The 72,089-nt window shown below is 38.4% G+C and overlaps 1 protein-coding gene across 1 annotated transcript; it reads left to right on the top strand.

Moving 5' to 3' along the window:
• Positions 1–19,763: 19,763 nt before the first annotated feature.
• On the top strand, positions 19,764–61,805 carry OSBPL3 (oxysterol binding protein like 3). The gene is made up of 22 exons (XM_009492773.1): positions 19,764–19,856; positions 29,079–29,195; positions 29,395–29,448; positions 29,658–29,771; positions 30,555–30,725; positions 34,082–34,208; positions 35,044–35,147; positions 35,296–35,388; positions 35,992–36,148; positions 38,679–38,809; positions 40,566–40,673; positions 43,031–43,165; positions 43,850–43,943; positions 47,016–47,266; positions 49,171–49,308; positions 52,018–52,081; positions 55,136–55,214; positions 56,994–57,138; positions 58,487–58,631; positions 59,334–59,460; positions 60,032–60,154; positions 61,709–61,805. Exons 1-22 carry the CDS (start codon positions 19,764–19,766, stop codon positions 61,803–61,805), a joined length of 2,667 nt encoding a protein of 888 aa, XP_009491048.1.
• The last annotated feature ends 10,284 nt before the right edge of the window (positions 61,806–72,089 follow it).

The following is a 72,089-nucleotide window of genomic DNA, read 5'->3' as shown; positions in this document are numbered from 1 at the left end:
GTTGTATTTTTGGAGGATGGCAAGTTACTAAAGAAAAGGAAAAGTTTGTGATCTAAGACCAGATTTCATATGATGCCTTAGCTTAAAAAGTACCAAAAGTTTTCCTTCTCTGCCCCACCCCCCCTAAGTTTTGTCCATGTATATGTTTGTCCCCATGAGTTTTTTTACTCCTAGTACTTAAATATCTGAACAATTTGACAACTGTCCATAGGTGTGTTTGAATGTGCTGCAAGTAGTAGCTTATTTTAAACAGCAGGAATTGTGCTTTCAGAAAAATCAAAGAAATTTAAAATATTAATCTACTTTAGAAGTCTAATACTAGGTGATTAATGAAAATGTTGATACTAGAAAATTTTCCTGTAGTGCAGCAAGTGTTTGGAACTGCTAACAAGCTGTCAAGTGCTACAAAATGAAATAATTTTAATTCTTGGGGGCTCTTATGTTAGCTAAAAGGTAGATGCTGTCAGCTACAGTAATAGTCAGAGACAGCAGTGCTCAATGTGTTGACAGTGAAAAAGCTGAGTGTGTTTCTGGTTGAGAGACATCAATAGAATTTGGTGTTGCTGAGAAGGATAAGGAGGAGTTCAAAACTACTTTGTCCCTTTATGTGTGATTTTAACGCCAACTTTATTGGGCAGCAACTCTTTGCTTCTAAATGTTGAAACTGTTTGTTAATGCAGTTTTTAAGACTTAATGACATGCCACTCCCTACCTGCTGATTTGATTTTTGTTATCACCGGGCAAAATGACATTACCAAGTGGTCGGCAAGGTAAAAGTACCCTAAGATAAGCTAGTTTATAGTGTCACCTGTAATACCTTCCAGCATCTGGCCAGCAGCTTTTGGGAGAAAAATTTTGGTTCAGGAGAAGTGGAAAAAGCATTCATCATTTAGCTCAAGCTTTGGAACTCTGAAGGAAACTGGATTCTACACTGTATGGAGGGAGATGGGCTGCAAAGTTAAGAACTGAAAAGTTCAGCAGATTTCAATTTGTCATGAGGGTAGTATAAATTTGCAATTTTCTACGCCTGTAGATGGATTTCATAGCTAGTAAACTTATGACTAAATTTAGTGTGTTGTAATGAAATGGGAATGTGAACATATAGACAGAGCAGACTGTTCTCTACCCATAAAGAGGAAACATGCTGCATATCTCTGTGGTCATGTAAATTAAGGTGATACTGGAAAACTACAAAAGTGTCCCTAAATCCAGAAGAAATTTTTTTTTTTAGTTGGCTTTAATCTTTTTGTATGCATGCTTTTTTAATGAAGATATGGAAAGACTGATTCTCATTAAAACCTAATGAACTATATGTGGATATTTGGTAGTAAATATAGCTTAGCAAAACAAAGTACTTTCACAGACAGCTGGACATGTTTTGCTTAATTAAGTAATTTATACAGCTCACATGTCTAATTCAGATTCCTATCTTTACACTTTTTATTACTCTTGGAATGGTGACTATGATGATATTCTGTGTTTGATCTGTGGTAAACTGCATTTCCACGGAAATTGGTTAAACTACTGAAAAAGTAATTTTATAATTAAATTTAAAGATGTGCAACATACATAGAACTAATTTACTGAACCAGAAATGTACAACTGTACCACTGTACTGATTTGTTTCTGGCTGCACTTCAGAAGTGTAAAAGCTGTTGCCTTGCACAGTTTGTTGGTATTTTGTTAATTTATTAGGTGAAGAAATAGCAGTTTTTTTCAATTACCGTTTGCCTTCCCCCTTTTGAGTGAGCAATATACAGCACTTAAGACTAGGCAGCATGTATTACCTGAAGAAGATATTGCTATATAAAAGTTCATGTTAACTTTCCAGAGCAGCCTTGATTCCAAGTGGGTGATTAACAACTCTTCCTAATCCCATGGTTAGAGTATCCTTAAAACTTTCCATTTAAACATATGCTGCTTTAATTTGCCTTTTCAATTTAAATAATTTTTAGTAGACTGTTGTCAGGCAGTGTAATCATATCTTCAGAAATAAAATTTTGAAGTTAAACATTTTGACAAGATTATTTTTGCTGCTTGTTCATGCTGTCCATAATGACCACAATTTCAGTATTTCTAATGTTTTGTCATTGTCTGGGGTGACAGAATCCACCTGTCCTCTGAGAAACAGATGACACAGCTCTCCTGTCTCTTTCCTTTCTGTTCTTTTAATGGGAAAGACAACAGGTCATAAAGTATGCAAAACTCCAACTGCCACACTCTAAATAAGTCAGAGAATAATTTGCTTCCAATAATACATTTTACAAGGAGTAACTACCAAAGACTTTTAAATTGACACTGGTTAAACTCAGGTTTTATGATATGTAGTGTTGTAGTTTGGAAAAGGTGTTAATGAATACTCATCATTCTCTTTAAGTAAACATAAAGGAATGAAAATGTAAATAAAAGTGTTTTTCTACAGCAGACCGCTAAGCCTGGTGAATTTGTTGTATATGCTGTATCATTGCTGTGTGACCAACTATGGAAGTGTTCACATCTGTGTCCGAAATGCTGATAAACTTTTTGGTTTGGTTTTCTTATAAATCAGTCCTTGACAGCATGCATTTTTATTTCACTTGTTGGGGGACGTATTGGAGAGAAGAAAAGTGAGGCCAGTGGTGGGTGAGGGAGGACTGTGGCTGTCTGGCTGTAAGAAAGGTGGGGTGTTTGCTGCTCCAGTTAAATCCTCTTCTTGGCTTTGTGCAGCATGAGCTCTTCTACAGAAGTAGGCTGTATTGGGCAATTTTGCAGAGAAATACTTGGATGGATCCAATTTGGAGACAAGGTTTCTTTCCTTTTACTGGCCCAAATCCTGCTGGGGTGTGGTTTGAGAGTGAGGGAGTTCACTTGCCTATTTTCAAAGTCATCCCATGACCAGCAATTCCAAATTTTTTGAGAGTCTCCTAAATACAAAGTTATTCTTTCCTCAGGCCATAATTCATGCTTTCACTTAGGCACTAAATCTAGAAGGCTATTTGTCCTATCTGGCCAAACTGTAGTTTATACTTTACCTTTAAAATTTTTGTATATCGTTTGTGTGGTTTTTTTGGTTTTGTTTTTTTTAGTGCCATACAGTTCTCAAGGAAATCCAAAAGAAAACACTACTTAGCTATCACCACATCTTATTAATAGCTGTTAAGGGCATGATTCAGCATCTTCCCCTGCAACTTGTGAGATTTCTGCTTACCCTGTATTTGCAGGCTCCTTGGTGAAGGAATGCTGGTGACCAGTGTGCAGAGGCTGCCATGATGGAGGTACTCTGTGCTTCTCTGTGCCTGTCCCTGGCACTGGGCAGTATGAGATGCTATGGAGGAAAATGTGCCAGTCCTTATCCTGAATGGTTATAAAAGATTTGCCCTTTTGTCAGATGCTTTCTATAATCTTCATCAGGGTGACTTACGATCTGGTGTGAAAAAGGCTGTCTTTAAATTATTTTTTTCCAAGCTTATAGAAATTGCACATCCTATTCTAATAAGTATATACCTTGGTGGTGTACACGAAGCTAAATACATTTATATTATAGGGACTGATTTTGGATGTATTTGGCAAAAATAAGTGTGTTTTCAAGGGTGGTGCTTATTACTTCTACCAGCAACAATTGCCAGACCTAATCTATCAGCTTGAAAAATAATGCTCATTTCATTTAAATAAAAAAGTGAGACTACAAAAAAGAAAATCCCTAAACACTAAGCTAAAGAAAGCAATGACTGTAAGGAACTGTAACAGCTGCAATAACAAAGTTGGCCCTTGAAATGAAAGAGGGAGGGAATAAACACACCCCCCAATGAAGTAGCTTTACACTGTATCATTAAATCTCACTTGACAAAATTGAGATGTCTTGTTCAAGACACTTGCAATGAGAAACTTCTTTTTTTTTTATTTGAGGCTGTTTTCTTCCCACCGCCAGAAATGTCTGCAGGCTCTCGCTGGTTTTGGCTGTGTTCTTAAGTTTGTTTTCTCCCTGTGGTTGTATTTCAGATGGAAGATTTTTTAACAATATCACAGAAATATCTGTCAAAAGAAGAACCACATAACATTGCTAAATACTGAGATTTTCAGCATGTCAAAACAGTATCACTGAAATGAGCTGTGCTTTAGTGGCACCATGTGTCAATAGTCATCATCTCTGCATGGCAGTGGGAAGTATGGAGGAGAGTATGGCTGAAAGATGGAGAGGGCAGTGACTAGAGGCTTTAGAGAAATTTAAGGAATGAGAGAAAGAAAGGAGTGATAAGAATTTCTTACAATTTTGTGTTTCTGCACTTCAGATATTGGGCTTTGTATGATATATGTATCTTTCAAAGCAGAAGTAGAAAGACATTTTCAAATCATGAACAGATTTCAGGGTTCTGTGAAACACAACTAGGCGAAAATCTTATTTCTAAATGGCTTTCATTTTATTCTTGTCAGTGTTGTCTTGCCTCTTTTATATTTTCGAAAAAGCAAATGTAAAAGTTTTGAAAACGCCCATTAAGACTGAAATGCAACTCAACATACATGACTGTCACAGTTTTCTTCTTGTCTTTGAAGTCCTAATGGAGGAGGATATAAATACCTCTGCAAAGATATGTTGGCCAAGCCACAGGTTTAGTGTGCTTCTGTTTAGGCAGATTTGAATATTTTGGGATTTATCTTGTTAGCATCTTCAGATTTGGTTAATTCATGGCTAGCAGCACAAAATTGGAGGAATTCTTCTGAAGTGGGATCTTTGGCTATAAGCTGGAGGCCCTTTTAATAGTGGCTTGCAAGGGATAAGGAGCCACTAATACTGTCTTTTGCCTGGATGTCTGGCTGTGTGGGGGATGCTCCAGCTGTGCTGTTAGACTCATCACCTGTGTGAAGATAAATTCATGTTTTTCAGTTACATAACTATGCATCACATTTTATTTAACTTATAGCCCAAAAGTCTGACCACGACATGCTAGATATGATGTATGCATTTAAAACACAAAGGCGTTGTCATAGAATAAATAAATCTGCACATTAAGACTTGATTAAAAAAAGATCATTAGCACTTGAACCAGGTGATAGCATCACTGTAGAAGTGCGTATAGAAAGCATCTATCTAAATATACATATACTTTGCACAGGTATTGGAAATAAAGCAGCTTTATGACCAGCAAGAACTGTGGGATTTGCCATGGAAGGCGCCACAGAAGTTCTTTAGCGTGATAAACAGTATACAGCTGCTGAAGGTGTGTTCAGTAGAGCGGAAGGCTGTGGTCCACCTGAGCCTCCCAGGCAGGTGGCATCCCGACGGGTGTGAGTACAGTGGCCAGCTCAGAAAGCACAAGTGATGCAGGTGTTGAGTGAAATGTCCAGATCTGTTCAGACTCTGCAGTGACTCAGAGCTAGAGGGCTTCTGCCGTAGCTTCCAAATATGATCTGTCGTGGGGCTGGTGTCATCTAATCGGCAGAGAGCTTTGATTGTCCTTCAGCCTTGCAGCATCAGGCTGCAACTGCCATGATTATTAGTCAGTAAAATTCCTGTCATTAAGCTGGAGTCTGAGAACAACAGGCCTTCCTTTTTCTTTTTTAGGGATAGCTCTATTTGAGGTCTAACAAAGTGTCCTTAGCAAGGTCTTTGCTTATTTAGTTGGCGTGAAACAGTAGTGTGTTATAAAGTTCAGGATAAGGAAGATGTACCTTCCTCTATAAAGAATATTTTACTGCTGTCACAAAAGAAGTACTCATATTCCTGCATGTGTTTGTATTTCAGAGTACTCTGAAATGATTGTGAAAACCAGCATTGCTGATTTTTATTTATTTATTTCTGTTACTAGTGGTGAGTGAGTCCTGATTTGGTATGTTACGAAGAAGTTCAAATGGAAGGCTGTTTAGCGGTTTTGGAGAAATCATGGAGACCTGATTTGAACTGTTTGCTTTCACATGATTTATTTAATTTGTTACCTGTGAAATATTCTCTTTCTGTGCACGTGGACATGAGGCTGATTACTTGAAGTGGATGTTGTTGAAATAATATCTCGCTGCTTGCTCAGCTGAAGAAAAGTCAGGCCTGCAGCATCCCTGGAATTGGTTCTGAATATAAAAAAGCCAGTGGTTGATTATGTACAAAATGTTAATTGTCGTTCTGTTCTGTTCAGGCATAACTAATGTGTGACTTAATTTAGATACATTAGCTGAGAATCGTTACATTCATATGGGAAGAAATGCATTTGTCACACATATTTACTTTCTCATGCTTAATGTGTAATGTCCAACTTGAAAATTCCTGCACTTGTTGGTGAGTTTAAGCCTCTTAAATTTGCTGTATAAGGTGGTTAAGCTGCTGGTTTTAACTTCCAAATGCCTCATGCTTTTTCCATGTCCTCGCCTAGCTCTAGAAAAGTATTCCAGGCACAGGGAGCGGGGCAAGGAGGAAGATGGAGAGAGATGGAACTGTGGATGTACAAAATGGCAACAGGAGATGTGAACTCTGTTTAAGCAGTTTGTGGAGTCTCCAGGCAAAATTAATATAAAGTCAGATCCCTCTGTACAAGGCAGCAAAAACAGTGTATTGCAGCATTTACTGGAAGCTCTAATTATTTTAAAGCACTGTGTGCTGGAATTGTATGAACAACCTACAAGAGCAAATGGCAGAATTTTCAAAATAAGTTGCTGGATGCCATAGGGAGTAAAGGCAAACTTACATCCAGTTTTTGGGAATGATACTGAATTTTTCAATATGTTGGTGATTGGTGATAGGTCAGAATTTGTATGGCTGGGAATGCTATCATTTATCTGAAAGCAAAATGCAAAGTGTGAAAGTTGAGTGTAGTTTTGGGTCAGTCTAAACAAACTGCACTTTAGGGTGGGTGTTTTGGGAAGCATGAAGATGTGGTCAGGTTTCACTGGATGCTATTCAGAGCCTGGCACATGGCTCCCATTTGTCCCACTTTCAAAATCTTTGTTGAAAAACCTAATGGTGCTGAAAGGAGAGAAACATAAGGAGAGAGATTAGGATCTTTTTCTCCAAGAAATTTGATAACTTTTTTTGTACTTGACACAAATACAAATTATTTGGGTTTTGATGAGTGGGCTTCCTAAATGAACTGGCATGCAGCTCTAACAGCACTTTAATTCAATTTACCAAAATGAAGAGACAGAATACAACACCAGGTGCTCAAGAAATGTGTTGCGTTGTGCTATACTCTGTATTTCTTGACTTTCACCTTTTCACCCATTCAGCATGGTGATGTGATCGATTCCTAAAATCGTTTCTCTAGGTGATGCAAATGATACTGGAGTGTTATAGGAGATCTTGCTTGCTTTGTCACTGTATTTTATTTTATTGTTAGAAGCAATGATCACCTTCACTGTTCATCTGCCAAACTGATACTGTAAAATCATACTAGAGAACAACCTTTCAATCATCTCACTCTAGGAACAACGCAGGAATAGCTTCAACAACAGCTATATTATTCTCCAGATTAGTGCAAGTCTTCTACTCTGGAAGATGATTATAATGAGGGACATCAGGGGGCTGGCTGGTCCTTCAGTCAAAATAAGAAGTGCTCGTCCTTTTGATTCTCTGTCCGTATATGCAGGCTTTCAGAGTCTTGTTAGGCAATCAGGTATGTGTGGTACTTTTCTCGACATCTTTATGTTGCTAACCACAAAATGCAGCTCATAAATTTAATACATAAAGAATTTGTTACATAGAAGCCCCCCTCTTCTACTCCAGGAAAGCTTGTAAGTCTTTCCAGAAGGATATTTTTGCAGCAGTCTCTCCACTGCACATGAAGTGAAAATAGGCTCAAACTACTTTGCTCTTTTCCCCAGACGCTGATGAGCAGTCAGGCGAGTTAGCATGCCTGAGAATGACAGTCTGAAATAGGAGCTGGGGGACTGCTGGCTCCCACAGCCACCTTGGTTGTTTGCTGCTAGGACAGACAGCTGACTTATTTTTGAGTACAGAAGAGAAGACTGGAAAACTGCAAATGCTGATGATGTAAATTCTCCAAATGTAATTCTTCCAGCTGCTATCGGTCATTCCAAGATTTATCTTTAATCTGACATTCCATGTAAATTTTTGTCATTTTGGAGTAACAAAAGGAAAAGATGTGAATATTTTTGACATATTTTATGATGTGCTCTCAAAAACAGTATAACATACTGCTTGCGAAGAAAAGATTGGGTGCATTTTATATGGAAATTTTAAATTCTCTTTACTTAAAGTACCGTTCACAGTAATTTTTTTCACGTTTCTCCTCCAGCTCTTCACTTTCTACATGCATTTAATTTTTCTACCTTTTCACAATTAAATGCATAGAACAAAATAATGAAATTCCATTCAATGGTTGTGTTTTAACTGTCTCTATGGCACAAGTGTATTTTTTCTAGAAGAAAGTGCGAGTTACGAAAATGCTTTAATGTCTGCAAACTTAAAGCTTGTGGTCAAGACTTGATGAAAACTTTGTACGTAGAGTTTCAGTCTTGAGCAGCCTTTGAAAGGACAATTTTATGGCATAAACTTTGTAAAACTGTTTTCCTCCTTTATGTGTTCTATATTACACCATGTAAAAAAGAGGTACTTTGAATGAGTCTCTCGGACCTTTTATCCTAAAAGTATCACTTGCTGGCAAAATTGTGGAAAACACAGTCAGTGAAAGATGAATATTAGTAAAAGTTAAGAAAAAAATATGGAGGTCAGCATGGGTGAAGTGGGCACGACTGCCATCTGTGAAGAAATTAGCTTTCAATATTATGTTTCCTGCAACTTTATATGTTATTATTTAGAAATATTTTTATTAAAAATAAAACCCCCTTTTAGCTCCTTCCTCTAAGAAATTGATGAATTTCTGAAAAGGAAAATAAAGCAAGTGGATCATATGAAAAATTGTGGAAAATGTCTTGTGAAGTATGTCAGGATGCACTTTATGCTGCACTACTCATAATTAACAACAGGTTTAATTTATTTTTGTGTTGTAAGTCCTGGTGGTCTAGAAAAGCCAGTACTATATGCCAGCATTTTAGAAACAAACACAAAAATGTTGAGAGTGGAGAGATAGAAGGCAAAGACCAAGAATGGTGGCACTCTTCTAGTATTAAGCAGTTTAAGGGGAATCTACATCACTTGTAAATGCTTCTGTTTATTGCCGCTTTTACAGCCTATAGTTAAAATCCAGTTGCTGGTTGCAGTTCAAGTATAACCAACCTCAAAAATGCTATGAAGCAACCAAGATGCTAGACTGCACGCATTATAAAACTCTCCACGTTATTGTCTGCTGTCTCTGTACCCTGTTTACAGTGGCTGGAACTGAAGTAAAAAATGAGTGTACTCATTAGAAATAACAAATATGGATTGGTAAGTTGTAGCACCCTTTCAGTGAGCTCAGATCATGTTCTTTGTAAATTATTCATTCTTTTGTATTGCTGAGGCTTCCTAATTCAAACCTTCCATCTTTTAAACCTCTAAAAATGCTTGAGAATGGGAGTGTAGCTGAAGCTTTTTGTTTTTTAATTGTGCAGAATTTCTTTTGGTTTCAGTTAAATTCAAATAGATATCCTATAGCTTGCACTAACCTGAATCTAAATGTAAAATTAGGGGCAGAGTATCTTTTTCAGGTCTGTCTGGATCAGTTGAAAATAATACTGCTTCTACTTTCTTGCCCGCAAGTTGGTGATGACCATCCCTGCATTTTGGCCAAAGCAAAGTGTGTGAACTACACCTGTGACAAATGGCTCTCTGCTGAAGTGGATTAGGGAGGGCTCCTGTAATTTTTTTTTTTTTAATTTATTTATTTTTTGGCAGAGGAACTACTGATCTTCAGAAAAGAGACAGTAACAAATCGCTTGGGAGCAAGAATTTCTTAACTGCTTTGGCAGTTTTAAAAGTGAACATGAATTTGAGCTCTAACCTGTCAGTGGTGGCACTGAGCTGCTACTGAGACCCATAAAAGTTCTCGGCAGCTTTGTATTAACTCTGAGCTCTATTGCTGGAGGCAGGCTGTATTTTTACATTGGGATGTCATACTGTAGTAGACTTGTATAAACAAACTTAGTGCATTAAAACTCTATATGTCTTCCTTGTTCTGGGCTGTCTGTAATAGTGTTAAATTATTCAGTCTTAATTGAAGCTTTCCTTTTGGCCAATCTCCTAACTTGCTTTTAGATTTTGTTCCCTTGTAGCTAGGCAGTGGCAGGACAAGATCTGACATGAAAGCACTCACTCTGAAATGGACCTTCTGTTCTTCCCCAGCATGACTGCTGCTTCTGCAACTTTGTGTTCACTTTCTTCCTTTTTAAAGGTCAAAACTTCTTTTACCAGCTCTGTCCAAGTAGAAGCCTCTAAGGTAATCCTAGCTGGATTCAGGTTCTCTTCCAGCATTTCAGAATTTAAGGAGCCTAGTGGTGGGGTTCTATCATTTGAGGTTGGGGAGAGGACCCCTTTTATGGTCCCTTTCCTGCTCAAAAGCTACCCTGTTAACCTAGTCAGAGGCCCTCATCTCTAGCCTGCATCTTTGGCTGACCCAGCTATTGTGATTGATACTATCCCATTGCATATTACTTAGGCAAAACATGACATATAATCATTCAGATCTATAATCTGGTTTCCTGCATCTTGTGTGTCTCTGCTTTAGGTCTCTTTCAGTTCATCTTTATCCTATGCCATGAGGATAATATTGCAGAAAACCTGATCTGTGGAACCTCTTTCCTGGTTCCCATTGTCAAGGTGTTTGTTACAATCATAAATATGAATGGATGTAAGACTAATTGTGATATAGAATCTTCAAGAGCATGGTTCACTCCATCCACATCTGCTTCTCATGGTTCTTGTCACCTACATATATGTAGGTGACACATGTTTCTAAGCAAAAGGACAGTTGCAGGCATTGTCTTGTCTGTCCTTAAAGAGCTCCATCCCAAGCCTTAACATTTTTAATTTTTATTTAAAAGAAACACGTTTTTGTGTACACTCTTTTCTTTCTATTTGCTTTTTATTTTTTCATTGAAAGCTTGGAGTTAACAAACTCTTACCTTTTGGCATTAATAACAAAAATACTTAGCACTTGTAGTACTAATTGTCCTCAGTATACTTTATATGTGTTAATTGTTTCCTACAACACAACTCTAAAGTGTAAAGGTTTATTTATACATTGTGTGTTCAGAAACACAGTGTTGGGATAGTAGTGGCCCCTCACCTAAGATGATGTTAAAAGGGGTTAACACTACGTCTGTGAATAACTATCTGCCCTTGTTCAGAATACTACACACCTCTTCTGATGTTTCAAGCTATCTTAATATGAAAAACCTTCTGTAAAGAAATAATCTGCATAATATTTAAAAGAAAGCTGTAGCTCTGTCTCCATTTATAAATACTAATGTTGTAAAGTACACTGAAAAACATGTACTGGAATGGACTTAGAGACAGAAGCTGCTGAAGATATGGTGTTGATCAAGAAATGTGACATTTTCATAACTCGTGGTCATTATACTTTATAAAGTGCGTAAACAAATTTCTGTGTGTCATAGGAAGAACTGAATCTTGTTACCACAGTCATTCAAGTTAATGAGATTTAAATTTTGGGCTAATAGGCCTGCTTATAAAGGAGAAGCACTAGACATTTTCAAAGGGAAGTGATGTTTCCTTTGTAACTTTTTTCTTAGAAATTGACATACATAAGACATACATGACAATTCCAGTGTATCATGGAAAAACAGATATCTGGGAGAGGTATGGTTTTGGTTGGGTTTTTTGGGGGTGGATTGGTTGGTTTCGTTTTTTAGAAAGTAGGTGATGCCAAAGTGTGAAAAGTAAAACACCACATCAAAGAGGACAAAGCAGGTTTGTTGGATCCTGTCACTCTTTAATGAACATGTTTAGCTTTTCTGCTAAACAGAATACAAAGGAGATAAAGGATCTATGTGTTGTGTTTGCTGTTCATACACACCCCATGCTGTTTTTCTTCAGACTTTGGTGAGGATCATTCCTGGGCTACCAAAACTGTTCCGATAGTCCTATTTGCTGTTCTACTTGAAACCACAGGTGATTGGCCTAGGGTTTCTTCCTCCATAGTGAAACCAACTATGTCAGCTGGTTTAATAAAATATATTGCTTGATGTCAGCCTTGATAGATTTATGCATCTCGCAGCATTATGCAGCTTATCAGATCACAAAGAGACAGTCTGATTTGAAGTTACATGGATGCCTTCAACAATTTGACAGGAAAGTGATGCCTTCTTCTTGATGTGCAGGCAGTGTTGTCTTAAGATCTTGAGTTACTACATGCTGGCAGCCTGACAGATATTTCCAGGAGAAGGCACTGACTTCCAGAACTAACATTGTGCCTATCAAAACTGAATCTAGGAAAATAAACAGTGTGTATTTCAGTAACATTTTAGCAATAATGAGTGCAGTTTTAAAAAGAAATAAGCCTTGGGGCATAATGGAGTATCTTTGTTTTAGTGAATAAAGCAAAGCTTTAAATAGTAACAGCAGAAAAATGGAAGGCAACCGAAGTCATGCCGAAGCTCTGATGGTAATGTTTCCACTTGTACCAACTCTGGGACATTATCACTAACAGATCAGCCTTTCCAAGGTTTTTAGTACAGACTGTAAAGTGATACCACATGCCTGTTACTTTCCTTACTGAAAATTATACTAAGCCTTTCTCTCTTTTCTATAGCCTGATCATCCTTTGTCTTTTCACTTGTAAGGTCTTCTCTAGATGAATAGCACTTCCAGTGCAAAGATACCCACTGCTGCTTTATTAATTGAGCGCAGAGAGGGCTGTCAACCTCGTTAGCACTGCGGTATGCAGTGTATGTGGTCCCAGCGTAGGATTTATCACAGCTCAGTAGCTGTTGTTTTCTGCTCCATTCTCTTGACAGGGAGACTGTAGACCCATCTGTTACTGGGTCACAAACCGATTCCTACGGTCCCCCAGCTTCTGGCTTCTCGGTCGTCTGTGAGAGTCGTGCTAAGAGCTAGAGGGGGCGTGTGGGACCCCACTTGGTCTGGTCGCTCCTGCTAGAAAGCCCTGAGCTGCCAGGCTGTCCCTAGGCAAGGCTCTTTCTGAAAGGGGCAGGGGGAGAAGGAGAATTAATTATTTAGGAATGGACTGTGAGCTAGGTCAGTCCTACTAGTTATGATTCTCAACTATGATTAAAAGTTGGGTGGGAAAGGTGGTATGACAGCTGACTAATTACCCTAATAATGCAGCCGTTACTGCATGTATTTTCTGTATTGCTAGTCACCAAGATTTTTAACATACCTGTCTAGAATATATACCCAGTAAGTTTTTTCATACAACTGTAATCTGTCACAGATCTCCTGGGGGGGTGGAAACAGTGTCAAGGTTACGCATTTAAAATGAATCATGTTGCGTGCAGTATTATCATCAGTTTCTATGGTGGATGTGAGGGAAAGGTGGTATTTTATATATACTCCTATTTCCGGATGCTGGTTGACCTATTTCTAAATTTATGTAAGATTTTTCTAATACAAGGATTGTATTATTTGCCCCAAGGGTTGGTGAAACAGCAGTTATCTGCTTTGCTTCAGGAGAGTCTGACTAGACTTGACACTGAAGCATGTTCTTCTTTGATGTCTGTCTTGGCATGTATTCTGCTGGATCGTTTCTGGTTTTTTGTTTTGTTTTTTTTTCTTTCTGTACACTGGAACATACAGGATTTTCTTTCATCAAGTGATGAATATCATACGTGAAAAATAATGTGGTGTTTAAATGCGGTGTGTTTGTCATTTGTCTAGCTTTTTCCCTTTCCTTCTCTGTGTGTGTCTCTCTTGATTAGACAGCGTCGTGGTTTAGCTCCAGCCAGCAACTAAGCACCACGCAGCCACTCACTCACTCCCCCTACCCCGATGGGATGGGGGAGAGAATCGGAGGAGTAAGAGTGAAAAAAAAAACCGCACTCCTGGGTTGAGATAAGAACAGTTTAATAATTGAAATAAGGTAAATAATAATAACAATATACAAAGCAAGTGATGTGCAATGCAATTGCTCACCACCCGCCAACCGATACTCAGACAGTTCCCAAGCAGCGATCGCTGCTCCCTGGCCAACCCCCCCCAGTTTATATACTGGGCTTGATGTCATATGGTATAGAACAGCCCTTTGGTCAGTTTGTATCAACTATTCTGGCTGTGCCCCCTCCCAGTTTCTTGTGTACCTGGCAGAGCATGGGAAGCTGAAAAGTCCTTGACTAGCATAAGCAGTACTTAGCAACAACTAAAACATCAGCGTGTTATCAACATTCTTCTCATACTAAATCCAAAACACAGCACTATGCCTGCTACTAGGAAGAAAATTAACTCTATCCCAGCCGAAACCAGGACAGACAGTTAGGAGAGTTTTGTTTGAACTAAATTTTTCTCTTTTGGGTCACTGAAATAGTGTGATTTAATTACTATAATAGCCTCCTTAAGGAGGTAGTCTAGCTGGAAGTAACTGTTTCTCTGCATCATGGACTACTTCAGAGAGTAGTATGGGTCCATGGCTAATGAAAGCATCTGCTCAACAGAGGTTGTGATTTCAACGGTGTCTAGAGACAGCGCCTATCTGATGGAAGGCAGTGCTGAAATACTTCCTGTTATTGGTAGTCTCCATAAGTTGTTTAAACTTTTGCTTTCAAAGGTAGTTTTAATAAGTTAGTTGTTTCAAGCTATTTTGTGTTTGTTTCTGCAAGTTTTCTTCTGTAAAGAGAATAGCTAGCAACAGTACTGTATTTGTGTGATTTGCCCTTCAATAGTATGAATCTTATGGTAATTCAGGAACAGCTAATACCCTCCTCGAAAAGACATCTCCACTAGTTGTACGTGGCATATCTGTAGTCTATAAATAATTCTTTCCTTTTTTGAGCCAGATGAGACACTGGGATAGATTAAAGCTGACAATTTGAACTGTAACAGAGAAAGCCATGAAAGAGTTACTTGCAAAAGACTGTTGCTTTGTTTATCTAGGTGGACCTGAGTGAATGTCACTTAATAATTTAATATTAGCTATAGACCAAGGTTTTGGCACAGATTCTTTTTTAATTCAGTGAAAGTCATTCAATGTTGCTTGCAACTCTGATTTTGATTGCTCGGTCCTCTGCTTGCTGTGTCCACATGACTCTCATCAGGCTTTCTGTTGTTGCTATTCTTCTATCCACAAAACCCGAATTGACTACAGTTATAGAAAGAGATGTACGCTTCCAGTTTTGCTGCTCAAAATCTCTCTTCAGTGTTCTTTCACTGCTGAATCAGCTCTGAAACAGCTGTTAAGGCTTTATTTTTCTTCCAGAGCCATAACAAAAAAAAATTGCATTATGTTGATTTTTTACTGCAGTTTTCCATTTTTTTTTTTCTGAATTTCTGCCTTTATTCTTTTGTGAGATGTGGAAAAACTTGGGTTTTGCTGTAAGCTTATTGCTTTGAGAATTGCAAGAGATGAATTGTGATACTGAGAGCTTGCTTTGAACCTGTGCAATTTTAAAGGTTTGAGGACAACTCAGGACGGTACTTTTTCTAAAAAATAGGTCTTCCTGTAGTACATATTATCATATGATAACTGATGTAGTATGATAAGGTGCTTAGTAACAGATGATAAATAAAGATAAATGTTGTTTATGGCTTTAGGATGTAGTAGCTATAAATGATATTTGATATTCATGTAGTCTTAATTCTTTAAAATGCACCTGGCGAGGTCATTTGCAAAAGTACTCTTGGCCTACTTTCGCTGCTGTTGACTTGACAGCAAAGAATTAGGCCAATACTGAGCACTTGTGAAAATTCCTGTCCTAAATTTATTTGGATTTGCCTCAGCCTCACACCTTTGATTTGTCTTTTTGGCTTAGACCAAAGTAAGTGGCACTGTGTACTCCAGAGGAAAGGTAGGAACAAACACAATTCTGAGGCTGTCCTATGGCATGGGGAGGAGCAAAATGTATTGAACCTGAAGCAATCGGATCATGATGACCTCAAAACATCAATTTTAGCCGCAATCTTAGCTTAGTTAGCATAATACTGATTTTTATGCCTGCTTTAAAGTTGTAATTGCTCTTGTACCTGGCAGCCTTAAGTTCCACAGGTAATATACCAGTCGCCCTAGAGAGGCCCAGTCACTACTGCTGGCAGCCAGAATACGAGATTTGGGATCCCATCAGTTTGGGATGTAGGATCAGTGTTTTCACACCTTCCTGGAAGAGTAAGTGGGTTATCATTGAAGGGTAACTACAGTTTTCTTTTTTTCTTCCTGAACTTGAAGGGAATTTTTTAAAAGGAGCACAAAGTAGTTGCTGGAGCATGCAGCAGTTTTCACAGATGAGTTGGGGCCACGTTCATTATTAACATACACTTTCATGTTCAAATTTGGAAGTCTCAAGGTAACAAGTTAAATTACTGGGGAACACCAATAAAATAATAATAAAATACTTTGGAGAGAAGGGACATTTCACTTCTGCCTTCTTCAGGGCTGGTAACAAAAGCCTTTTCTTCAGCCCATGTAGTAAACTAATTTGAAGGAATAAAGGAAAGTTCAAATGCCCAATTTTGGAAGCAGACTGACAAAATACTTCAGGTGTTCTCTGTCGGATTTACCCCACCTGTCTCCTGCTCCTCATTTCAGCACCTCTGGTTAGGTGGCTGAGTTACCTTCAGCTCATTTGAATTTTGAAAAAGTGCCCGTCTCTCTCTCTTTTTGATTCTAGAAGGACAAATGACATTGCCCTAGGAGATCTTAAGTACTTAGGTGCCATAAGTCTATGTCTAGATGATGTCAATGTTAGAAGGTAGAGCAGTGCAGTAAAAGTGGACCTTTGTGGTGAATCAGTTAAAAGTGAGGACCCAACATCTCCACCAGGATGGGACTAGTCAGGACTAGATCTAGTCTAGTGCCATGGACTCAATGCTTTGAGCACTGGATGCACTCCTGGAGCGCATTTCATCCAAAAGGGCGTTGGTTTCCATGCTCCAAGACTGCCCTGCAGTGCAAACCTAAATGTGGCAAGAGGCGGGGGGACATCAGGAGGTTTGCAGCAGAACTGCCCTTCTGCTCTGTCCTAAAATGCTAATGTAGCCACACCTTAACTTCATTTAGAATCCCCACCAAAAACACGATGATAGAAATACTCATCTGATTATATGGCTTCTTTTTGTGTTAAAGTCCATGAGACTTCCGTTTTTTTTCTAGTTACTTGACGCTTCTAGGACATCACAGCCATTGTGCTGTGTGTTCAACCAGGCAAAGGGCATCATTTAACTTATATCTAGTGTGTCCTGGAGATATGCTCGCAAGGTGCTGATGACAGCAACTCTCAGTGCGTTTTGCTGCAAATTAGTCTGTTTCTTGCCATGAACTCTACCAGTCTTTGCCAAAATGCCAGATAGTCACCAATGAAAGCTAAGTGATAAAGTGCTCATTTTGAACATGGAGCAGGTGGTTATCTGAGTGAACAGTGTGCCAAAAAAGTAAAGCACTTGCTGCGTGGTACTTTCAAGGGGGTGTCTGAATGATGAGTTTGCAGGAAGCATGTTTCCTTTCCTGTTGTGAATATTTCTGCATGTTAATAGAGATGTTATCATTAAACTCCTACTAAATGCAGAGTGAAACTCAGCAAGAAAGTTATACTTTATACTTACTCCACAGTTAAAAACCTGCGTAAAGTGAGATAAATCTAAACCTATTAAAAGTGCTAGTCCTTAATGAATCACAGAACCATAGAATGCTTTGGGTTGGAAGGGACCTTTAGAGGCCATCTAGCCCAACCCCCCTGCAGTGAGCAGGGACAGCTTTAACCAGATCAGGTTGCTCAGAGCCCCGTCCAACCTGACCTTGAATGTTGCCAGGGATGGGGCCTCCACCACCTCTCTGGGCAACCTGTGCCAGTGCTTCACCACCCTCATTGTAAAAAATTTCTTTCTAATGTCTAGTCTAAGATGACTAGTCATTAGACTAGTCTAGTCTAATGAAATGCCACACAAATTTACCTTCTGGATAGGAAGCATCTATACCTTCTCCAAAATGCGCTATTCCTAATTTCAGTAGTAATTTTAGCGTAAAACCCATGCGGTTGGCCCACTTCAGACCTTGCTATCACATTGCTGTGCTCTTCTGGTTTTCTTCAGCTCTTGCATTGTGCTCGCTGGCTTTGTACCTGTCTGATGGTTCCTGGAAATAATTGCCAAGCAGATTCACCAGTGAAAGAGCCCCAGCAGAGCTTGCTTTTTCACCTGACTTCTGGAGACTGGAGCTGTTTCATTACTGTGGCTGAGCATAGATTTGATGTGGGGGTAATTGTATTTCTAAGAAGGTAAAGTAAATGCCATGAAGAGAGACCTTGTTTCAGGTGAAAGGAGGGCATGTTGGTTGAAATGTTACAGCAACCTATACTGTCAAAGAGGCACTGTAGATTGGAAAAGGTCTTTGGAAGGTGGATGCTTCAGACTATGGCAGTAGGGAGAGAGGTTTTCTGCAGCACGCTGTTGTCTTCATCTTAAATTTAGCACAAGGTTTTGTGGTGTTTGGGGTTTTTTTTTTTTGGTTGTGTTTTTAAAAAGGAAACAAACTCTTAAAATACACAAAGTGTTTTACTGGGGATCTTAAAATGCTGCTTTTCTCAGAATAGGTTTTTAAGCCTCTTCAAGAAAAAATGAATGGCGGACCAATAACCAACGAGCCCAGTCCAGGAGTGTTCTGACAGCACAAGTGAGGGGATTGTGAAGTAGTGCCTCCCTGTTTTGGAAAAAAAAATTCTCTTTTCTTTGTGGAAACTTCCTTACCTTCCTCAGTGGTGGTTCTTGCGCTCTTCCTAATGTGCAAATTCCTTGCCCGAGACAATAAAATCTGAAGGGATACACAATTCATAAAGCTCCTCCACCACCCCAAGTTTTGAAAGCATCACCCTTTTGTTATGTCCTCTGTTTGGTTTTAAAAAAAATATGCAGTTACCATGACAACTCTTGCCCATACTGGAAAACTGTTATTGGGAGTTTCTGGCATGGCTTTTATTTGCATATGCTGCAAACAGCACTGTTACTAAACAGACTGTTAATTGTTCTTGCAGTCACTGACTGAGACAACTGATGTGACAATAGTTATAACTTTCTTATTCCAGGTAAGAGTGGTCATGCACAGCTCTATGCAGCTGAGTTTGCATGCTAACTACTTTTATGTGTTGCTCTTTTATATAGAGAGTGGGGTTTTTTTTCCCTTCTGACCTGAAGCAATGCTTACTTGTTTAAATTATCAAGAAACTGGGAAAGAGATATTTTTGGGATTAATCACCATCCTTTTTGTGAAACATTTTATTAGATGTTTTCTTCTCATTTTGAGGGTGTTTTGTTTCTTTTTATATAGATACTTATTGTACTCTGTGTGTGTCTTAATTTTTTTATTATTATTAATTTAGATCTTTAAAAGAATGCTTGATACTGTACTTCGTCCTCTGAATAAATAGTGGCAATTAAATCATCCATTTAGGATCCAAAATTCTTATTGTTCCTGTTTGAGTCTTGAAAATTTATCTTAAAGTGATTGTTGAATTGATTTCTAACAGCGTACAGTAAAGCAGTCAGCTTGTATTACCAAAGGCTTTATTATGGTTTCATGATCTGTGCTACAGGATGGCAGTAAGAGATGGCATTTGATAACTTGGCTTTTTGTTTTTGTTTTCCCTTTTAGGAATTTCCATGGGATGCCACTGGACTGCATTTGGGTGAAGGATGAGTTCTGCATTTCTTTCAGGAGTCTTCCAACACATTTTCTAAATCACCTTTTAATGGTGTTCTAAGTGATCTTATGTGAAACAAATGGTATTGGATCATGAATGAAGAAAAAAGCTTTGGTGTATCCCCCAAAATGTTGTCTCCTTCAAGAAGTACTAGCAGCTGCTCCTCCAAGCAGGGAAGTCGACAGGTAATACAAACTTTTTCAACCAAACTGAAAGCATTACTAAGATTGGCTGTTACTTTTGTTCTTGAATATCGGCAGATCTCTTAAACTCTGTTTTCCTGTTGCTTGCTTGTTTTATTTCACAACTTTTCTGTTTTCCTTACTCTGTTTTCTTTTTTTGTTGATAGCAGCATCTTGTTTTGAGTCAAATGCAGTAAAGACATGTGACTGAATAGCAGGCTGGAACTGGAATGCTAACAGTGAATTTGAATTTCTATCATGTTGTATGTATGGTGTCTTTATAGTGAAATATTGCTGCTGTAGCGGCTTGGTCTCAGTGGTTTGATCCTGAAATTCCAAATCTTCCCTGTAAGATACCACTTTTGTCATAGAATATTGTGTAACTGCTCTGCTTATTTCAAGTTTCCGGGGAAAGGTGTGCATGCATGTGTGAAAGAGAACACATTTTTCTGAAACTTGACATAAGGCCTCTTTGACAATTAAAAAGTGCCTGTGAGTACCTGTGTGTGCTGGTTGTTGCTGTAGAACTGTAGTTAACAAAGTAAGTATTTGTGTAAGAGATGCATCTGGGTGCCTAATGCAAAGGATGCTTTGTTTCCTGCAGAGATGATGCAGTTCTTTAAACCTTACAGTTTTAAAAGATGTGTCTACGACTGTTTGTATGTGACAAGTGGGACTGCTGAAGACAGCTTTTGTCTGTGGGCAAGAGACATTGACCTGCAGCCACACTGAGAATTAAGCTTAAACACGCTCAATCCATGCTTGCAAAACCAAAACCAGGAGCAATATGCTCAACATAAACTTTCATTTGTATAGATGCTGGCTTAGTGGAGCTCTTGAAGCTGCCTCAGGTTGAAATTTTAATTGGAATTGAGCATCCCAGTCCCCCAAAAGCTTTGGAGACCTCAGCTATGCTTTGAAATAGCATCTGCTTTTCTGGGATTTCTGGCCCTGTACATACAATTGGCAAGGCAGACAAATCTCTGAACAATTTATACCTTTTAAAGTGCTGTGCTTGTAAGAAATGCTGTGAGTTTCTAGTATACCGAGCAAAGAAATCCTTGCTTTCAAGATGCCTTTTTTGTTTTCCTGCAACATTATTTTTTTATTTCCTTGGTATGAAATTACCTTTAAAAAATGTAATTTAAAACATTTGGTATTGTCTGTTTCAACAATTCATGTCTTTCAAGTGTTATTATGTAGTATTTATATAATAACATTTACATGGGCATGACTAAATCCACTGGTGTGTTACACAGGCAGTATAAGCAACCATACTTATGCAGAAGCAATTTCTGCAAGAACCTCTCTTACTATCATTTAACATGAACAAATCTGTTGGCTAGCTCAGGCTTTTGATACTGTTATTAGCGGGTCCCATTTCTTAGGCATTTTGTCCTCACCTACTCTCTTTGGAGAAAAGGAATCATTCAGTAAGGTTTAGTGTCATCTTGTTGATACCCAGTTTTTTAGTCTTTGATCCTTGTACAAAAATGCAAGGTGTACCTGGCCAAGGTGGGAGATGCAGCTTGGTGTTTTGTTTGTATTCGTGGTACATCTGTGCTCATTCATTATAGTCAGGCAGACAGCAAATTGCCTCATACACCTATTCAAGTCAAGCTAAATGGATGTATAAAGTAGGTTGTTTCCCAATGTATATCGAAGGGCGATAGAGTTGATATTTCTTCATGATAATATGGGGCATGGTATAAGTATCTCCACTTTGATTAATGTGTCAGTATTAATCTTTTCGTCGTCAGTTATTGCAATACCAAGTAAGCAACAGTCAGTATACTCTTGCATCTAGGGAACCTACATGGATTGACTGATTGTCCCATGTTTTCAGGGGGTGGTAATGACAGAGGCAAGCCCACAGAATTTGGGGAGTTTATGTGACTTGTTATATGCTGGGAAATGATCACTAAGCAGGGCTAAAAGCTCTACTTGCTTTCTTTTTCTATATAGTCTGAAAATTTACAAATGTGTTTCAGAAATTACATGTGCTTTTTAAGGTTCCACTGGTCTTTCTGATGTTTTTATTTGTAAATAGGGACTTCTAATATTTGTAAGGAATACTTTAATACTTTGTCTATTTCCTTCTTTACCAAGTGCAATAACTTTCCAGCTTATCCTATAATTTTGCATCTGCTGAAGGGATCTAGAGGTCTTCCTTCAAAGTAGCAAAATTCAGAAAAAAAAAAAAAATTCTAAATTAGAGTTTCTTTCAGCATTGTCAGTGTTTATGTGCATGGCTGTGTATTGCTGAAGTTGTCTTGCAGTTTACAGAACAAACTGTTTTGCTGGGGAAAACAAATATTTAAATATCCTGTGCAGTATGTACTCTGGATATTTACTTGAAAATAACTTGTCATATTCCCTTACGTTTTTTTTAAATCTATTTGTTAGTTTTAGTTTGTGCTGGTGGCAAGTTTCAGTGAATGTTTTGTTAGATATACTCTTCTGTGCTGCATGTGGAAAGAGGGACCTTTAGGTCTAACAGAGGCAGTACTCTGCAAGATTTACTGTCCTGGGCACAGCAGTGCTTTGGGTGAGAAACGGATACCTTCTCCCTGTTCCTGCTCCCAAAAAGGCTCTGGTCTTGCAGAGTGTAAAGATCTTTACCTTGCTAAATAGACACCCTCTTTAGTCATGTAAACTGTATAGTATAGCATATATTATAAAATCTAAATTGTTCGTCTGGGCAGTGAAGATGTTCTTGAGTCCTGTCCCTTTGCTTCCCCCTTCCCACAGAGGATTTCTTGTCACACCTGATCAAGTAGTTTCGTTTATATCATTAATTGCTTCTTTTCTCACTCAGCCTCTTGTATTGGTAAATTGGAGCTTTGCAGTCCATCCCTACTAATATCCACTTACTCAGGGCTGACAAGGCTGGGGATGAGTGATGCCACTGAGAGTTATTTAATTTGCCCTTTTCATCTGCATGTTAGTTTAAATGACAGTACTTTATGTGTTCTATTAAGAAAACAGCAAGAACCAAAAATTCTATCCCCTAATCCAAAAAGTACACGTGCGACATACACCGCCAGCAGTTTTTTTCTTTTTTTTTTGCAGAGCCCTGGCAGACTAGTGCAATGTAACGCTGTTACTGATACTTTTTTACTAATAATATCACAAGTTTAAATAATTTTGCCATATGCTGTGCAGATTAGGGAGTGATGTGCTATGATTTTGATATTCTTTCCTTCATCTTCCAGCTCCATGGAGGGCTTCTTATTCCTCCTTCAAACACTTGTGCCTCTCTCGGGGACCTTCAGAGCTAGGCTCATTGCTTGCAGGTTAATGACAGATCTGCCTGACAGGTGCTTTTCTCTGTGCTGCTGGCCTGACACAGCAGTTCTTTTAATCTGATTAAGTAGAAAGAAATTCTGAAAAGTGCAGGGGGAAGGCACCTGGAGAGTTTGGAGGGGGCAGGGTTGCCCAAAAAGTAGTAGGATCTGAGTTTTGAGCCTCTCTGATTTCCTAGGCACAGACTCTCTTGCTAGTACACACTAGCACCAAATAATGTGACCTGAGATTGGAATATGGAACCACAATAGTGTAAGGCTGCTGTGTCTGCTAAAATTTAGTTATGTGTTGGTGTGTTGCTGGTGTGGAGCATGAGTCCTGTGATACAGAAGATGTGTGTAATGCAGGCTGCTGTGCTAGAAAGGAGTTGACTTAAGTAGGGCTGCAGGACTTGGAGAGGGCTACTCCTTCTTTTTGCTACACTTGGTGCCCCTTTTCTGCCAGATGCAACACATCTGCAGCGTGAACTGAAGAGGTTAACAGTCCACTAAGTTCGCCTTCACCTTGAAGCCCCAAAGCAGGTTGGAGGCTCCTGCCACTTCCCACCTCTCTGCTTTTCTCTGCCCATCTCCTTCAGTCATGGAAAGGGATGTCTTCCACAAAGCCACAACTGAAAGGGTGTTTTGTGAGGAAAGAAAACTAGTGTTGGTCGTCTTCAAATTTAAATTGACTTGTGATCAAAAGAAGATATATTGTGGTAGTTATTTTTAAGTCTAATATGTTAACTAACTTTTAAAATAGATTCAGTAGGAAAATGCTCTATGTCAGGAGAGCCGCTTAAAAAAACCTCATGTTCTAAAAAAGAAAATTAAATCATTTCTGCCAATTTTGTGAACCGTAACAAATGCTTTAGTTGCAGCTGATGCCAACCCTTATCCTCCACAAAGCAGGTTTCTATTTTTGGCACTTTAAAATATTTGGTACAACTGACTGCATTTTACACTGGAAAAAAGTCTGGCACTGTCATCTGTTTTGTTCGGGGAGCTGCAACTGCAAGCATCGGTCTGAGAGCCGTTCAAACTCATTACTTCATTCTTTCTCCTGAAATAATTTGCCTTGAGGAGCTGTATTGTACAGAATATTGTAGAAAATGAGGAGGCTTTTATTTTATTAAGCAAAAACAAATTACTGTAGTTACCTAATGACAGACTTCTCTCTGAAGACCAAAGTGTAACCTTTTTTTCCTCAGCCACAGAGCAGGTATAAGCTAAGTAGCAACTACAGGGTGATTTTCCAGTGGTGATCTGAAATGAGCACCTCTGGACCTGAGAAAAGTAGAGTATGTTTCCCCTCAGCCTCAAGTGAAATTTCTGCCTGGGCAGCAAATGCAGTGTTGATCATTTTAATCAGATATTGGCCCATAATGATACAAAATATTTTGTAGTGTCATAACTTTAAGATATGACCAATCTGGACTTAAGCTAGAATTGTTAATGCCATTCAGCTGGGAGCTTGGGGGTTTTTTTGGGTGGGTGTGGTGGTGTTTTGTTTTTTTTTTTAATTTAGTGCTGTGGTTTGGGGTATCTCTTTCAGTTCCCTGTTGTGGGATAAGAATCAGCAAAATGGAGCGTAATCTTGAATGCTTCCAGTAGCTTTCAGGAAATCCTGTATCTCCAATTTGCTCCTCTGCTATTTCAGACAGATGAGAACAGATGATTAACCGACCAGCCTGATTCATTTGCCTTCATTTTAGAGAGTAAGCAGTTTTCTTTCACTTCTGCAGCTGCTCCCAGCAATAGCCAACTGATGCTTTTTCCTCATTAAATGAGATGTCAGATCTCATGCAAAAAAAAATACCGATCAAGATCCTGTAGGGTTTGGGTCAAGAACAAATGGATCTAAAATGAGTCGCACCAGCAGTGTTTTGAAAAATGTGGGAATTTGGGGGTTCAGGTGGGAAAGGTTGGACTCTTCTGGGTAGATTTATGTGGAAGAGGACCAGATGCTGTTACTGCAGTGTTGTATCATGCATATATCCAGCAGTTACCCAAACCGTTAATTCTCTGAGCTATTCCTTGCCTTTCCTTGGGTAAATTAGTTGATTAAATAGTCTTGTGTTCTTAAAAGGATCCATTTCCAATTCAACTAAAGCTACCTTTATGTAGAGCTTGCAACTGAAGTGTGAGGTTCCCAGGACAGAAATGTTACTAAGAGACTTGTCTTCACCTGAGATTTGGCAGGCCTTTGCGCCTGCTTGATGGGAAGAAGGGCTTCCACTTCAGCTTTTCTTCCCGTTTTCACACTTTTTAATTGTGGAGGCACTTCCCTGGCCATCTCACAGACCAGAACAAAAGTGAGAAATGTGGGTCTCCTGCAAGACATGGGAGACACCTTGTGCCTGGACTGCAGGAGAGGCCCAGACAAAATTGGAGGTGTAATGCAGGCCAAGATGTGCTCTGTATTTTAAAAGTTTTAGCAAAACTGACACCATGTATATTCCAGATGGGTGCAATTGGCTGAGCTATTTCTCAGCTGCTTCCTTCTCTTCACCTCATATGCCCAATGTAGCGTGGGTCTGTCTCACTTCTGGAGTACCTTTCTTTCTAAGCTTGTAGAAAGATGAATCTGGATTCATAGAATCATAGAATCGTTTAGGTTGGAAAAGACCTTTAAGATCATCCAGTCCAACCATTAACCTAACACTACCAAGTCTACTCTAAGCCAGTCAAGGGTAGACTAGACTAAACCATGTCCCGAAGTGCCACATCTACCCGTTTTTTAAACACTTCCAGGGATGGTGACTCCACCACCTCTCTGGGCAGCCTGTTCCAATTCTTGACCACCCTTTCCGTAAAGAAATTTTTCCTAATTTCCAGCCTAAACCTCCCCTGGCGCAGCTTAAGCCCATTTCCTCTCGTCCTATTGCTAACTACGTGGGAGAAGAGACCAACACCCACCTCACTACAACCTCCTTTCAGGTAGTTGTAGAGAGCGATAAGGTCTCCAGGTCTCCCCTCAGCCGCCTCTTCTCCAGGCTAAACAATCCCAGTTCCCTCAGCCGATTCTTTTGTTTTTCTTGATTGTGCTCAAATTTCTGCTTGTCTCCTGCAGGCAGACCACTCTATCAACCATAGACTGTGTTTAAGCTTAACCAAAGAGAACTTGATCCAAAGTTCAAGAAAATTGCTTCATTAGGTATAACACTGGAATATTGAAAAGGATCTGCTGTTCACTAGTCTTGACTGTTATCAGGTTAATTCTCAGTGGAAAAGTTATGTGTTTGAGTACTGCAGTTTTAATATATTTCTGCTAAAGCAAGGGTAATAGCTTGCTCAGTAATCAGGCAAAACAGCTTTTATGCTCTTCTGGCTAATTTGAAGAAGAAAGAAACAAAAACATAAACGCAACATTTTTCTTAATCTTGCAGATGCTCCCGGTAGGTCTTAATTAGAATTATCCTTCACTAGTTCCATTAGGTTTCACACTTTTTTAACTGTTTACCTTTTTCCAAGTCCCCAATTTGAAATCAGCTAATGTCAGGATTATTTTTTATATTGGCTTATTTAATAGATCATATTTTCTGAGGAGATGAGATTTTATCCAGATGTGGACATTTAAGCAGCAGTAAGTTCAGCTGTTACTTAATGTAAATTGTAGTGTTACACTATGTTTGGTGATACTTAAAGAGGCTGCTCTCTGTCATCTTAACAGTCCCAGTTCTTGTGATTAGATAAGGGGTAATAAATAATCTTCAACAGGAAAAAGAAATCCAAGACCACTACAGAAAGCATTTAGCGGCCTATTATTTACATTTATGGCAAAAGAGGTGGTGGAACATAATTTCTTTTTGGCTTTCAAGGTTGTAGACTGGAATATTCTGTCAAAAAAAAAAAAAAAAAAGGAGGGGGGGGGGAAGTCCTTAATTGTGGAGGCTTAGAGCTGCCTTTGTACTTGAATAGCTGGCAAACCGCAGCTAGCAAGCTCTAGCTAGCTGTCCTTGCATGGGCACAGGCTGGCTCTCGGCTTCATTCTCTGGCAGCTTCACCCTGTGAAAGACCAGTGCTGTTGGTCTCTAGCAGCAGAGCGTGTGCTGCTGCAGCTGGTGTTAGGCTGATGTGCTGGAGACAGCCCAGGAGGCCTTCTGCTCTCCCTTCAGCCCGCTAACTCAGGATATCCATGAATATCTATGAGTAACCTCTCTGTTCCCTCATCTGATATCATAGTACTTTACCCCAAAGCAGGAAAGGGTTTGTGGTTATTGAGAATTTTAAGCGAGTCTCAAAGTGGTAAAAATAAAAAATAAAGAATACGGCGTGTAACTTCTGGTTTTCAATAGGAAAAATACGATTTCATGATCGTTGGTTAGAAATAATGGTCTCTAAGTAGCTGTCAAAATATCGCTCAAACTGAAGGGAGCAAAGAAGCTATTTGTTACAAAGCTCACAAGGATAAAACCCAAACCTGTAGGGGCACAAAATGTGTGCCATGATAACATTTTCAGGTGGGACAAACTGCAGTTTTGACTTACCTTTGGGCAGTAGAACATCATTGGGTGGTCTGTAGGGTGATGAATGATGGGAGCTGCTCAGCCCCGCATTTCTACTGCTTTGCAGCCTGTTGTGTGGTGGGTGCTGGCAGAGTGAGCTCAAGCCAGGGAAGCGGAGCAGCTTTCCAGTTTGTTCCATGAAGTGCAGTGCAAGAAAAATAATGAAATAGTGGAGTGCCGCCAGTAACGTGGTGGAAAACGAGTTCACATTCCTTAAGCTGTTTAATGAATGTCTTTTCGAAGACGGTTTGCTGTTCTGCCTTGTTACTCAAGTAATGAGCATATTACCTGATGTAATTTTTTTTTCTAGGTTTCTAGGGGTGAATTTTAAGGATTCTGGAGATGAATAAATGAGCACAACTAGCACTCTTGCTCATTTTGGTTTCATTTTTGCTTTAAAGGGTTTTTTTGAGTCAGTCAAGTTCTTTTTGGGAATACTTCCCTATGCATCTTACAGGGAGGACCACAAATACTTACCTACATGGTATGGTTCTGTTTTCCCTGAAGTGTTTCATGCTAGTCCTTTTTTGTTACTAAATTCTACTGTTACTGTTATGCTACTGTTACTGTTACTAGCACATGCCATTTCCTGTCAGTTATTCATAATTCTAGATCTGTCAAATCCTATGGTAGCTGGCAATATATAATTAATGAGATCTCTGAAATCTTGAAACTCATGTTACATTGTCATTAGCAGTTGTTCCGTAAATAAGAATTGTAAAAATACTGTGAGATTTATTCTTTGTTATGTTGCTGCAGGGTCTTTCACTTAAGAGTTCCTGATGGCAAAAAAGAGACATCCTCTTTTAATTAGAGGTGTATCTGATGAAGGCAGGGTTTTATTCTTCCTGTACTCTTACTTTATGTCATGTTCCTCATAGTACGTGAGTTACTTCCCCGGCTTTTTCAGTTGTTTTTATTTTATTTTATTATTTTTACTTTAGGGAGGCTGCAGTTCATACCAAACTCAAAACCCTGAGTTACTTGAATATGGGCAAAAGAGTTTTCTAGAAAAGCCTCCAGTGTCTTTTGTTTCTGCTTTATAACCTAAAAAACATATATAACCCTTTAGCATAGGTTGTTTCTGCCTGTGACGGCAGAAGATTTTTTTTATGCTAAGTTGTGCCTAGACTGGCTATACACTCTGTGTATGTATGTACAGAAAAATATACATATAAAAATCTCATAAGCATATACATTCAATGAAGGATAGTGTCATAAAAATAGTGTTTTGTTTAGTTTGTATTGTTTCTATCAAGAAAGAATCTTGTCTCTTGGAAGATACATAACAAAGTGTAAAGATGGATCTAAGGTTAGATTTCAACATCATTTGGGTTTTTTTTTACTTGCAGCCTTCATCCTCTTGAATCTTTCTTAACAATTCTGTTCTTTGGAAGAAATAAGATCTACATTTGGATTTTTTGTTTAAGCAGGACAGCTGGGAAATTGTAGAAGGTCTCCGGGGAGCAATGAATTGTACCCAGGAGCCACAGAAGCAGGAGGGCTGCTTGCTGAAAAAGAGAAAATGGCCTTTGAAGGGCTGGCACAAGGTAGGAAAGGAATGCGTATCTGAAAGTCTGATGCCGTGTGAGTGGGACTTGCTTGGGGTGGTTTTGTAGCAAAAAGGTTACTTAAGAGCAGAGAAAGTGTTCTCCAAATAAATGGGGGAGTGTAGGAGGGTGGGGTTTGTTTGCGTTTTTTTGGGGTGTTTTGTTATTTGTTTTTAATACTCTGCATTTCCGGTTACAGAGATACTTCTTTTTGGACAGAGGGATTTTGAAGTATTCTAAATGCCAAGCTGATGTAAGTGATCTGAAACCCTTTAAGGCCATTATAAGGTAACAACACTATTTTATCCAAAATAACAATAATTCCATATTGTTGCCAATAGGAAATAGAGTTTCAGCACTTCTAAACAGTAGGTTGAAGGGGGGAAAATGATGGTTTCAGCAAGTAATATCTATCATTTTGCTTTATTATGGAGTGATTGTAGTCTTTTTAATTTTTTGCAGATAGAGAGAGGGAAGCTTCATGGCTGTATTGATGTTGGACTTTCTGTCATGTCTGTAAAGAAATCAACAAAATGTATAGATTTGGATACAGAAGAGCAGATATACCATCTGAAGGTAGGTCTTCAAGATTGTTATAACCTTGCTCCCAAAATAACAACATTATCTGTGGATGGTGGAGACCTTTTATTTTAATAGTAGGAGGTCTGTTAGTTACACTAATAACTTACTTTTTAGTGTCAGCAGACTAGTTTACATTTTATTACTTGAGAGGCCTTATTGTACTGTTCCAGAGTCAGTAACCATGTTCTAAATGGAAACTTCAAAGATACCTCATGTTTAGCAGCACTCTTTGCACCCAGCACTTTTTTCAGCAAAGGGTATGTGCTTCTTGCACAAGTGCTCTTATTTTCAGTAGTTGTATCTTGCTCTTTGTCTTATCTATAGGAAGTATTTTCCACAGTCAAATGTGTAGATTTATCTATGCTTGTGGAATAAATAGTTTCAAAATACATCATCAAAATCAAATTTCTATTTGAGGTTAGTTAAACCTTGACTAAACCTTAAAAATGGCAATTAAGAAATGCGAAATTGATTTTTTTTTTTTTTTATATTGAGGGTTTTTTTCCATCTAGAAGTTGCTAAGTATTGTGTTCTTCATTGGAAGTCATAACTATACTAATGAAGTTTCTCTTTTTCTTGACTTTATCCTGTGATTAATTTTCTGTCATGCTTAAGCTCATACAGTATGCATTTTAGCAGGAGCATCATTAGAAAAACTTTCCTGATACTTTGCCAGTAAAGGTCAGCCAGGCTAGCTGTCTAATGAGCACAAAATACCTTAGTTTCTTTGTTAGTGATTTTGAATGTGAATGTTATAAAACCTGAAATTTTGTGTAGGTGAAATCTCAGGAGCTGTTTGATGAATGGGTAGCAAAACTTCGTCATCACAGAATGTACCGTCAGAACGAAATCTCCATGTTTCCTCATGACGTCAATAATCTTTTCTTTCCCGTGTCTACTACTGCGGACTCTGTCCCTGGTTTCTGTGATTCTACTCCAGGCAGAAAGGTAATAGTTATGATTTATAAATAATGAGCTTTCATCAGGGATTAAATTAGTCTGATTTGTGTTTATTAAGTAAAGATCATAATGGAAGTTTGTTGTGGGGTTTAAGTTATGATCTAAAATGTCAAGAGAAAAATTATATTATGTATTGATTTACTCCCAAGCAGTTTTCTTTATGACGCTATTAAATTTTATAATATTATATCATTGTTTTAATGCAGTAAATTATATTTTCATGATGACTTTTAAAACTAGATATTGAGTTAGAATCCTCATAATTTTTGAGACACATCAGTATTTGTCTGGTATGTGCTGGTGAATATTAGCCTGGGTCACAGAAGAGCACTCAGCTAGATTTTTTTTTTTCCCTTTAGCATTTTTTCATTTATTCTTTAGCTAATAAAACCTCTTCCCTTTTACCTTAATGATCTGACTGTGCTTACCTGAGGAGTATATAGGAATTGTCCAAGAGCCATCACCTGTGGCTACTATTTATATTTTTAACTGAGGTAGAATTATTCAAACCAATTCAAGGACCATGCTGTAGATGGGCGTGGGGTCTGGATGGATCCAGTTAGCAGTGTACTTTAGATAAAGTCTGTGACTTAGTTTCACAAATGACCTGACAAATGCTCAGTCAGACACCATAACTCACCTCTTTGATGCAGTCTCATAGAAGAATGACTGTGTTCTGTGCCTGAACACAACCTCTGTGCCTTTAGCAGTCTGCACATTGACTGGCTGATGTTCACCCAAAGAAGCTTTTCTGCTCCAGTCTAGAACCAGCGATCTCTTTTGAGAATAATGTCTTTTTTAGAAATACTGTGTTATTACTGTAACTGAAATGGTGCGCTCTCTGTCAACTCCAGAAGTGTCTCCTAAGCAGCAATCACCTCTTTGTTATCCTCCTATCTAAGGTTTTCTTTTCCCTGGCTATATTGCTGCATGATCTGAGTGGGCTTGTTCCCCAATGCCTGCAGTCCTTCACTTCGGTAGGACTATGCTACAACTGAGTATGAGTTTTACCAAACACAAACGTGCCTGAACAGCTTTTTGCTAGTGGCTGAGGAGGGGATCTGTGCGAGAGGGCAGCTTGAAAGGAACAGTAACATCCTGCAGTAACGGGGCTGTTCTGGAAAGAGCTGTCTGCATGCTTTTGGTGGTGCCAGCACCTCTGTGGCTCTGACAGCCTGCTCTTCTGAGGCTGTGTCTGCAAGGAAATGGCAAACCTCTTGTAGCCATTTAGTTCTGTTCTCCCAAAAGACAGCAGAGGTAGAGGAGGAGAAGAATATTGAGGGCAAAAGTGGAACATTGCAAAGCCCATGATATCTCTATGCCAGTGCTCGCTCTCAAAAAAAAAACCGGGGGGGGCAGAGAATCCATGTGACCAGATTATCTAAAATCTATGTTCACTGTCAGGAAACTAACCGTTTCTTCTTTGGCATGAAAGACTTTAATTCACTCCTAATTTATTAATCCAGATTTGCGCTGCAAAGAAGCCCTACTTATTTTCATGTGAAAAATAGAAGGGGATAGTTCTTAAGCTGCAGTTAATCACCTTAGCTCTGCTGAAGCTAAGTGGAAGTTTGCCAATTTACACCAGCACTAGCTTGATGTTAGTTGATATAATCAAGCAGTGTTATTTTCAGAAAAATATATTGAGTGAACTTTGCATTGCATTTTATTTGCTTTTAGAAACACCTGATCAGATTTCACATGTTTTTTTTGTTGTTGTTGCTGTTGTTGTAAAATAGGTTTATGTATCTAAATATGTTTATGTGGAATGCTTAGATTCTGAAGCTTAGCCATGCTGATCAAAACCAAAACTATGCTAACTGGAGCTATACAAACTCTCTCTTGCGTGTTTCTTGGTAATATCTACTTCCTTCTTCCCTCCTGCTCGTGCCCCTCATGTATATGAATTCTGGAAAGGTTGGTTATATGAGATAGATTTCTGAAGAGATAAATGTGGGATTTGTTCACAAAATGCCAATACAGTTGTTCATCTTTAAATTCAGTTTACTTGTGCTTTTAAAGGTGCTGGGATTATTACTTGGGTATACATATATAGGTGACTAAAGCTCATACAGCTTTATGTAGGAATAAAGCGGCTAAACTACATAGATTAATTTAAAAATAAGCGTGCTTATTGATGCTTACTACTATTGCATACTGACTATAAATTGACATAGTACTGAATGACATCACGTGGATAGTGCATTTTATTTTATTCTGCGACTCAGGCTGGAGCTTATATTGTAGATTTAAAAAGACCAACTAAGAAAACGGCAGCTGACTGAGATGTAGATGATGTTTCCTATGAATAGATTTAAAACTAGTACTACCTGAGTTTTGATTAAGATGAGCAAGAAGTGACGCAGTTTGTAAAGTGCATGCTTTAGAGAAGAGCCAAGCAATTTAGTCAGCTTTTCTCATAACCAGTAAAGTGGTTGTGCAATGGCACTTAAGATGAAGAATCTTAAAACTGATTTTAAAGATGTTGACAAAGCATGGAATTTGTGCAACTTCCTGACATAGATATTATTAAAGATGAAAGGTTTAGTAAGGTCTAAAAATAATTAGTCATTTGAATGACTGTTATTTGTAGTTACATTTGAGAAGAAAACAGTATTACAGGCCACAATCAATTGGTAGTAGTATTGGGTAGGAATTTCTTCCCATTGGAAACTACTTAACTGTACTGCTCAGTTAGCTCTTACACAGAATTTCCAGCATCTCCTGAAGCATGTCATAGTGGGCACTTCTGAAAATTAGTTAAGTCTGAAAATGGTTACCAAGACATTGTATAAGGGTAGAGTTTACCCAGGTAAGGTATATAGTCACACATGTATTAAGGCCTGTCAAGCCAAATCCATGCTAAAGCTGTACAACCTTGAGTAAAATTTTTAAATAACATCTAGTAGATCTTGCTTTCTTCACTGAAAAATAGCTTTAACAAATATGTGCATGTTACATTTAAGTTACTTTTGGGGCTTCTTTGGGGAGCATGGAGACAGAACAGAATGTCTGACTTCGGTCATGTTCAGATATGGTGCTTTAATTGTAGTTAAGTTGACTTAATTGATGAAGAACTTTGCCTTTCCTCAAAATTTAGTTTTCAGCAGATTTTTATTGTTCCCTTAGTATTTCCCCTGCTCATGGATAGCAGTTATGTTAGATATCCTGATGTTATACTCAATGACGGTACACCTCGTCTAGTTCATACATTTTTTTTCCTCCATGTTATTGATGCCTTCTGTCCTTGTCCCTGATCATGGACCTCAACAGTTGGTTGCCAAAATTTGTGCATACAACATTAAAATATTTTCTGTTAATTATTCACTTGTCCTTTGGAACAGGCAGGCAGCTTGACGAAACAGAGTTCCTTGTCAGCTGGAGGTAACTTGTCATTTTCCTTTTCGAGTAATGAGTCCAGGATTTCATCTTGGCTACAGTCTTCTGAAGACATGGAAAAATGCTCAAGAGGTAATGATATTTGAAGGAAGTTGGAAGTAGCCTAATATTTCCCCTAGTTTTTCTTGACAACAAGAGTACTACACTGTAAGTAGTCATTACGGTTAGAGTTTTCTCTGAAACTGGAGGGAGAAAAGGGGTGGTGGTTGATTAACTGTCTCTCACTTGTTTTCAAAAGGACTAGTGATTTTGGATGTTGGGGTATCAAGTGTGGGCATCTGTTCAAGGAACCTGTATATTTCAGTACATTTTCTTTTATATATGAACATCACCTTCAGTAGTAAGATTTGAACTTTGAGTATTCAAAAAAGGGAAGCATCCAAAATCTAGTCATTTAAAAAGCACTAAATCTTTGTACTTCAAAGTCATCTTCTGCTTCCATGCTTTCCTAAGACCATTAAGATCTTTCTCATGTTGGTAATGTCTGTGTGATACTTCTTTGGTAAAGTTCTACCCACCAGTGAGCTTCAGGTCTAATATAGAGGAGCCTCATCTCTAGCTCTGAATGTACAATTTGGTCATGATGCCTCTGGTATTGTTACCCTCACCATGAGGAGCTCTTACTATTCCCAAACTGCAATAATTATCACATTATTCTCATTTTTCTGCAACCAACTAAGATAAAATATCATGATCATTATACACACCATATAGATGCATTTCAATATTTTGAATTTTAACTTGAAGATAGAAGGATACAAGCTTTTTATCCAGTCATCTGATACTGTGCTTTTAGTCAATGAATAACTTATGCTAGCTACAATAAGACTAACCCACAAATTAAAAAAAACCTTTCAGTGTGTCTGTTACTTTACGGCAACTGAAAATATTCTCTTGTTCAAAACAGACCTCTCCAACTGTCACACCTATTTACTGGAAATGAACCAGTTGTTACAGAGCATGGATGTTCTTCACAGGACGTATTCAGCACCTGCTATAAATGCTATGCAGGTTTGTTGTTTAAAAAACAAAACTAAAAAAAGTTTTCCCTTGCAATTCCAAAAAACAACCCCAAATCCTAAAGGATCGAGGTATTTCTTCTTAGCTCTGCTAGTTTTATGGCAATCTGTATTATTTTTGTCCTGTGTGTTGTTAAAAGGTTGGACCTTTTGAAAGCCCAAAGAAGGAAAAGAGAACACACAGGAGGTGGCGATCCAGAGTTGTTGGGAAAGAGGCTAAAGGAATGTTACAGGTAACTTCAGTCCTTTCAGTGCCACATCTTAGTTATTGATCACTTCTTGGTGTAATCAGTTTAGGAAATATGAATCCTTTCTAAGTAGTGTCCTGTGCTAGCTCATTTTAAGCAGTAATATATCAGACAAAACACAAATATGCTGTCATTGATATCTGCAATAGGATCTGCGCTGTTACCTTCAGGAGACTGGCCATGTTTTTTACCCATGTTTCTGATCTGCCTCCAACTTGGGTGGTTGTGGTGGTGGGGTGTTTTTTTATTAATGAAGATTTTTGCAAATTCTCCAGATAGTTTTGTACACATTTTCATTCAGAGGCAATGTGATTAGATACTTTTAAGTGGGGAAAAATAGTATAGCATATGCTACAGCTCTACAATGGGCTTGTGTCTTGGAGTTTTGCCAAATCTCCAATTATGAGATCTTGGGCAAAGTTATATCTATGGTTTAATTTGCCAGGTGTCATCCATTCCAAGCCTATTGGTAATTGACAGTAGTTTTTCCATTTTTGGTGTCTCCAACATGTAACCCAGGTGGGTACAATAAAACAAAATTTTCTTTGCAGTTTGTAAAAACATCACAAATGGCTATCCTCCTTACAGGTGCCTTCAGTATGTTCTGCTCCTATGAGATTGCATGCTTCCAATCCTAACTTATCTACAATAGATTTTGTAGAGGAGAAAAATTACTCCGATGGCTCCGAGACATCATCAGAATTTACTAAAATGCAAGAGGACTTATTTCACATTGCACATAAAGGTAAATGAAATTGTCTTTCATATGTGGTTTTATATCATCACAATTTAAATGATGATGTGACTTCTGAGAATGCTTCCTGTTTCATGTTTAGAAAAAGCAGAAAACGCCCTCCCTTCCTTTAATTCCCTTGAGGAATTGCAAATGTTGAGATCTTGAGTCATTTGAAAAAAGTGGCTTAATCATCACATTTTTAAATTTTTTATTTAATGAAGGACATCCCTTTGTTTTATGTGCTAAAAACCTAGATTGTTTTTTTTTCCCAAAAGGTAAAAATACTAAAATCAGTTGCTATAACAGCAGATTTATACTCTTTTGTGTTTGCATGCATATGTGTACATATAAGCACATGTATGTTTGTATATTTGGTGTGCTTCACTGTATTTCAGAGTCAACATTTGTTGGTGATGCAAGGGTTGCTATGGTAGTAACCTATTTTTAGTGAATACAGAAGAGTAAAATCATGCAAAGCAGCCAGAGGGGCAGCCTGACTAGAAATGTTTCTTCTCAAAATAATTTTTCATTAGCAGTGCTTTGCGCCATCACGCTTGCACCAGAAACATTTTGTTTAAGTGATCTCGGTGAGGAAGGCGCTTAAGCATTTATATCCGAAACACTTTTCTCAAGCTTTGGCTTTGTCCCCTTTTGCACAAGATAACGGTTGATGTTATCAATAAGCATTCTTTGCTTGTTTTTCCAGTCTAGTGCTGATGTATCTTGATTCTGTTATGTAAGAAATGTATCTAAGTAGTGAACTTTATAAAGTCAATTATAGTCAAAACTGTTGTATTTTTTTCAAAAAGAGAAAAGAAGTGGCAGTGGGGCGCAGTCGGAAAAGTTGCTATTAAGCAGGGCAAAGAAATTGCCTGCTCAGGATCATCTTACCTGAAATGTCCATGTCAGAAATTTTGGTTAGATTGACCCATGTACTGAGGGGACAATTGACTTGATACTATATAATATGGTATCATTTTATTAAGAGTACAAAGATGGTTTTTTTTCTCCCAAAGTTGCTTTATACCACACCCCTTCCAAAAGAGGGGAGTGAAGACAACTTTTGCTTTAGCTTTTGATACAAATTAAATAAGATGTAACATTAGTACTTTTGTATGTAGTAATTCTTGAAAATTTAAGTTAATATTCAACTTATTAAATGACAGTTAAGGTCACTGAAGATTCTCGTCTTCTCATCCACATATGAAAGGCTAACATAAAATAGATCGTAGTGGATACATCTTACTCCCCACCCCCTGTGATACTTTTAAAGATTTCTTCAAATAGCTTAAAGTATGAGAATTAGCTTTGGTAATGGTTTGCAGTGTTGAAATATATCATAGAATCATAGAATTGTCTAGGTTGGAAAAGACCTTTAAGATCACCCAGTCCAACCATTAACCTACACTACCAAGCCCACCTAAACCAATCAAGGGTAGACTAGACTAAACCATATCCCGAAGTGCCACATCTACCTGTCTTTTGAACACTGTCTTACGAATATCCTCTTGTAAGAGTAATTTAGGTTACATCGAATACTCAATGAAGTGATGATGGTTCAGGTTAACTCTGAGTGGATGTTTAGAAGAGAGGTATCGGAGATTTCTTGTTCTTTGCCCTTTCCATGCATCCATGCTCAGATTTTTTACCTCCATTTCCCTGTAAATGGATACATTTTTGCATTGACAGTTCTCATGACTGTATTACACGGCTTGATTATGCCCTTAGGAATCCTCTAATTCTCCAGTTAGATGAATGTTGAAATCCTACATAAACAAATATTACTCAAAAAAAATCTTTATTCCTTGTGGGTAAAGAAAAGATTAAATGTCTTAAAAGTAAGTGCATTTCCTCTTTAAAAATCTAGTGATTTTGAAATTGCATGATCTGTTGTCTGATTTAAATGTTTCAGGCTGGTGATACTGACTCAGGAAGGAGTAAAAGTAGCAGTGTAATGTGCACAACATTCAGGATCTGACCCCTTGAGTCACTAAATCATCTAACAAGCTGAAATTTTTTTATCCCAAAAAGAGATAACAAAACTCAACACCACAGTTGACTTGCTTGTGGGGAAAATACTAACCCTATAGCTGTGGCACAGTATGTGTTATAGCTGCTTTTTGATTATTTTTTTCTATTTCATTTTTTTCTTCCCTCCCTTCTCCCCCACTGGAATTCTTAAAGGAATGTGGAATAGTCATGACCATCTGAAGATTCAAGCTAATTGGGGAACAAAAGCAAGTGAAGAGCAGATGTGGTTAGTTAGCTTTGTTGCCATCTATCACAAATAATCAGAGTAATTCTGGCTGTGGCTAATATAGTCAACACAGTAGCATTCACCATAAACATTTCTCCTACTAAAAAAATCTACCCTATAACCTTGATTAATATTACTTGTTTTTAGTAACCCACCCTGGATCTCTCAACCTAAATTCTTGTTTCTGTCACCATGAATGATGTTTCACTGAAGTTTTACAGAATTGGTATGTATACAATTGGTAGCTGTTTTTAACTGTCACTTTTTACGAAATGGTTCTAGTTTACTTCAGCTTGAGGTCAGCTTTCAGCACCATATCTACAGAGAGAGAAAAACTGAAGCAGATGCTGGAGCACGATGCATCCTCATCTCCATCTGCACAAATAGTTGGCTTGAAGAATGCCTTAACATCTGTAAGTGACATGATGAAGTTCAGCAAGCTTCATTGTCATCAGATAGGACTTTCAAATGTTATAGTTACTGTTATAGAAACAGTTAATTTCTGTTTCTTTAGTGTCTGTTCTGTGTTAGAATTTGCAGTATTGAATCATACTAAGTTATTATATGTGGTGTTTTTCAAAGACTTTCCTAAATGTTAAAGGTATTGTGAAATCACTGAAGTTTGATAGATTGATTTAGGTATATAATATAATCTGTATCATTTGATGTTAAGAATCAGAGGGCTTCTCTGTGAAGATGAGTTTACTTTCTCTCGAGACATGCACTGTTTAATCGCTCAGTTCTGGTAGGTTGCTGGTTTCCTTTTCTTTTCCTAAACAGCACTGTATGACTTGGCATACAATAAAGGTGGGAGTGGCTGAAAGCACTCACCTGTCCCTTCTAATGCACTAGAGCTTCACCATGCTGCACCAAGATACTGCAAAGCAAATTCAAGTACAACTTGTTTATATTGACTTCCAACCTTAATTATCTGTTAGTTGTCTAAAAGTAGCAATGAAGCTGTTAGGGCAGAGTTCTAAATGACGAAAGATTGTGCTCTTTAAAAACGTGGGGTTTTTTGGTTGGTGTGCTTTTTGTAATTGTTTGAGAACAGAACTTTCAGGGTGGTCCTGTTTGAACGTCAAGCAAACAGTGATCTGATTTCAGAGCAATGAGGGCCATCATTACTATGCTCTTAAAATTTCAGTGTTTGTTGCAAATTCCTAATCAGAAGCAGGGGAGATAACATTCTATATTGTGGGTATAACACAATGCTGTCCACTTGAACACTTGACACAGAAGTGAAATATGCCTGTGCAGCGAATTCAGACCGCACATACATAAAGCAAGAAATTACTTTCTCACCTCTATCAGCACTTTGAGCTTACTGTCTTTCCTGCCCTCAAGAGTATTTCCAACAAAAATTACTGTCGAAATCAGAAGCATTTGTGGGACAAAGTGGGTGTGTAAACAGCAGGGTTCTCCACATCCTAGTATCGATTCAGATCAATAAATAGGCAGTAAGTCTTCAGTATTGTTCTAAAATTAGTAACCCAATCTTTTTTTTCAGAGGTATTTTCATTGCAGGCAGGGTTGTGTTCTCTTCCTACAGGTCTACTCTAACTGACATCTGTCTGTCAGATGCACCCAGCATAAGTAAATAACATGTAACAAACACGAGTTTGCAGTAGAGGCTTTTTATTCTGATCATTGCCATTATGAGCTGATAGGACACAAATTGTACGTGTACCTGTCTGAATTTAAGTCTCATTTCTCTGTCAGTGGAAGGCTAAGGGAACTGTCAGTATACCAGGCTGATGGGAAAATCAAATGATTTTGGATGTGGCAAGAGTAAGAATTAATGTTGAGAGAGCCTAGGTTGGAGGTAGGGGTGAAGGAAGGGAGCTTGAAAAGAAAGAAGATGCACAAACTTGATTTAATCAGCTTGCAAAACCTGGTAACTTGAAATATCCCTGCCATCTTTGGCTTTTTTCCTCCATTTATGTGTCTTCTCCCTCACGCTGGACAAAAATAGTTTTAATTTGAGAGATAAGGAACAAGATTTGAAGCATTTATAGTAAACGATTTACTGAACCAGTAAAAAAATCATGTGGTGGTGGTGTTTTATACTGCACTTTAAATACTCCTCACCCCTTTTTACACAAAAAAGCCACGTTCAAGTTAGTTGAGAGAACTTTATATCCCCAATATTTTTGTTAAATATTCCAGGCAATAGCACAAAACACAGATCTTAAAGACCGGTTACGCAGAATACATGCCGAATCTATGATCCTTGATTCAGCATCTAATGCAAAATCAAGTCCAGATTTGGTGAAGGTGGGTATGGATTTCCTCTTTCAGTGATGTCTGTTCCTCAAGCCCTACATCTAGACAGTGCTATGTAGCTGCATCTTGTCCTGTTCTTTGTGTCTTCCCTATGGTGTATTGTGTTAGTAAAACGAGTCCGCTTTTCATGGTTTTGAGTCATTTCTGATGATGCATTGTGTAATACTTGCTTTCAAAGGCTTTCCTTGTGAGCAGTTCTCCCGAGCACACTTCCGCTGCTTTTTGCTACTGGTTCGTGGTGTTCTCCCTCACCTCCTGCCCGCCTCCCGTTCAGCATGAACAGAGCTGCCGCCTTGTTACCCTCATGCTACTGTTTCTCTCCCCCTTATTCCCTTGTTAACTTTCAAGTTCTGTAGTTCTTTCTGTTGTCTGTCTAAATATTGTTAGCCCAGAATGCTGGCTACCAGTGTGGCTCATGTAAGGTTTAGAACAACTATCAGATGTTTCCATGAAAGGGATCAAAGAAATGAGGCATAGAAGAGCCCTTTCAGCCATTTAGTTTTCTTTGTGCGAAGCCAGGGAGTCTTCTACATATCCAGTTAACCAGTTTGAGATGTACTGATGTTCAGACAGTTTTTTGGCTTGCTGCAGAATGCATGTGAATATGGTGTATTTATAGGGCATAGGATCTAGCTGTTTATGATGCTAGTGAGGGAATCAGTAACTGTGTTGTATCTGATGGATTTTCCTAAATGTTAACTCATACAGAAGCTTCTGCTCTGCTTATACTATAAATCTTTCATTAGAACTTGAGTGGATGTAATGCTGGGGGTTTTATATAACTTCTTATTTCCTTTTATTTATAAAGACAGTTAAGTCATTCCGTCTGTTCACTTCTGGTTTAGTTCTGTTTTAGTAGAGCTGTGTTTTAGTCATATGTTCGTGTTTGTGTTTTTTGGGTGGTGGTTTTTTTTTTTTTTTCCCTTTAAGGTAGTTGATCATTCTAATGCCTTTTGCTTTTAATTCCATGAGAATTTGAACAGCACTTAAACTACTATGCAGACAAGCATTAATGCATTGGGTTTTAATTTCAGGAGTTCTTTATTTTCTTATTTAGTGGAGGTCCTTGCGATGACAATGGATTCTTTCTGAAACTTGTTCTATGCACTACACACACACACACACACACACGACAAAAATACCTTTCAAAAGGTCCTTTACAGGTTTCATTCACAGATTCCCTCTGGCATGGTTTGGGATGGAACTTAAGGATGAAATCACTTGTACTGGAGAAGTTCTGTTTTAGATTTGTCTGAGAATTATAATACAGTAGTGCTGCTGTGAGAAAGACAGGGCCACTGCACAAAACTTGGGTCTAAATGATACATCAGGTGCTATGATAGACCTGTGAAAATTGAAGCAGTATAAACTAGTATCTCAAGCCTTTGCATAAGGTAAAAGTTTAGTTTGTCTATTGGGCAGTTTATGTTGTAGTTTATCATGCCAGAGTGGGAACATGAAAGAAGACAGCCTGAAACTCTCATGTGATAGATATAAAAACCTGCTGTTCTTTTATAAGCCTTTCCTGCTCACTTTCCTTCTCAGATTCAAAATAGCATTGGAAACAATCCCAGTAGCAATGCTTACATGTGTAAGGCTTTTTTTTAATTACTTGTAGGCTAGTGTAACTGCCTTCCCACAGAAGAGACAATGTTGAGGTTTCCTCTTTTCTTGCTGCTGTATTAGAAGTTTGGTTTGTTTTGTTACCATGTCACCACGATCAGCATGTACTGAATAACATTCTATACTAGAGTAAAATCTACCAGCAGAAAAGCTTTGAAAGAAGATTTGTCAGTTTGATTATAGACTTGTCAGATTGTTCATTATGTTGTTCTGAAAGTAAAACATTATGATTCCTGCAAAATTATGATAGGGTATTCATGGTTACAAGTTAGTAAAGCATCTCATGCAGAAAAGCTTGAGAGCAGCTAATACACTCCTTTGGGCCAGCTAGCCCTTTTTCTTAGCATTGGTGGAGTTATCAGGTAAAACAATAGTGCACAATCTTCTCCAACTTTTTTACTGCATCCACAGAATGAACCAAGCCTCACTGGTCATCCTACCTTTTTTTTTTTTTTTTTTGGAGGAAAAAGTACATGCGGTACCATAACTGATTTACTGAATATGCATTGGGTTTTTTCCTTTTTTTCTTCTTCTCTTTGGTCTGTTTTACTTTGGTTTTAAATCCCTCTTTGAAACACATGCTACATTTCACTAAATTGGAGAGGAGCATGTGCAGTCTTCTCCCAGTGTTTTACAGCCCTTTAAGTTATGTGACTGTGGAATTGCATGCATGAATGGTATTTGTGGTACTTCTCCCCTCAAAACTTTTTATTTCTTTTAAACAGGAAAATTCAAGAGAAGAAAGCAGAGGTCTGGTTCACCAGGTCTCCAATGAAAGCAGACTGTCTATAGCTGACTCTCTCACAGAATTTTTTGATGCACAGGAAGTCCTACTGTCTGCTAGCTCTTCAGAAAATGAGGTCTGAGCATTAAGATTGACATCATTCTGATGTTTCTTATCTGCTACTTGACATGCAGTCTTTCGGAGCACTAACTGCACATCAGATGACTGCCAGAAAATGAAAATTTTCAAAACATTTAGAAATTAATATGCTGCATGTATTTACTTGTTGTCATTGTCTCTCCACAGTAAAATGTAATGATTATTATGGAGAAGTCTTATATGCACATTGAGGCAAATGGCATTTAGGTAGCTAGTATGCAGATACTGCATATATTGTACTGACTGCCTTGAGTCATTATACAGGTGCTTAATAAATTCTATGATACAATTATCATAGAACTATATATTCATACCTGTCCTTGTGGTACCTATAGGTACCTTGGGGCTGATGTCATGCATGTTGAAACTTAATAGCTCATTTTGTCACCTCTCTTGGACTCCGTAAAAACCTTGGCTTTTGATATGAGGAAAGCCACTTTAGCTGTTGGGCCAAAGAGATGAAGCACGTTTCCACTAAAAGAATAGTTGAATTTTCAGTGATGGTGATCTCTTCTTAGTACTTGCCTGTAATACTGAAACAGAGCTTAAACAGTTCAAATCTATAAAACAATAATTGCAGCAGAAAGTAACAATTTTCATGTGCATGTGGGGTTATTTTAATGAGTGATGTGTCTTGCTTATTTCCTCATCTGAAACTCAGGCATCAGATGATGACTCATACGTAAGTGATATCAGTGATAACATCTCAGAAGATAACCTCAGCAATGACACAGAGAATGAAAGACAAACTTTAGGTAAGTTCAGTGTTTTATTATACCATGTTTTGAGAATTTTCTTCTTTTCTTTTTGTTTGGGATATTTTTTTTCTTCTCTTACTAGAAATAATTTGGTATTACAGGTTTTGAGATGTAAACAGCCTGTGTCTTTTCTTTTACAGCCTCAGATTGGTATTGAACAGCACGTTCTGGCTAATCTGATGAACAGGGCCTGGGCACTGTTGATTAAGCAGGATGGTGGTTCTATATCAGCAGAGAAACGCCTATTTTCTTGGCTGCTTTGGTGCAACTCCCATTCCTTTTCACTTCCTTTCATGGCCACAGGATTTTTCAAAGCAGCAAGGTCTAGCTGCTTTCTTTTTTTCAAAAAGTAATTTTCTTCTTGTCACTCTGTTCTTTCAGTCTGCAATTTAACAACCGCATTTAGAGTTCTGTTGTTTTTAGCAGAGCTCAGTGTTTAAAGGAACATGAGAATAATTACACACTGGCAGGCCTGGTGTATGACCATAAGGATTTCTTTTTTGCATGTTTTAATCATGATAATCTTGTTAGTACATATGCTTATTTAACTGTCTTGCTAATTAGAGACAGAATCAAAAGAAGAGGGAGAAGATTTGGTCATAACAAGCTAATTGGCTTCATGCCTTCAACTCCTTTCAGCTCACCACAATGTTCTTCCCACTCATTCAATGTATTTTTATCTTCAAAAATGCTGAACAGTGGTTTCTTACTAGCAGCTGTTTCCTGATCGTCTCCAAGGACCAGTGGATCCCTATGAACTTGGGTAGTTTGATATGCTTGGAGATCTGTTGTATTCTGTAACTGTTTAAAGTTGGGTTTTGTTTTGGTTTGTTTTTTTGAAAGATAGGAAAGAATACAAATTGATTTATCTCATGATCTGGACCTTAGAAAACTGTACTAGTGTGGCTGTTCATCTTCTTGTAACAAAGACTACCACTGAAGCTCTTCCGTATTAGCAGCACCTCCACATGCTTCTGGTACCTGCTATTTCTGTGCTTTGGGCAGCCTGCCTTTCCTGTTAATAGCAAACTGGATGTCTTTTCCTTACAGGGCTTTAGCTGAACCATAAATTGTGGGACTATCATAAAAGTCTCTGGCTACTGTAATGTAGAAGGTCAGACCAGATGATGATAATGGTCCAGTCTGACCTTAAAAGTCATTGAGTCTAGCTGGTGGTCAGATGTCTGAATCTCCTTCAGTATTGTTGCTGGTCATTTGTCACAGCTCTCACAAACCAGAACTGCATGGGCTTTTCTTTTCAGGGGGGTAGGCAAACTTCACTGTATAGCAAATTTGGTGTCTGAATATCTTAGTTGTTTCTCTACTCTGTTTGGTCACTGGTTTACCCCAATTAATGGGCTAGTCCAGAATACGCAGTTCAGTCAGTTAGTATTCGGCTTTTCATCAGAAGCTGTCAAATGACATAGCCAAATTCCATTTCAGAGAGCTCTTTTGAACAAGGATAAATTTTTAGCATTTACCTCCATCCTCTCCAGATATCCCCTCATTCCTGAGGTATCTAAGGGAACATCCTTCTTTTTGGCCGCTTCTGATATTAAATAAATTCTTCCAAGAGGGAAGGAAGGAGCCAACCTCTTAATTCTTAATAGTGTAATTGTTTCAGGTACATTTTTTGATTCATAGTGCTCATGCCATTTTTATGCAAAGAGATAGGCAGTAGACTGCAAATAGTTCACCTGTCCTTGTTACAGTAACTCGATCATGTGAGATATTAAGACTTCTAGTTTGTGAGTGGCAGGAAAGATGGAAACTTCTTCCTTAAAACTTTGAGGCTGCTGATTACACTTGAAAAGCTCCGTCTGAGGCATGGGCTAGCATGCATGGCAGTGATGGAGAAGTTAGCCCTTGTGGTTATCTGTACTTTGTCACTGTTGGAAGCACGGCTGATATCATGCTTATGCCAGAGGAAATACTGGTTGAAATCGTGCATTTAAGGACAGTGATTCTTTGGGCATGTGCAGCACAGGAAAGATGTGCTGCCCAGTGGTGTTTCAATTCCTCCAAGACAAAGCTGTGTGAGGAAAGCCAGATGAGGACAGGGGTTGACAGGCTGGGGCTATACCTTAATGTCTCCAAATGGTAACTGATTCTAGGGCAGGAGCTTCATAGGTTCTTCTAAGGATGTGTAAATATAAAAGATGTTCTTGTAGTGGCAACCGTATTCCTCTCTGAAACGAGATTGATGTACAGCTAAACAATGTAATCACTTCAGACTAGTGCCTGTTGTGGAGGCTTGTAGCTCTATTTTGATCCTGCCACAAATCATTTAATGGCACACTTAGAACTGTTTATCCTGTTTCAATTGCTTTGACATAGCAATGCAGACCTCAGATATTCATGTCAAGGACTCTTGACAGGAGTCTTTTTTTTTTTTTTTTTTTTTTTTTAGCAAACCCATAGCTCCACAGTTGCTTCAGCTTTTCCACCTTTAAAACAGGCCATTTCTCCACCAACATATGGCCATATCTAAAAGCTAACATTACTAAAATTTTTTAAATGCTAAGCACTATGGGGAGCACTGTGGAAAAGCCTGCATGTAAATCTGTGGTGCAGTAAATTTCCCTGGTAGGAGTATTCAAAAAAGTAGGAAAAGATAGGTCGGAGTTGTTACTATGCTTGGATCTGTAAGTTACGCCTTGCCTTGTCAACTTAATTGAAGCTCTGTCAAGGAGGGAGGTTTTATGTCCCTTAAACAGATAGGAATCCCTCTCTGTTACAAATAAAATAGTTATAATATTTACTCTGTCAAATTCAATGGAAAGCCTGAGCCTTTCTTATAGCCTCTAAGGGGAAGGAAGGTAGTTTTTAATGCATATTTTGTACCTGGCATTTACCTCAGTTAACATAAAGAAATTAAAATCTTGTTCTTAATTTTATCATTTTATAACAGGCTATCTTCAAACCACAAGTGAAATACTTGCATGAATTGTGAGGGTGGAAGGAAGTTTTGACAGAAAAAAGATGGTTGCATTTTAATGTATGTTTGCAAAGGGGATGAAACTAAGTAAACAGTGAATTGACTTGTTCTGCCACTTCCTTCCTTTTCAGACTGTATTTCTGAAAGTGGAATTGGATGCAATTCTAAACGGAGAACGTGTTTACCGGCTCCATGTCCTAATACGAGTAACATCAGCCTATGGAATATCCTGAGAAATAACATAGGAAAGGATCTGTCCAAAGTGGCCATGCCTGTAGAATTAAATGAGCCACTTAACACCCTTCAGCGTCTCTGTGAGGAGCTGGAGTACAGTGAACTACTAGATAAAGCAGCGCATACACCTAACCCATTTGAACGGATGGTAAATATGTTATTCCAAATACTTCGTAACATTCAATATATTAAGAATAGAGTAAATATAAAAGCAATCTGACAAAGAAATGAAGATGTTCTGTTCCATTTTTCTTTTTCTCCCAGCTGAGAGAGGCAGACTCTCCCAATGTGTATCTGTACATACTTACATACCCACTATTTTTGACTCTTCTGCATAATTTCTGTTGCTTTGTCAGGAGGTCTCTTTCCTCAAGTATGTTGCTGTCCTGCAAGGTTAAACAAAGAAGTAGTTTAGTTCTGTTTTACAGCTCTTACTCTGTAAAATTAAAAATTTACAGCAAAAAGGGAGGGGGGGTTGAACTAATATACTTCCCTCGAGTATGAAAGCTACAATATATCTTTTTTAAGGGTGTCTAATCTAGTAACACATCTGTGCATACAGGATGCCGGATCTTCCAGCCCTACACTACTGTCATATCTTTATATTAACTAAATGAGCTCCATTTGTTTTATTAACTGGTTTTGTGATGTTTTGGGGTTGATTCAAAATGTTCAGGATCTCAAAACTGGGCAATATGAACGTATGTTGGGTACAATAATGGTGTCATCTTCTCCCAGTGCAGAATCCTGAATTCAGCATTTGGCAAAAGTACAAGAGAAAAATGCATTTCAGTTGTTCTGCTTCCAGGTGCACAAGAGCTACTTAATATGTAAGCCCATAAATAAAGGATTAAAAGCTCTGTAAATTCTCTGAAATGGAAGCTATAGATTGTGCCTTAAACTGAATTAAGCCTTTTCAGCTCAATATATCTTACCTTAAAATGAGGGTATTAATGAATGTAAATAGTTGTGTTATAAATACTGTTTGAAAAGCCCCTTGCTCCATTCTGACACTCTGCAAGGGTTACAATTTAGTGTCTGTTCTCAGGACACAGGGTGTGGGTATTAACTGGGGTTTTTGGTGCATAGCTTCTTTTATTCTCTTGAGAACATATGTTGAAAGGAAATGAGCAGTAGTTGTTCATATGGGAGTGAAAAGAAGCCTTTTCCCTCCTTCCCACACCCAAGCATCTGGAAACTACCTCAGAATGGAGTATTCTTTGCCTTTGAGAAATTCCTGAGGCAAAATTAATGCTAGCCATTGCATAGTAATTTCAATAGTTCATAAAAGATCCATTCTGAAGTGGATTCAGTTTCTGAAATTGTGAGAGGAGAGCATCTACACTCTCACAAGATGAGAAGAAAGAGAGAAAAAGGGAGAAAAATGGTACGAGAGAGACCTGAATCAAACAACCCCAAATTCTAATTTTTCATGTTTAGGAGGAATTATGATTGAGTTGACTGCAAAAATTTGGAAGGGTTACCTGTGTCCTGGTCATAATCAAGAACAGTTTCATGGTTAGATAATAGCACACAGCAGATAAAAGGCAATTCAATTCAGACTACATTAGAAATAGCAAACTTGGTGAAAACTCATCCAATCCTTCCTGCACCATGTTCGGGAAAAGGGCAGTTAGTAGATCCATAGAATCACAGACCATAACTATAAAAGCCAGCTATAATACAGAATCTAACAGTGATTTTTAAGGTTATGTTACTGCTTTGAACTGTGTTGCGGAACGCTAAGCTGTTTCAGTTTTCAGAAATGCTGTTTTCACTTGATGAAATTTTCAGTGTTTGACCCTAATAATTCCATCCCTGGACCATTGAATGACTATGAAAACTGAATAATTCTCTAATGTGTGAGCTAGTGCTTAACTTGCAGGAGGCATGCATGTTTATAGTCTGCAAATGATGGGAAAAATACAGAATCTGATGTCAGGATAAGACTTTTTTTTTTTTTTCCCCTTCTGTTAAATCAGAATGTATAGCAAAAATTGTGCATGGCTGTGGTAAATGAATTAATCAAAATTCCACATATGTTATTCCCAGGTGTATATAGCTGCATTTGCAGTCTCTGCCTATGCATCCAGTTACTACCGAGCTGGAAGTAAGCCATTTAATCCTGTGCTTGGAGAAACGTATGAATGTATTCGTGAAGATAAGGGTTTCCAGTTCTTTGCGGAACAGGTATTGTATGCTGCAACCCTTAGATTTGCTACTTGAGACACTGCTTAATTCTAAATGCACGGCTGCAATCCTCTGGATTTAATAGCAAAATACAAAAATACATAACCTGAGCCCAGCAAAACTCAAGGGATGTTGCAGAATTATAAATGAAGGAAATTGTTTTTTGAGGAAAGTCTGCTAACTCTGGGACGGAACGTGACAACCAACAGCTGGCACTTGAGAAGCAAAGGCTGGCAGGCTGCCTACTCCAGTAACTAGATAACTCGGTTAAGTAGAGTGCAATTCCCCATGCTGAAATCTGATCACGACTGAAACAAGCATTCACATTCTTGTCACTTCCTTTTGTGTGTGATCATTAAAAATACTGTATCTTCAGCTGTTTAATGTCTTCTTTTATAATAAATATATCCCTTGTTATGAGTCCATCAACCACTAGTATTTTCTATGGCACCATGAATATTTCTGCTTCCTGTCCAAATACTTTGTGGGCTAAGCCTTTCTAATGTGGTACCACAGCTTAGTAGGTGAAGGATGTATACAACACATCAAGGTCTAGTGTTTATGAAAATAATTCCCCAATAAGAGAATAATTATTAAATATGGGTGAAAAATATTAAATTTAAACCAGCCAAGTTACCAAAATTGCTAAGCTAGAGGCATATATTAAAAAGAGATAAAACTTAAATAATCTGGTGCCTAGCAGAGAAGAATGATTGAAAGCTGTCTTGTTCTGACTAGACATAACAAAAAAAAAAAATTACAAAAAATGCAGCAGGCAAGGGTATAACCTAGAAATTTGATCAGAGAAAAGCCTTCTAAGAGGCTTCCTTTAGGAAACGAAAAGTGGTTTTGACCACCTCTGAAGATACAATATTTTGTACATTATGTTTTAGAACTGACGAAAAGGAGTGCTATGTGATCTTTCCTTAGTCTTGGGAAATGTGATAGGCAAGAGTAAAAATAGGGGGGAGGGGATGCACAAAACAGTCAAAGCAAGAATCAAATCTGAAGTTCAAGTAATGTATCTGGTTCTTCATTGTGTTACTTCAGTTGTAAGATGATGTGTATAGAGCACTGCAGTTACCAGTCTAACATCAAATTGGAGTAACAAAGTGGTGAATAAAAGTTGGTACTGAGCTTAATGTTAGGTTGAATTAGAGGAAGAGATTTGCCCCTGAATATTGGATAAATCAGTAGAAAGGCTACTTTTTCTAAAGAGGAATTTTAATACGTGAGAGGGCTTGGGCTGTTAACTACTGTTCTAATATGTGCAATAAGTGATGTGAGTTTATAGAGTGGTAAAGTTACTGTAATAGTTTCGGGTGGAGGAATATTAGGGAGGGCAGTATAGGAGGAAAGAAATCTCATGCAGCTTGCAAGCATTAAATACTTCTCTTTGCATCAGGAGCTGTTGCTTATTGCTTGTTTGTGCAAGCATTTTGATGCTTACTCTGGACAACTTGTTCGTGCAGATAGTATGTAAACCATGGAATAGATAGGCAAAATGTATAAAATAACAGAGATTCTGTTATATTGCTGGAGAGAGTTTAGAATAACTCCACTTAGCGCCATGACCTTACACTGGAATTATAACAGTTTAAGTGAGAGCTAAGTTTAACCCATGAATTATAGTGACATCTGGGGTTAATCTGGGTGCTGTATGTGAGAGAGTGTTGCTTTTGGTGGATTAGAGCATAGCTAAGAGTAATTAGTACTTTTCTCTCTCTCTCTCTCTGTCTCCCCCCCCCCCCCGCATAGAGGATGTTCAGTAAATAACTGGAAAAAATGCTTGATAGCAGATTGGCAAAATGAGTAACAAAGCAGAAAGTAAAACAGCATTTTAGCCATGTAGGCAGTTAAGAAATTAAATTCAGAGTGGGAAATAGGAATTTGACTTGAAAATAAAGTTGTCTTTGTCAAAAGAACAGTAGGCATTACACATCAAAGAGTTGGTCCTGGTCAGTTGTTAGTCGTGTTCACCCAGAAAGGAGAATTTACAGCTAAGGAGGAGTGGCCGCTTTCACTTTGCAATTACTTTATTATTTACTATTTCCTTTTAATAGTCTGCGTTGTGTATTTGTTTATTTACCCACAGTCCTTGCTTTGCTATTTTGGTGCTTGCCCTAATTCATGTATGTGCTATTACCCAAAGCTGATAAAATGCAGTGCGCGTGGTTAGAGGTTTGCACTAGAAACACCTGGGGTGTCACTACTACAGTAGTAGGGGTTGCTAGATGGAATTTCATGGCTTGATTTCTCCACCTGTGGCCCCCTCAGAGATGCTGATTGCTGCCTCCTCCCTCATAGTCAGGGTTTTGTGGGTATTTACTGGACAGAAGAATTTGGCCCTTTGGGTTTTTTATTTTTGTCTGTGTGCTCAAAGTGCGGCTTCTGTTAATATATGAAGAGGTCCTAAGCGTAAAACATAGAAAATATATAGTTAGATTTTCACTTGATAAACAAAATCCACAGGCCTTTTAAAATAAGTGCTTCCCACTTCTTTCAAGGCTTCATAGGTCTCAGTACCTTATTAATCTCACTGATTCCCCCTTCAGGACACAACTGCAAAAGGCAAGTAAATGTTCAAATTGTAAATGTAATATGTGAATGAAAAATGAAGGGGGAAAAAAAAAAGAACTCAAACCAAAATGACTGTTCAAGTGTTAATATGTCCATCTTTTTTTTTCCCCTTTCATGTCTTGCTATTAGGTCAGTCACCATCCACCTATTTCTGCATGCCATGCTGAATCTGTGAATTTTGCTTTTTGGCAAGGTAACTCTTCAGTCTATCATTTACTTTTACAGTGTTCATAATATTTTCATTGTATGTCTAACATGAAATATCCAGAAACTGGGAAAAGGTGAAATTCCCTGCTTAAATTGTATTAGAACGGCTTTAAGAATGGCTTTAAGAAATGCTAGCCTGTACTTACTTGCATGCTTCTTACTTGGATGTTCTGCCATTATAAAAATGTTCAAGTTTTTTTTTTTTTTTAATATTAATTGATTATTCTTTTCATGTACAAATATCTGCATTTCTTTAAAATCAGGTTTGTTTTGGGGGGGTTTCTTTACTAAAGAAGAGTTGTACCTTAAGCTATTTACAAAACAAACAAGCTAGAACACAGCTTGAAAAACTGCAAGTTAAATCCTGAGCCTTGGCAGATCTTGTAAACCTGTTCTGAAAAAAAAAAACCTCCAAAAATGAGCATAACAGCAAGGATAAATGTATTTACCATATCTTTCTCTGCTGGCATTATTACAGTATGTAAGATTTTGTGCTATTTGACTACTAACACTGTGTTTCAAAAAAACTGTTTTGGATCTTTGCTGTGTAATGCTGGTGAAGTTGTCAGTCACAGTACCTATGTGGTTAGATATTTTTGGAGTGTACACAGAACATAACTGTACCTTTTAACTCAGTTAAAATTCTTCACCCAGAGGTTTGTCAATTCACAATGTAGCCACATTATAACCTTTAATTCTGTTATGATTGACTCTGCTGACTTGATTATAGTTATTATGGATGGAGCCATACTGAACAGAAACTGGAACGCTGGCATTAGTCTGGGTTTCATTATTCAATACAACTCTTCACTTTGTAAACAAATAGAGGGACAAGAGTGCTTTTGTTCTTGGCCAAAAAGCAGAGATGACCAAAAATTTATTCAGTAACTGAATACTGTATAAATAAGACTAGATAGCAGCCTGTCTTAATAAATACTGGTAAGACTGATTTGTTTAACTGATCTTGACAACGGTTATCACTCAAATATTTTAACACTTGCATTTAGAGAACAAAGCTCTTCTGTAAAGATGAGAGCTGAGAATCTGATCAATGAGAAAGAGTCTGAGATTTGGTCTTGATGAGCACAGGAGACTCAATCAGGGTACTGCAGGGATTTGGGGTTTGGTTTTGTTTTTAAATGTGGCTAGCTGAGCTTATGGGAGATCTAGACAATTATTTTTTTCCAGTGCAAAGGCAGTTTGTAAATGCTGTGGCCTCTTGTTATGGGACTATATTAACTTATGTGGATATTATTATTAACATCAAGTTAATCATAAAGGTAGCTTGTCAATGAGGTAAGTTCTTTCTGTGTGCCAAGATCTTTGCACTTACCATATCATTTCCTCAGCTGAAAAGGAGACAGTCCTCAGCAACATTGCCAGAGTAGCACTGTCATCCCACCAGACACCAACCCTAATTCATCTGTTTCAACATCGAGAAATCTCTTGATTGTCTCTAGTGAGCCAGAAGACTGGGTTCTGGCAGGGACAGTGATTTTGGAAATCGTTTTTCCTGACTTACGAAGCTGGCTTTGCTTTTGCAAAGGAGTGTGGGCACATGAACAGTGGAAATGCAGAATAGAAAGTTTTGGCTATTACAGCATCTGTGCCTGAATTAGTCTGAACATAGCTTTGAAATAACACTTTGCTGTTCTTTGCTGTCCTAAAATTTTTGCATGATCAAGTTACACACTGCTTCCCAAGATGTTTCCCAGGTACTGATCTCTATGGGACAGCCGTGCCATTTATGAGAACACAGAACATAACACAGTCTGATAATATATTTTAACTGTTAAACTCAGCAGGGTGTGCCTTTGCCCTTTCTCTTCCATCCCACAGCAGAAGAGGGAAAGCTAGTACAGAATTCGGCTCAACACCATCATAGTCAAGGTAGTTTTGGACCTCTTATTGTGCAGTATAGGAATCACAACAGAATTGCTGTCACTGAGGATGCTGGCCCAGCATCAAACTTCAAAATTAAAAAAAAAAAAAAAAAGTCGTCTTCTCAAGTGATAAGAAAATGGTTACTTTATTCACGAGGAATTCTACGCTATGTCCCATTCCAGCCTTTGCAATGGTAGGCAGCTTGGTGTGGCTCAGCCCTATCACTTGAACATACATACTTGGGAGACAAGTAATCTCCTAACTACGGTTTGAGCATCTATCTCACAGCCAGCATAACGGCTTCCCCCCACAATTGCATAGGAAACAGCATTTTGTTTTTTCCTTGTGTTAGTGCTAGCATCTTTTTGAGTCTAGAGATGATCTTTTCCCTCTTTTTCAGATTGGGCAGGGAATGGAGTTCTTGGTGTCTAATACAGCAAGATACTATTCCACTGAGCTCTGAAGTTACTATGAAAGTTCCTGCCTGATTATCTAGCCAAGTTTAACTCTACACCCCTTCTGCCGTGCTTGTCGCTTTCTGCCATCTATGTTTGTTTCTCTTCCAGGTGTTTTTGCTCAATAAACTTGGCTAAACTTGTATTGAGATTTCTCATCTTTTTTTTGAGAAATGACGTGAGACTTGGACATGTCTTTCTGCAATTCAGACAAGATCTTAAAAGGCCAGTTAAACTTACAGAGGAAGTTGGACTAAATCCCTCTGCAATTTTGTGCATTTGAAACATTCTTTTGCTTCTTCACTGTGGATATTCTCAGTTGCTATATTTTTGTATTTGAAATTCTGCTTTTGTTTTTGGAAATGCCTGCATTCATTCACTAGCAACTGAATTGCAGATAAATATATGCTGTCTATAGCTCTACTCAAATTCCTCTCTTTTGAAGTTTTTGAGAGGACTTCTAAACCTCTGTTACATTGCTATTTAAATAACTGATAATGTAATGAAAAAACCCACAAAGAATACCATGTTCAAAGGTCCACAGCATTCTTTGAACACTTTCATTATGTTGCACTTTGTTATTTTGCATTTCTTGAAAATAAAGTAGAACCCAGAAATAGAAAGATTCACCCATGCTTATGACTAAACCTGTCTTTTTTTTTTTTTTTTTTTTTTTCTTCCCCTCCCTCTTCCTGTTTCAGATGTAAGATGGAAAAACAAATTCTGGGGAAAGTCCATGGAAATTGTTCCAGTTGGTACAACACATGTAACTCTTCCAGCGTAAGTGCTGCAGTCATGCACTGCTGTTCACACAGAGGCACAGACATGCTTGCGCACACTGGAGCCACATTTATCCAGATGAGAACAAGTTGTGCTGTGCTGTATTAGACCTTTGGAAGAATTTGTGATTATAATTTAGTTTTAAAAGGGCTTGGAGTCCTGGTCTGTAGGTGAGGCTGATAGCTATCATCACTGCATAAATAATTATTGTAAGTGATAAACAGAACCTGTTGCATATCCGGTGTTTATTATCCAAGGAAGGAAGCAGCCGCTGTAGTTAAATGTTGAGTATAGTTTTGGGTTTTCTTTTTTTTTAAAATAAAAATCTGCAGTGTTCCTATGCTGGCTTGTCAGAGTGCCCATTATAGATCAACAATTAAAATCCTTTAAAATTTGGCCTATATCCATCATGTTTGCAGAACCAGAGGTCTAAAGGTTGAGTAGTGTTCCAATTAAATCTGTTTTCTAAAGAGAGCCTACAAAATTAATTATTCTGCCATCTGAAAAAAGAAAAATAACCCAAGAACTTAGTATGTATTAGATTAAGCATGTCTTTTTCTTTTAAGTGGGTAAAATTGTGATACAGTAAGATAGTATCCAAAAGGTAATGTATAAAACACGTTGTGTTCATAGTGGCTAGCCTAAGCTGTGGAGTGAAAGGTCTTTAGGATGTGAGTGAGCATTCAGAAGCAAGGTTTCTAATGGATTAGGGCCCGTGGTGGGCTGATGAACCGGAAAATAATCCGATTCATGTGTGGTCTCCATGTGCTGGTTTGTATCCCTGTGTATCTGATATAGAACTGGGTACAAAAAAGGAACTGAGTCTATAGGCAAAAATGAAGCATTACTATTAAGGTTATTTTTTGGAGCAAATACTGTATTTTTAGCATGCATAATAGCGCATGTGACCTGCAGGTAGGGGCAGGAAAACAAGTTACTGTGGGGCAAACTGGCTGCATATCTGCTAGTCTGTAGAAACTGTCCTTGTGCATGCTCTTACAAAGCAGCAAGTGATTAAGGGGAGGTAAGGAAAGATTCTAATATCTTCATGGGATGTTTGCGAGGCAGTTGCTGTGGGGAAACTGGTGCTTTGTAAGTTTACCCTTTACCGTACCGGTAGTGACTTGGCTATCAATACCCAGAACAAATTGTAGAATATATGTGTTTGTGAGACTTTTCTTTTCTTGAAGTTTCATAAAGCTGTTTTATAAGAACATATACTTCTTTAATAAAAGGTAAACTGTTGTATTACCTCTTGGTATTTTTCATCTCTCCCTGTCTGCTGTCTTCCAGCGTGCAACTGCATCTTGAATTACCTGGTGAAAACTTTTGCTTTTGCCTGAAGCACACACATAGGCTCAGCCTTGAGAGCTTGAGCCAAGCTCATTCCACTCACAAACCTTCTGATGACTGTGGTGGCCCATGTCCTTGTGTTTTCAGTTGCCACTGTGTTACAAGCTGTGAAATGGGCATTTCAGCCAGTAGAAAATGTTAGAATGATTACTTTTAGAAACTTAAAACTGGTAAAGAGGGGCAAGTAAATTGAGAGAAAATGTGAGTTCAAGACCAGAGTTTATAGCGGAAGTGAAAATGGTTTTCTGGGAGATAGGATTGTTGTCATAGGGTTTGTTTTTGAGAAGGTGTGGGACAAGATAAGGCATTTCAGAAAAAAAAATTGGTTTGTGGGGTTTTTCTAATGCAAGTTCTGTGCTTTTCCACAAGCTTAAGAGCTCGTTTGAACATGGCATGAGATTTTTCTTGTGTGTATTTTTCTTGCAGCTTTAAAGACCATTTTGCATGGAACAAGGTGACATCTTGCATCCATAACATCTTAAGTGGGCAAAGATGGATTGAACATTATGGAGAGATCATCATTAAAAATCTTAACAATGACATTTGTCACTGCAAACTGACTTTTGTAAAGGTAACCACAGCAGTAACCACAGCAATGCTGGCAATGCCTTTTCTAACAGATGCAGCAGTGGGTGGATGTTCTCTGCTGAAGCTCAGTACAACTGCTTATGAGCAATATTTTCCTATAGTTCTGCTGTAATTACCTGTGATTCTTTGAGAAACTTTAACTCTGAAGGAGCTGCCACTCAATAGGTAGAGCCAGACAAGAAAGAGAAGCAACAGCTTTCTCAGGTGGTTCCACCTGAGATGCAGAAAAGTATGGGGAAAGGAAAGGAAGAAATAGGATGAAAAACCTACTCTGTGTTTGATGAGAGAGGTAGGCACAAGGTGGTTTACCACATACCTCCTGCTAACGCATTGACATGTGCTGTGGTCGCATTTATTCAGCAACTGTAGAACCAGTGCTTATGCGGGATGCTTCACCCAGTGCTCTTTTCTAGCCCTTTGCAGGTACTCAGAGGAGCTTAAGTGAGACGTTGTGGTGTTACTCAAAGCTTTTGATTCAGTACAAGGCATCAAGATATGACTTCCTCCAGAAATGCCCTTATAACTGAAATTAGAATTAGTTTTTGGCAAAGATTACTTCTTCCTAGTAAAGGAAAGTTGATGAAAACCTAAAATGATGCCAAAATTTCTAACCTGAGAAATAGTTTTGCAAAGCATGCTAGGAGACTTACCTTAACCTGCATTTTCTGTATCTGACTGCTAGAGCAAGGCTGTGCTTTACATAGAAACAGACCATACAGATACAAGCTAAATATTTCAGCATACCTATGTAGAATGGCACGCTCAGCAGCAGAATGAAAGTTTCCTTTTCTTATTTGTTTTCCTGAATACTTTGTGCTTTCTGAGAAAGATTAGGGTGATTTTTTTTTTTCAAATACTTATTTGAAAGTACCGTAATGTATTTGCAGAGTTGCAATGGATGTTTAGAGTTCAAATTTTAAAGATTGAGAGCCTGCAAATCTTACACCTTTGATATTGTAAATTGCCTAAAGTGGAAATTACTGTATCAGTTCCTTCTCTTCCTCTTCTGCAAATTTGGGGAAGATGTAGATAACTAAGTCAAGCGTCAGTGTTACCTGCCATTGGGCAAAATTCAAGGTCAGCTATGCTTCACCTCGTACTGCCCCCAAAAAAGGCAAACTAAATAAATATAATTCTCAACGTTAGTATTTTAATAAGTCAACTAACAGTACTAACAGCAGTTGTTTGCATATGATATTGTAATGCACACCTAAAAGAACAGATTTTATTTCAGAAAACCACTCTACAGCATGGTGCTCCTGACATGGCAAAATCACTCTCACTTGACCTCTTATGCACCTTTTTTTCCCCCTTGTTTCTTTTCATTCTAGGCAAAGTATTGGAACCCAAATGCATATGAGATTGAAGGCAGTGTCATGGATAAAGCCGGAAATGTTGTGCATCGACTCTTTGGAAAGTGGCATGAAAGTTTATACTGTGGGACAACTTCATCTTCAAACTGCATATGGAGAGCAAGTTAGTGATCAGAATGGCTAACATACAGAACTTACGATCTGCTTGAGAATAAGCTTACTATTTTCATCTCTTTATTAGGCTCCAACTTCCTGTTATTTCCATGTGGAATATTAGATTTTTGTCAAGCATTTAAAATTTAGACCAGAAGAATACATCATTTAACTTAAATAATATGGAGAACTTAATCCCATGGCTTCCTGCATTTTCTCCGTTCTCCTTCATTTTCATATTTGGGCATGAAGTGGGTATTGAGAACTCTAAAAGGAAGGGAAAGAAAAAAAAAAAGGAATGACGTGTGTGTCGTTCCCCACCCCCTCATCCTTTTTGTGTGAAGAAGTGTGGTGTATTTCATGTATTAAATATTGGAGGATAGCCCACAAAGCTCAATTCTGCAATGACAGACATATCTGAACTTCTCCCAAACTTGTGGGGTTTTGTCTACTGCAGTTTGAAAAACGACTATGATAATAGGATGGCCTTCATCACAGTTGTGCTCTGATTCAGCTGAGAGGACAGAAGTATGTTTTGTGGCAGTGCAATTATCAAGGGGGATGTTCTCTTTTGTCACATTATTAAAAACCTCTTATTCCCCCAGAACTGAGACTGTGGTTCAGAGATGAACAAATGAGGGGAGCTTGGAATTTTCCTTCTAATGATAATAGCATTTAACTGGAATTCTGAATGTACTCTTTTCTTCTGTAGATCCGATGCCTAAAGATTATGAACAGTGGTATGGATTTACTCAATTTGCACTGGAGTTAAATGAACTGGATCTGCAAACCAGGTCATTACTCCCATCCACTGATACACGTTTTAGGCCGGACCAAAGGTAGGAAGTTTAACTCTTAAATGTCTTCCTCAAATAGTTCTTAATCTTCTGTACACTCACTTTACTGTAAACTTAGACTATTTTGTGTAGATACCTGCAGTGTGTTTCTATTTCTACATTAAAGTGCATCTAAAACGGACATTTTAATCACTTAGCAAGAGATGGTCTAGTCATTATGGACCAGCGTTTCCTAAAATTGGCTCTTGCATACTTCCAGATAACTGCCTTTCCAAAGATGTTAAAACTTCAGTACTTCAGGCACTGTATGTTAAGCATACTGTGTTTGAATAGCCAAAAACTGAGACAATTGAAATTTCTTTCTGTGGTGTTTTTTCTACTGTTGCTGACTTCCAAGGAAAAAAAATATAATATAATGATGACTGAGCTTGTTATGAGAGTTACTTTTCCTTAAGTGCTTTTTGATAGTGCAGTTGTCTGCAGATGTAGCCCTCTACCTTTCAAACACTGTGAACTGCCTGCTGTAAAGATTAGATTCAGGAGCTCCAGAGAACGTGGCAAAGATGGGGGACAGGAGCACCAATTGTGTCTCTTATCACCACTGGTGCTACAGGTTTCTAGAAGAAGGGAATATCGAAGGAGCTGAAATGCAAAAGCAGAGGATCGAGCAGCTACAGAGAGAACGACGGAAGGTGCTGGAAGAAAACAACCTAGAGCATCAGCCTAGATTTTTCAGGTACTATATTAGCATATACTATCATTTATTGAAATTCTTATTATAATTCTGGTTCTAAACTGCCATAGAGTGGGCTCCAGTTTTTTCCAGGTTTCTTCCATATTCTTGATTTTTGTACTTTGGCAATGTAGAACACTCCAGACTTAGTTAAAAGGCAGGATTATATATTGCTTTTTCATAGTGCATTCCTGAATTTCCTTCTAATTTTTTTGCCTTGATGGTGATTGATATTTAGTCTACATTTGAATTTGCCTGAGTGAATGTAGCATCTTTGATTCTTTCAAGCAAGGTGAAGTAGCTGGATTTAGCTTAATTATCTCTGCTGAACTTCTGCTGAATTCAGTGGAATAGCCTTGTGCAGAAGTGTGCAGAGTTGAAGCCTTTCATTTCCAGGGCTGTTTTTGAACATGTTTTCCCTACATGATAGGAAGAGAGTTATCGTTCACAGGGCACTTTATTTCTTCCTGTTGTAAATCAATTAATGGGAGACTTCAGCCATTGAAAGACAAAAATGAATGCTAGTGAGGACATGGCCTTTTGCCCTGCAGCTTCTCTGTTCTCCTGCAATGAAAGAGCTGGAGCCAAGGTGAATGTTGTATGAGCCAATGTATTACAGTTAACAGATCTGGGATCCTAATTTGTTTTCTGGGTAGATAGATACTGTACTTCTGATGAGCACAGAAACGTTTAAAATAGGTACAAAAAGGAAATGCTTCAGACCGCTACTTGTCTAAGGAGCTGGTGAGCTAACTCATCGCACGTCAGTTGCACCTGCCAAAGAGAAGCAAATGTTGCTTCCAGCAGGCTAAAAAGACAGGATAGAGAGAAAGTCTAATACTTTGTAATTGTATATTCATAATGAGGACTGTGAATGTGGATGAGGATTTGAATCCTCACAGTGAGGATTTGAGATTTATGCTGTAGATTTAAATAACAGAAGAAAAAAATTAATTAGTATATAGCAAAAGTGTTACCCAGTGTTATAGTAGATATGAATTATGCGTTTGGCTTTTCAATAATGATTTCTTTCTTCAACAAGTGACAAGCCTTGATTTACCTAAAAGAATTATTTGCTGTTGTGCCAAAAATGTTGAACACTATATTAAAAGCAGACTGATTCCTTCAGGGTACAGTACCTAGTAGAGTCTCACCTCTTGACTGAGAGCTGTAGGCTCTCTTTATGCAGTAACTGTGGTGAGCCATCTTTGGAGAGGTAAAAGGAAATTTTCCACTTTCTGCTCGAAGCTGCCTTTGAGACCATGCAATGAACCTGGACTGTAGTTTTAAGCGGTATGCAGTGGCATGTGACAGTGAAATAAGACTGTTGATCTCAGCTGAACACTAGGCTACTGAGGTGCATCTCCAAGGCCTGGTGCAGACATACCAGTTCGACTCCCCAAGCTATAATGCCTTGTTTGAAGGTTGTACTGAGTTGCACTGTACCAGGTTCATGGGCTGGATCGGGTATCTGTGCATAGTGCTACCTTGCATTACACAGCATATGTATGGAAAATATAAGCTTTACATTTAAGGCATTCATTTAATCTTTGATAGGAAATCCAGCGATGACTCCTGGGTGAGCAATGGAACCTACATGGACCTCAGAAGAGAACCTGGCTTTTCCAAACTGGACAATCCTGTCCTCTGGTGAAAGAGGAGCCAAGTGAAGATATTCTGTGCTGTATTCTTGGATCTGATTTAAAAGTAGTATATATAAAATATATCTATCTATATATACATATATATATATTACACACATATATAATATGTGTGGGGCGTGTGTAAGTGTGCATATCTCCAGAATTGTGTTTAATTTAGAATCTGATAATTGATTTGTTTTCTTTACTCTGACTATTGCAGTGATTGTTTGAATGTATAAATACCCAAACTTCTTTTTGTAAAATATTTAATAAATAGTACTGAATGTTAACAGCGAGAGGGAAAAGAGGAGCTTTTACACTACTTTTCCAATGTGTAATAATGTGAGTTCTGAGTTAACTTATGCCTTATTGAATTGCATTGGAGACAGTAGCATCAGCATCTCCTAGCTGTGCTGAGAAATCAGAGTGCAAGCCTTAGTAACTCAAAGTGTAAGTAGGCTTCCACAGTTCAATGAATAGTTCAGCTGTCTCTGGGCTGGTATAAATTGCTAAAACAGATTATCAGCTGGTGCTGGAATCTAAGTATGATCTTTTGTTGCCTGTAGAAAAGATTTAAATAAGCTTTTGTTTCTATTAGCTTTCTTCTTAGCATTAAAGCTTAGCATTATGGAAGAGGTAGTTCTGAGCTTACATCAGTGGTTCTACTGCCTTATACATAAACTGTACCTGGCTAAACGTAGTGCTAGAAATTCAGGAATCGCCAAAATTTTCCACTGGGAATCTTTAGATTTTATAGCTCCCAACAGGGCAAGAGGAGGAGATCCTTTGTACATAATGCTTGAGCACTGACTAGATGAAGTAGCGCTCTCTTTTTCCAGTAAGTAAAATCTATACAGAGCACGAAATCCTGAGCTTCCATAGCTTCATTTGTTTTTATTAACCTAAAAATAGCAACAGTAAGACTTTTTAAAAAGTAAGCAAACTGGTTGTTTTAAGCTAGAAATTTTTTCTTAGTATTTTGATATTTTCTACCTCTTAAGAAATAAACAGTATATTTAAGATCTTATATTTAAAAAATTACCATCTGCCTTATGGAGAAATGTATGGAGTCTTTGATCTTCCTCTGTTTGTTATATTCAGATAAATACTCAAGTGTCTTGCACTAAATCAATTGCATCTCTTTCCTGTAATTTTATATATATGGCTAGATTTGTGAAACTACTAAACCACAGGTCAGAAATATAGCAGGAAACAAATGTAGCAGAAGTCGCACTTTTGAATGAAGATTATAGAGATGGGCAGTATTTTTATTTTTCCATCAAATCACAATGCCATGGTCATTAACAGAATAATTTGCATTCCTACCTATCTGCAACTCAAGCCTGACCCATGATTCTTCAAGTCTGTTCTATGTATCTGTGACTCTCTGGCAACAACACAGTTTCCAAGTTTAGGTCTATATCCTGTCATCACCACCATCCCTTTTTCTTTTTCTTACATGCCACTTTAATGACACAAAATAAACCCAAATGTTGTTGGCATGTTTAACTGTCTTATGACTGGAACAATTGGACAGGGCATGAATAAGGAAGACTCCTAGGAGGACTAGTAGCTTAGAAAAGCTTGCACTTTACTGTGTGCTGCATTGTTCTAAAGAAAACCCATTAAAAATGGATCCATGTGTTATATGTAACATGAAGGAAATAGTATGAATGCTTCCATTTTAAACCAAATCTGTGGCATCAGATTAGATGTATGTCTGAATTTTGCTTTCTGTTACCTTGGAGCCCCATTGTCTTAGAGGCAGATGAATGCTTTTTCACCCTTCTTCACTTTGCCCAGGAACTCTGCCTCACTATTATTTCTGTAATTTATTACCAAAGAAGTTAGCATAATTCTTTCTATTCAATATGTCTTTTAAAAACTTGACTACCACGCCAGCAGCTTACACTAAGGCAAGGTTCACATCAATATGAAGACAAAATCTGGGCTTTGATTCCAAAGGAAATCTTAACCTTTGGGGGCTGTTTGGCTTTTCAAGGAAAGTGAAGATCTCTTCATGGCTTGTTCCCTTCCTGTGTTTTATTCTCATATTGACTGTCAAAACTTGGTACAGAATGAGTTGGTATTTGTAATTATTCTTGCTGTTGGTAATTAGCATTTATACTAAAAACAACATTCATTTAACAACAAAAAGGGGTAGGGGAAATAAAAATAAAAGCTTTTAAGGGAGCACAATTTGTGGAGGATAAACTTGCTCATAGTCATAGTTGGCAGCTACTATGATTACTGTCTGATCTGATTGCTGAGTTTGTATTTTCTATGTATGGAGTGTATGGAGAGGTTTTCCCCATACTTTGTCATATGACCTAATAGTTGATAGCATCTAAAATTAAATGATTAGAGGCCAAAAGACAAAGTTTGTCTTGTAATGCATTAAAATCAGCAGGTGTTAAACAAAAATAATCTCATATTGGGTGTTTGAGTCACGATTTTGAGAAATCAGACTGGCAGTGTTGCCTTGTATCTTACAATCTAAAACATCTAAAATATGTTTGATTAATGACAAGAAGCATTGGGCTGAGTAGTGCCTTATATAAAATTTTCTTCAGCAAAATTCCCATATCAAGAAGGTAAACCAGAATTTTATTATCATCTCAGAAATATAATGCCTGAGAATAATCCAGGGCATTTCTTAAATACATGAAGCAAAATCATTCCACAATAGCTCCTTTTGTGAATCTCTGATACACATCTGCAAACACAGCGTAACCAGTTGTGAATGATCCTCTAACCCCATGTTTCCAACTGCACTATAGTTGTCCCTGCTTACTTTTGTACAAAACAGTCGGGTTTAGTTGTTAAACTTCTGTCAACTGTATATTAAGTGGAAGAAAATTGTCTTGATGTTACTTCTGTGTATTTCTGCGTAAAAATATATTCATCGTTCACAAACCTTAATATACTCTATACAGTTATTCTTGGTAAAATATGAAATTTTGGTAATTTTCTTCCCCAAAACTTCAGATGTGTTAATGGGTGCAAAACGTACATGAGCTTTGTGCAATATAACTAAGACAGGTCTTGTTTTTAATAACTGACATTGAGGGACTTCCCCCCGTCATTTCTACCCTGAATGGTAAAAAGAACGTATCAGGCAACTTACTGCTGCCTTTCATACACAGCAGTGATCCCTAAGCTGTTTAGCTCAATGGATCAGTCTTAAAATTTCCTGATGACCATTGCCTGCTGTTATAGCTCTCTTATTTGATGACTTTCTAAGCATTAGTTAATATGATTTTGGAGGGCAGTTTGAGGAGCACTCATCTAGCACTGCCTTTCTCTGTGCAGCCATTCACAAAGTAATAAACTCACTATAAACTTACGTCAAGGTGATGGAGCAGCTGAAGCCTTTGGGTGTTAAAACACTGGCTTGGTTTTCAAATTACAGCAGAGAAAGAAAAAAAAAAAATTCAGGGAAATAGTGTTCATAGAAACAGAAGCCGACAGCTCTTACTTCCAGATTTGCAGACTTGATGCTTAGTTTCTGATTTTGGTGCAGCATAAGTTTGGGATTATGAAACAGCATAACTTGTTTAGGGGGCTACCCTTGATAGCATAAAGTGCCCTTTAGACTGAGTGGAACTGGAGTGCACCATTAATCATTACATTCCTTTCTCAATCTCTGCTCTCTGAGATACGCTTTATGTGTTTGTTTGCCAGCACTGATTTACTTCTTTTAGATGCTTTTTGAAATGCAGATCCAGTAAAGTACTTACATTCTTTATACAGTACTTGGAAAATTAGATGCATGGAAGGAAGAGCGAAAACAGCCAAAATTTTGAGAAGGAAACATCCTAGAGATATGTTCTTCCACGACCAAGTTTTCTTTGAAGGATTGGAAGCAGGATTGCTGCTTTCTTTTAAAGCCTGGCCCCTGAAGGAGGGGGTGGTTGCAAACACGGTCACCTTCTTATTTGGCAGTTTAGTGTTGAAGCCAGATCACTGTATGGAAAGGAACACAAATTCACGGGGCCAGAACGTACAACCAGGGATAGCTTTGGGGTTACACAAAGGTCCAGTGCTGGCCTCAAAAAAATATCCCCAAAAATCAACCTAACAAAAACCTCACCCCTTCCCATGCCCCCCACTGTCCCTCAGCTGTTTATGGTCCTGTTTAGGTTTTCTATGTGGCCCCTCATATCTAAAAGTCCTTATTCAGTGTCCCATTTTCTCTTGATTAAAAAAAATTTCCGAAGAATAGGAAACCAGTCCATTCTAACAAGCTTTTAACTGACAAATCATGCCTAAAAGCTGCAGTTAAGAACTTTCCTCATAAACATTGTGGCCTGCTTCTGCATCTTTTCCTTGACTGTGAACAGGACCTTCTTCCTGCCTGCACTCTGGAGACAGACCTGGTATGGGTAGCGTGCTACGGAAATGTGCAGCTACATCTGCTCAGCACACTCCTAAATTAATGTCCTTGCATCTGCTTTTGTGTAAATCTCTTTTGTCATCTCCAGATGACCAGCTTTGCAGAGCAGGAAATTTTCAGCATATCTTATTTTGTTCAATACAGCTTTTTTTGTGTACAACTCATACAGAAGGGGCAAGCTGAAGAGCAGTGCAAAACGTGGCCCACAGCGCACAGAGAGAAGGATGAAATCCAACTTCTCTGCATAACTGAATACATCTTGCAAGGGCTAGAATCAGATGGTGCTATTCAAAGAAGTGAAACTGAAGTGGAAGGGGGGTTTTCTGGTTGCCTGTGTTTTCATTCATGGATTATGCCTACTAAAAATAAAATTCACAGCATTTACTAACTCATCCTTTCTATTTTCTAGCTACTGGTGGGTGCAACTTACTCCAGCAGCTGTGGGTTCATAAGAAACTGCACATGTTATCTGGCTGATCTGTTGAAACTTAGTAAATGCTGTAACTTATCACCAAATGTAATATTGTACAGCTCAGTTCTTAGATACTGTTCTTACTGCAGCTTTTAAAAGCAATAAGAGAAATTTTCCACATAAATAGTTGCCATATGTTAAAAATTATTTTAAGCGGGTTTTTTTATATAAATTGTGGATTTGGTGTTTTTGTTGTATAAACCAAAACTGTATTAAACCTTACGATAATGTTTGGGAGGTTGATCCACCAGAGGCGATGAGCTCCTTCAGCTCCACACCTTTGGGATGGGTGGTATTCCTGAGAATCAGGCAGTCTTGTGTTTATGTTAACAGTATTTTACTAGTTCCAGTACTGGAAAAACTTACCACGTGTATGAGGTATTACATAGGCAAAGCTGCTAAGTGCTGAATTTGTTGTTTGTTTTGATAGGGCATTAGTGATTTCAGAATGAAGAAAGGTATCTGATGTGTTCGAATTATCACTGACTTTCAGTTTTTTGAGAAAATGTTCTGTAGTCAGGATCATTCCTGTTTTCTGCTTCACTTACTCCAAAAATTTGTAGTAAGTTGGAGCACCTTGATGCGCAATTTGATTTATTATTTTTGTCTCTGTAACTAACGTAGTTGGATGTCAATAAGTCATATTTGCAAAAGGTCATAGAGCACCCTGGCTTTTTCCCAGGGGTCGTAAGCATCTTTCTTCAAAGGTTGTTAGTGACAGCTGAAATAAGTCTAGCTGCTGTAGCGATCTGTGCTTTTTTTTACACTTTCCAAAATGGCAAGTATGAAAGAGCTTCCATCTGTTAGAAGGCTTATTTATCACTCTTACAATCTGTCTGGTAGTTGTGCAAAATGTTCCAGTTGTTTACCAGTTACCTGCACGCACTGTACAGCACTGTCATACAGCTAGCATGCCAGACACTGGGGCAGGGAAAGGTGTAAGCTGATGGAATTCATTTACAGCTGGAAGTTGATTCTTAAAAGCGGTTTTTAGTAGACAGATGTGCAGCATAAATGTTATGCTTTAGCATGAATGTGGAAACCGCAAACCACATGTTCTCCATAAAACAACTTTTAACAACAAGGAAACAGAGTATTTACTGGATGAAGTAACTAACTGGAAGGAAATGGTATCAATGTGGTGTTTTCCCCCTTAGAGATGGTGACTCAGGACAGCTCTGACAATCAGATCTCAACTGTGTCTCACGGTCCCACCATATGTGTATAAGATGCAATATGGATGGATTAGGATCTTCAAAAATGTGGGAGTACAGTGAGTGTAATTCCTGACCAACCTGTAATTCCTGACTGCAGTTCTGCAGCACTTCCCAGACTCAGTTTGTACAAAGATTTGGTGGGAGGGAGCACGGAGGTTGCAGGAAGAGCTGGGAAAATTGGATCAATAAATCTGTTACCACGCAAAATATCCTCAGCTGTTGTATACAGCAGAATAAGGATAGAGGCCAAAAGAAAAAACAGCTTTTATAGCAGGAAGAATCGGCTCCTGTTTTTTGAAGTCCAGCCATTTTGGTTCTGTATTGGGTTAAGAACTTTGGAACTTGCTCATCATGTCAGTGGGAATCACTTCACTGCTGACTAATTTCATAGAGATCTAATATGCTTGAACTGGTACCTGAAATAACTAGCATTTAGTTCAAGTTGCTGGGAAAATAGCAGTTTACAGAAGCAGTAATATTTTTTTCATAATTATAAAAGGGAGAGGAAGATGGCAAGGGATCCTCATTATTGGTGCCCTGATCCTGAACCACGTAGGGCCATAGGAACTTCTCTTACAGAGAAATGGATATGGAGTGAATTTCTCATGATTGCCCCTGGAGCTAATAACATGCCAAGTACCCACAGTGTGGTCAGTGCTACCCAAACAAAACAGGCTGTTCTCCCCTACAGAAGTGTTAGGTAAACTTGGCTCATACAGACCTTGCATCTAGTTTGTGTGTAAGCTCAGATGTCTGTTCATTTACAGTAATCTCTATTTTAAAGTCATTTTACTTACTGCAAAATGATTCAAACCACCATAGTGTGAGGAAAAACACTGACAGCTGAGCAAAGCTTGCTCTGCATCGTAACTGATGCATCTTGGCTCCTTTTCTTTCCTTTTTTAAGTGCCTCTGTTATGTTTCTTTCATCTTGCAAACATTGCTCTCCATGCTCAATTTGTTGATTTTTAACTTAGACCCCCTCTAGTGCAGCGGATGCATAAGAATTTGTATGGTTACTCTGAGTTTTTAAATGGGGTTAAAAGCTGGCCATATACCAAATTCTGCCGTATGCTTATGAATTTGTATCTTTGCTTACGCTGTACCAAGGGAAATATTTGAAATTGCTATGTGTAAACCCTCATTTGAGGTAAATCAACATTGTTCTACTGAGCTGAGTATAACTGAGGCTTAAGTTAACTGAGAATTTGACTCTGTGGGTTCATTGATGTAAGTTTTTATAGGCTCTTGGAACAATAATAAATTCCTGGAAGACAGATGTTGTGTGCGAACATCAGCTGATGTTTCTGTCTGTAATTTCACAGACTTCAGGAATTATTGGCTTTCTCTAATGCGCTAGGGCACTATTTCGCTTTGAGGATTTTTTGAGCTGTTTCACTTGCTGTTTTACTAAGAGCAGCTGTTAGAATTTGAAAATATGATTTTTTGCATAGTTAACATTGTTTTTCTTTATTAAAATTCCTTTAATAAAAACTTGCTTTCCTGAATTACAAATTTCTTATTTTTAACTTGTGTTAAAAAAAAAAAAGCCATGATAAAGACTGCAGTAATTTGAATTCCTGCAGTACATGCCTTGAAAAATCCTTTCCTCTTTAGGTTTTACGAGGATATGTCTGCAGTGCCTAGATTGCTGCCTAGAGCGAGGAAGATTATGCAGATTTATCAATAGATGAGAACCTGTCTAATAGCTGAGAGAGATTTACTGTTTTGTTTACTCTTAGGTTTGTTATCATTTCAGCCATTGACAGACAAGATGGAGTGAAGTCGAGATCATCCTACTTGTATTCATTGTTTGTTACTTGTACTTCAGTCAGTGAAACAAATCTTGTGAAAGCAAATAGAGCTATACAGTAGCTATACAGGGGGTTTGGATGGGAAAAGCAATTTTCTTACGAAGTCCAAAAATAGTGCACCAAATTCTGAAGTTGTTTCATGGGAAAAACTTCTACCGAGAACTTCACCTGAGAAAGACCACTGCAAGTAGGTCAGTTAGAGCAAGCCTGACTCTGAGTTCTCCAGTTACCAGAGGATGGTGAGCCTAGCCCATCCTTAACCTGTCTCCTTTCATTTGAAGAGAGAGTAAAACTTCAGTCAAAGCTGATGGAGGGTAGAGAACTCAAGGATGTTATATTCTCACCTTTTGTGAATATCAGAAACTGGAAAAGAGATCCGGATGTGCCACCTTGCAAGAAAGGCCATAGTAGGAGCTCCAGTGTATTTTAAATAGCTGCAAAGCTTCCTAAAGCTGATGCTTATGTGAATGCTTTGGTCTTGATACCAACAGGAATTGTTTGTTTGAAACGATGGGGGAAAGGAATGAGAGGAAAGAGTATATATTGTTGAAATAATATTCTCAGTATTGAAGTGTGCAGTCACAAGGTCCTAGCCAAAAGCATGACTGCAGTTCATGCTTTCCCAGTGTCGGCTGCTCATTGTTTCCTTTCATACTAACACTTCCTCTCAGGACACAGCTGGCCTTCCTTCTCTCTTAGAAATTGCATTGCTCGCACTGTGGTGTATTGGCATTGCTGAGGCCAGACGGTAAATGCAGAAGAAGCAGATAAGCCCCAGCTCAAGCTGACTGCGACCAGTTCTGTAGGAGGAAGTGCATTCCCGTCCCCCTGCTGCAAAGAGGGTAGTACTGGCAATAAGAAAGTCACCCACCCAAGGTTACTTGCATCAGCCGTTACAGATGCTACTTGCCCAAATCAATTCGTCATTCAGACAAACAAGGGCACAAGCAGCAAGGACACCAGTTTCAGTCCTATGATAGAGCAAATAAAATACCTTTTTAATTGGCAGAGAACAGCCCAGCACTTTATTTCATATGTGACGTTTTTTCCAGCATAGTGAAGACCTGGTCTATATGTGTAACTGCAATGTAACAAACAGCGTCAATAACCCGGAGTTGTGTGACTTTAGCCCTAGCCACCACCTGTACACATTTGCAGGACACCACTGCAGCATAGTCATTCCCCCTCTGTTCAGCAGGACAGCTGCAGCCTTTTACACCTACCAATCTGTTTTAGAATCACAGAATTGTTTAGGTTAGAAAAGACCTTTAAGGTCATCAAGTCCAACTGTTAACCTAGCACTGCCAAGTCCACCACTAAACCATGTCCCTAAGCACCACGTCTTACACATCTTTTTAAATACCTCCAGGGATGGTGACTGAGCACTTCCCTGGGTTCCAGTGCTTGACAACCCTTTTGGTGAAGAAATTTTTCCTAATATCCAATCTAAACCTCCCCTAGTGCAACTTGAGGCTGTTTCCTCTTGTCCTATCACTTGTTACCTGGGAAAAGAGACCAACACCCACCTCACTACAACCTCCTTTCAGGTAGTTGTAGAGAGCGATAAGGTCTCCCCTCAGCCGCCTCTTCTCCAGGCTAAACAGCCCCAGTTCCCTCAGCCACTCCTCATAAGGCCTGTGCTCCAGACCCTTCACCAGCTTCATTGCCCTTCTCTGAACACGCTCCAGCACCTCAATGTCTTTCTTGTATTGAGGGGCCCAAAACTGGACACAGTATTCCAGGTGCGGCCTCACAGTGCCGAATACAGGGGGACAATCACCTCCCTGCTCCTGCTGGCCACACCATTCCTGATACAAGCCAGGATGCTCTTGGCCTTCTTGGCCACCTGGGCACACTGCTGGCTCATGTTCAGCCGGCTGTCGACCAACACCCCCAGGTCCTTTTCAGCCAGGCAGCTTTCCAGCCGCTCTTCCCCAAGCCTGTAGTGTTGCATGGGGTTGTTGTGACCCAAGCGCAGCACCTGGCATTTGGCCTTGTTGAACTTCATGCAACTGGCCTTGGCCCGTTGATCCAGCCTGTCCAGATCCCTCCATAGAGCCTTCCTACCCTCAAGCAGATCAACGCTCCCACAGCACCCCATTTATGGTACCATGCTGTCTTTCTGGGCCATGGTGTTGCATAGTATAAAAGGAACTCCCATGCAATTAGCAGCCTGCACAGTTTTGAGCTGCTTGCTAGCCCTTGCTCCTTGTTTCAAAAACAACTGTGTTCTTCTCACCCTGCTTCCCTTTAGTGAGGAAAACCCAGGTGTGTTCTTACCCCGCTGCCTGTAAGACATTGAAAAACAGACCCTTCGCATGCTGAAACTAGGAGGCAGGAATAGCAAGCTGAAAAATGAAATGGCTTTGAAAAAAAACCTTAGTCTTGGTACCCAA

Source organism: Pelecanus crispus, chromosome 2 (assembly GCF_030463565.1).
Source record: "Pelecanus crispus isolate bPelCri1 chromosome 2, bPelCri1.pri, whole genome shotgun sequence".
In the NCBI taxonomy this organism is placed as follows: Eukaryota; Metazoa; Chordata; class Aves; order Pelecaniformes; family Pelecanidae; genus Pelecanus; species Pelecanus crispus.
Note: the sequence above shows the minus strand (reverse complement) of the source record. Positions and strands in the feature narration are given on the sequence as shown.

What these genes read in the sequence shown, in the direction of transcription:
- OSBPL3 (XM_009492773.1), top strand. Translation starts at nt 19,764, where the DNA reads ATGAATGAAGAAAAAAGCTTTGGTGTATCCCCCAAAATGTTGTCTCCT. An exon ending in CTTTGAAGGGCTGGCACAAG is followed by an intron (nt 29,196 to 29,394) that starts GTAGGAAAGGAA and finishes TTCCGGTTACAG; the next exon opens with AGATACTTCTTTTTGGACAG. An exon ending in ATTCTACTCCAGGCAGAAAG is followed by an intron (nt 30,726 to 34,081) that starts GTAATAGTTATG and finishes CCTTTGGAACAG; the next exon opens with GCAGGCAGCTTGACGAAACA.